The following is a 72,089-nucleotide window of genomic DNA, read 5'->3' as shown; positions in this document are numbered from 1 at the left end:
ATTCCCCTAGAAGAAAAACCTTACGAAATAGAAACATATACTTTGAATAGTAAACTAAAAAGAACCCAAAGGCCTCCAATCATGACACTAACAAAATGGATTAGATCATATGAGAGAGACATGGAGAAGGATTTTCCATAAATGTTCGATTCAAACGGAGAGCCTATGTTCAATGATACAAAATTCTTCGACACCTATTTTGAGAGATTTCCCATTCGGATGAAAAGGAAATTTGTCTTTTATGAGCTCCCATATTGGGAGCATCCTAAGGTTTCCCACTTACTAGATCTCATGCATATATTTAAAAATGTTTAATCTTATTTATGGATACACATATCATCGAAAGAAGGTGAGACATTGGTTTTTAAGAGAGATCTTATTTCTTCAAAAAATAAGCTAAAAAGAAACATTGGTCAAGACATGAAACTAGAGGAGAGGTTGGTCCCTCTTGGTCCTTCAAATAAGGTGATGTCCCATGGATTTGATAGAAATATGATCTTTCTTTCGCATAGGAAGTATAATGAGTGTGATGGTGCCTTCTTTATATGGGTCTTAACTACAACACTGTTTCATTGTGGAAGACCATTTATCAGGGTTGAAATCTCATTACCATTTCAACCTTCTAAGAGTACGTATTTCAAAAACATGACTTTTTTTTTTATGTAGTGGGATATTTTATAATTAATTTTTTTATAATTTACTATTTAATGTGCAATGTCATTTTACTCTACTCATCCGTGGGTGTGTGAACCATGACTTCTGTTAAGCTCCTGACCCACGAGAAGATGCTAGAATACCAAATATGCGAAAAAATACAACCCAGAGCACAGAACAAATGAGAAATAAGAGCATGTATTTTATTATTCAGAAAGGAAAGCAATGTTCACTTGCCTCTTTGAGGGCGAAACCTCCAATAGAGTAGGGCTCGATTACAAAATAAGGCACGATGCTCCTCAATGGGGAGTCTCTATCCTTTATATAGGATTCATACATGAAATACCATGGTTCAGTACCATGGTTCTTATTAATACCATCTATCTAATACCATGGCCCATTTGCAACTAACTGTGGTCCCTTATTTAAATGCAGGCCAACCACTTACAATTATTAATATGTGCTTTATTGACTCTTTAACTAACTATAACTATGACTCACCCTATTACATAAATAAGGGGGTTAGGGTTGGACCCTAACATGCCCTCCCCCATAAAAACAACCTTGTCCTCAAGGCTGAAGCTGCGGAAACTGTTGAAGAACAGTGGTTGGTTCCCAGGTCGCATATTTTGGATAGGTTTCTTTCCACTTAACGAGGACTTCCTTGATCGTGCGGCCGCGAAGGTGTCATTCTCACATGTCAAGAGCCTGTTCAGGTTGGACCCAGATTGAACCTTCTTCATCCAATTCTGGTAGACTGGTTTGAATTCTGTAATTGTTCCCAACCACTTTCTTGAGGCATGAGACATGGAAGACGGGATGGATTTTTGTAGTGGGTGGCAAGGCTAGCTTGTAGGCTACTTCTTCGATGCGCTGAAGTATTTGATACGGTCTGTAGAATTTTGGAGATAATTTCTGACAACCCTTATCTTTGAGAGATGTTTGCTTATATGGTTGTAGCATCAAGAATACATGATCCCCTTCTTGAAATGTGCACTCTGAACAATGTTGGTCTGCCTATGGCTTCATGCGATTTTGAGCTTGTTGGAGATTATCTTTGAGGTGGGCAAGCATGGTTGCATGTTTCTGTAGGATTTGATCCACTACTTGTACCTTAGAGCATCCCGAGATATAAGAAGTAGGTGAAGGGGAGAGTTGACCATAAACTGCTTCATATGGAGTCATCTTGCCAGTGGCATGATAGTTAGTATTATAACACCATTCGGCTAGAGGTAACCACTATAGCCATAGATGTTGCTTTTCTGAAGTGAAACACTTGAGGTAGGTCTCCAGAAATTTGTTGGCTACTTCAGTTTGACCATCAATTTGGGGATGATAGGAAGTACTGAGTTGGAGTTGGGTACCTTGTATCTTAAAGAGTTCTTGCCAAAAGTTACTGGTGAATATTGGGTCATGATCAGACACAATGGAAGTGGGCATACCATGCAATTTGAAGATCTAGTCCATGAAATATTGAGCCACCAAAGCGGGTGTAAAAGGCTAGGGTAGGGCGCAAAAATGAGCATACTTAGAAAGTCTGTCCACAACCACCATGATGAATGACTTGTTGCCTAACTTCGGAATACTAGTAATGAAATCCATAGAAGCATTCATCTAGATTGAGGCAGGGATGGGCAATGGTTGTAAAGTGCCTAGGGATTTGACTATTTCTCCTTTGTGGCGCTAACACACATCACATTCAGCTACAAAAGTAATAATTTCCTTTTTCATGCAAGTCCAAAAGAATGAACGTCGAGTGCGAGCATAACTCTTCTAAAAGCCTGAATGGCCTGCAGTGGGAGATGAGTGCAACTCTGCCAAAATGTGACTTCTGAGGGTGGATGTTGGTGATATCACAACTTTGTCCTTGTAGCGAAGAATCTCGTCTTGCCAAGAGTAGCCCACTGTGGAATTTGGATCTGCTTGCAATTTATTAATGAGTTGGGAGAGCGAAGGACATGAAAACCATTCCTTGTGAGCCTCTTCAATCCATGCTAGAATGGGAAGAGAGATTGCTAGTAGGGGTGCTTTCCTCCTCAAATTGGTGTGATAAAGCATCTGATATGACATTTTCACGCCCTTTCTTCTAAATCATCTCATAATCATATCCAAACATTTGGCTAGCCATTTATTTTGTTGTTGCGAGGATAGGCATTGCTCCAAAAAATATTTAAGGCTTTGATGGTCTGTGTGGATTTGGAAACACCGCCCCAATAAGTATGGTCACCAGGTATCCACTGCATGTAAGATGTCCATCATCTCCTTCTCATAGGTAGATTGTCCCAAATTGGTCCAACTTAGTTGTTGGATAGTGAAGGCCAAGGGTCGACCTTCTTGCATGAAGACAACCCCAATACCCATACCTGAAGCATCACATTCAATCACAAAATATTTGGTGAAGTTGGGTAGTGCTAATATGGGAGTGGAACACATGGCATGTTTGAGAGCTAGAAATGCCTGTTATGCTTCATCATTCCAGAGGAATGAATTTTTCTTGAGAATGTGAGTGAGGGGTCTAGCAATGTGACCATAATTGCAGACAAATTTGCGATAGTAGCTGGTGAGACCCAATAATCCTCTCAAACTCTTCAAGGTCTTTGGTTGGGGCCAATCTTGCATCGCCTGGATCTTTTTGGGATCCATCCTGACACCTTCACCCCACAATGTGGCCCAAATACTCAACTTCTTTCATGCCAATTTGGTGATAGCCCGAGCAAAGGTGTAGCTTAGTAAAGAATTGAGCCCCATTTAGTTCATCCAACAAATCATCAACAACCGGGATGGGAAATTTATCTTTGGCCATCAGCTTGTTGAGGGCCCTGATGTTTGGAAACATACGCCATTCCTCATCTTTCTTGAGCACCATGACCATAGGCGATGAATAAGGACTAATGTTAGGATGAATGACACCAGCTTCGAGGAGTTCCTTGATGATTTTTTCAATTTCATTATTTTGGACAAAAGGGTATCTATATGGGCACACATTTGGTGGTTGTGCCCCTGGGACCAAAGTAATGCTATGATCATATTCCCCTCTCGAAGGTGGAAGCTTATGAGGTTTGTCAAAGACCTGCAAATGGTCGTTTAAGACCTGTTGCATCTTAGGATGAATATGAAGAGAAGTGGGCTCAAAGGCCTGGATGGCATTAAATTGGGTGATAACTCCATGGTGACCCCTTTTTAACAACTTTTGCATCTAGTGTGAGCTGATGATAGAAGGAGCATCTGCCTGGAGTCCATGGATGGTATGCGTGTGGTCATTCTTCTTAAATCTCATATATAACTCCTCGAAATCCATTATTCTTGAGCTAACTATGTGGAGCCATTTAGCCCCCAAGACAATGTCACACCCACCCATGTTGACGGAAAACATGTGGGTCTTTAGGTGCTAATCTCCCATCTGAATTTTGATATTTTCACAACAGTTGTCACATTTCATTGTCCCCCCATTAGCATTCTCAACTTGGAAATTAGAGACTGCTCTAACAAAACAATGCACTACTTCTACGACTCTTTGATGGATAAAGTTATGCGTGCTGCCACTATCAATCAAGACTACTACAAGGTGATGTTTAACAAAACCTCTGATTTTGGGAGTTTGGGGAGAAGAAATGCCTGCCAAAGCATGGAGCGAGATAACTGGTTCTTCTGGTGTAGCTGGGAACTCATTGTCCTGCTGGTTGTCCTCATCTTCCTCCTGTGGTCCCTCAAAGAGTGGGGATTCCTCAGTAGCATCAATTTGAAAGAATTTGGGTTCCTTGCATTTATGCCTTGGGGAGTATTTTTCATCACAGTAGTAACGCAATCCTTTCTTTCTTCTTTCTTCGATTTCTGCTGGTGACAACTTTTGAACCTTAAGCGTTTAGGTCATGCTCGGAGCCTAGGTTGGGCATCCCATGGCTATGAAATTTGGATGATGAGACTAGGCCACTAACGCGCATTCCACTTCACGAGCCATCATGCAAGTTGCCAGCCATGTGGCTGGGTGGTGCATCTCGACATGGGCTTGTATGGTGTCTTTGAGACCACTGATAAAACATTCCAAGTAGAATTCATCTGCCAGACCTCCTGTGCGGAATGTTAATGCTTCAAGGGCTATAATATAGTCTTGTACTGTGCCTGTCTATCTGAGCTTAGTAAGACAACCCAAAAAATTAGATTCATGTTCAAAGCAATCAGAAAAGGCTTTTGAGAATATCTGTTAAGTAATTGGCCTTGCATAACATTTTTGATGCCACTACCACCATTTCCATATTTCTTGGTCCAAGTAAAGGCTTCCTACACTTAGCTTAGTCTCATCATCTTTGACGTGATTCAATGTGAAATATTGGTCCATTTGTGATAGCCATATGGCCAGATGAGAGCCATCAAATTTTTACATGTCCAGCTTGGGTGGTCAAGGGTGGGAATGTTGGTGGTTTCCATGGAAGTGAAGAGAATGGCTAGATTCACCCTCGAGGTCTTCATTAAAAACATATGCCTCTGCTTGTAGCACGGACTTGTTGTTTGTGACTGCGTCATTTAATGACTGAATATACCTCGTTAACTCCTCCAACCTTTTCTCAAGGGTGTCCATATTCTCATTGGCCATAGCTTGAGCTCTGGTTTCTACCATGCACAGATCTAATTCACTTGTCATCACTGTGAAAAAATTTGGGACCACTCAAAAATTTGAATCTGACAAGTGAATGGTACCACCTTACTCAGCCTGTCGTCCTGATTCTTATGGGCTAAGTCTCCTATAAGCATCCCGAGAGGGCCTCAATTTGTTTTTTTTTAATTTACTCCGAACAGAGTTTTACTCCTCGCTTAGGAATACTGCAGTAGCCAATTCTCAGAAAAGTTAATCCTGACCAATGTCCTGCAAGAATCACCCTAAGGTATAGGAGCCAAAAGACTCCTTGCACAAATAGTCAGATCTTTCTGCGAAACCCTCAACTACAGAGTGTGAGTAGGAATGTCGCAATGACTGAACCCCCACTGCTAGATCTAAATGGCGGATCTGATTGTTGCGGCTGCAACAGAACCAAACCTACTAGATCTGATCTGGAAAAGAATATGATGGGCGATATGTAGAGAGACAAGGGAACTATGGTCTCAAGGAGTGTCAGGTGCTACAGATCGCAATATACATAAGGGTCCAATTGAAGTACTTGGACCAAACTTTTAGGGCACTAACTAAGGAGGATCAATCGTACCCATCGTCGTACTAGCTGACTACCCTATCGTATGTGCGAGTGATCTCCCCGAGTGCTATTCTCGTGTATTGTAGCAGCAAGACGGCTGACGGTTTATCTACGGCGAGGTTTCAGGTGAGCCTAGGGGGCTTCCAATATACCTAGAGGGTACATGGAAGACAGTCCGTGCATGGTTTTGTGTAATGTGCTACTACTCGAATGGGTACCCACAGGGGTTACAAGGGAGTCCAACAAGCTTGACCACCTCTTGTATTTCCTGCATGCATGACTCCCCAAATCCGCATGTTTATGCACTCAGGAACATATCCCGTGGTTTGAAGATGGTGGAACACGTCTCTAGCCAAACAATTTCTGCTAAAAATGGACATCCCACCAACCATAGAAAGTGCTCTGATACCACTTTTTATGTTCTTGACCCTGCGAGAAGATGCCAAAATACCAAATATACGAAGAAATACAACCCAAAACATAGAACAAATGATAAATAACAACATGTATTTTATTATTCAGAAAGGAAAGCAATGTTCACTTGCCTCTTTGAGGGGGCAACCTCCAATAGAGCAGGGCTCAATTACAAAATAAGACATGATGCTCCTCAATGGGGAGTCTCTATCCTTTATATAGGATTCATACATGCAATACCATGGGTCAGTACCATGGTTCTTATTAATACCATCGATCTAATACCATGGCCCTTTTTCAACTAACTGTGGTCACTTCTTTAAATGCGGGTCAACCACTTACAATTATTAATATGGTCTTTATTTACTCTTTAACTAACTATAACTATGACTCAACCCTATTACATAAATAATGGGGTTAGGGTTGGACCCTAACAAATTCCCCCAACACCTATGATGCGCCATATCTAAATTATCTGCATTTGTGCGTTGGATCACATCGAAGGAGATTCATATGGCTAGCATTCCATACTGGCATCAAGAGATAGATGAGATTGTTTGAATGTTTGAGAAGGAACTCTCAATGAGTATCATGGACTTGTAGGTTCATCTTCTAATTCAACTAGTAAATGAGGTTGAATTAGTTGGGGTGGTTTCTTGTCATTGGATGTTCTTCTTGGAGAGGTACATGATGAAATTGAAAGGTTTTGTTCGAAAAAGGGAAAAATCAGAGGGGTCTATGGTAGAGGGGTATATATCATATGAGTCTTTCTATTATACCAATGATTACATCAAGCAGATTGACAACACACCAGGTGTAATTATTTGGGATGAAGAAAAGGATGAAGACAAAAGAGAATGGAAGCTTCTCGAAATGAATGGAAATAGGTGCATGATAAATAATAAGAGGCTTATCATTTGTCAAATTTATACATAGTAAATATTCACACTGAACTTCATATTAATGCATATTTTGATATCATAAGTACTACATATCTATATATATATATATATATATATATATATATATATATATATATATATATATATATATATATATATATATATATATATATATATATATGTTGGTTTGATTTCATTAGTGAATTTGGAAATTGAAGCCATAAAAGAATTAATTCTTTACAATATCTAAGCGACACAACCATGAGTCACATTATACGAATAGAAGAAGAGGAAATGGGATAGTGACAGGCAAGAATTCAAATGGTTGAATGGTATAATCATGCCTTATCATGATCATTTAAAAGAAAATATGCCAATGACATGCCCTAGTAGTTGGGTTTTCGATCAAATTAGAAAGAAATACAGTGCATCTGGTCATTACCCATGTGCTAAAGAGGACACACTAAACAAAGGGATTGGGTGTAGCAACTGAGTAATTATAATCTCTTTATGTATATTTATAACTTCATACTACACCTTTGAATTATATATATATATATATATATATATAGATTATGTTCGAGTTATTAGACACATGACACTGTGATTTTTTCACATTTTTATAGGTGATTTCTTTCCATCTATGTCAACATATGGACATCCTTTTCGCATGGAGGATGTCGATGATGGATGCATTGCACAAGACTTTGGAGTGGAAGTCAAGTTCGACTAATATAGTCATGCTAGCCACTATGATCAAAACCTAATGCAAGGGACGTCAGGTTACGTTGGAAAGATACAAGAGATCATTGGAGTGGGTTTCTATTTATTCAAATGTGTTATTTTTAGGTGCAAGTGGTGGGACATGTTTGATAAGAATAATGTAAAGCAAGATCACAATAGCTGGTTAATATCTATCAACTCTAGAAATATGCGGCATGAAGCTAGGGAATCTTATGTTTTCCCAAAACACTGAAACCAAGTGTTTTTTTACACATTTGTGCTGGATAAGTATTGGTGGTTTGTATTAAGACATGAACCTAGATCAAAACATATTTTTGAGAACAACATTGTTATCCTGCCAAATGAAGAATATAATCAAGGTGACAACAACGGAGAGTGATATGTACTTGTGTTATTTCATCATTTATACTATTATTGTATGTTTTTGTTTTCTTTATTTTTCTATTTATATTGTTTTCTTTTCATCTTGTTGACATTCTATATAATTGGTAAGATTCACAAACGTTTTTACACTTTTTTTGCAGTGGAAATATTTTTACACTTAATACTAAGTATTTCCAATTGTGTAGAATATCTATGATAATAAGGATTCAAGGTCACAATCCATATCAAATAGGAAAATGAGAAGAATATAAAGAAAATGAGAAAATAGCGAATTTGTAAAAAAACATTTCATATTTAGTCTCTATTTAGATACTTATTAGTTTATTAATCAAATGACATGTTTTTTGTTCCTGTTTAATTGAAAATCAATATAAATCATTTAGTGATAATTCTATGAGGACTTTAGCAATGAAAAATATTGTGTATTAATATGCGAGACTAAATTCTTGACATGAGAGGTAAAGTCATGTTTAGTATATTTAAATTACGGTTCTTGCAACGTTACGTAAACTAAAAGGAGGTCTTATGCATATATAAAATGTTGATTACATATTTTTATGGGCCATAAGAGAAACAAACCAACTTATATGGTTGCATGACATGTTTTAATTTTTCCTTCATAGATAATGGAACAATTTTGACTTCTCTTTATAAATAAAAGTTGAATTAATAAATATTTTATGGCTAAGAATTAAATGACAAATAATGTGATGGTGATTAAGAGGAATTTGTTTGACTTTCAAATAGACTTGGTGATGCATTTTTCTTTCCTCTTTAGATTATGTAATATAAATATTTATTTTTATGTATTTATAAGTAAATTATTTGATGTAGACATGTTTTTATCATTGTGAACATGATGTAATGTTAGCTAGGAGGAATGTGAAAGCATTAATTTTGGTGACTATCTCGTGATAAGTATGTGGAAAAAATAATACTTCTTGAGTTGTTCTTTAAGAAATAATCAAATATATTATTTGTCAAAAGTTTAAATCTAATATAGTATGATTTCTGTATTAATTATCTCATATTTATTACTAAAAAGAGTTAAATTTAAGCCATTATAATAACAAATGGAGAACCAAATAGCACAAAAATGTTATTTCATTATTACTAGAAAAAAGTTCATTTGCCTCTTTAAGGGAGAACTTCCAATAGAGCAAATTCCCAACTACAAGTAAATTCACAAACATTATTTTACTTTTTAGATCCTCTTCTTTAGAGAGAAATTTCTAATTTAAATTGGTAAGAGTTGTTATAAATATTAAATTTAAATTGCTTGAAAATATCTTAACTTTAGTAATAAATTAAATGATATATACATAAGTTATATTAAATCTAAATTAATTATAAAAAAATTGACTTAATTTTTTTAAATTTAACAATAGATTGAATTTTATAAACCAATATTGAATTGGTTAAATTGTGTTTTTTAGTAATTTATTATTATTAATATTTTATATGAAAAATTGAATGAGTTACATTTTTTGTCTTATTAAAACTGACTAAATTATTTTATCTTTACTTATTTTTTCCTTGTGAGTATTGAAATATTTTACTAAGTTAGAATGAAAAGGAATGAACTATATAAGAAATAGAAAATATTTATCATAATTTTACAATCATACTTTCAACCATACTAAAAAAAATTGTAATTTATAAAAATATCTTTGCATTTTTTTAAAGTAAGTTGTTTTGCATGCAATTTCATATATAAAAGTTTTACATAAGTTCACCAATACATAATCTATAATAAATTTTATTTCATAAAAATAAACACCATGATGATAACCATCTAACAAACATAACCATCATCCATGATACACACTCAAATTCATTACCATCATCTAAATATATACACCTCTAGCACATATAAACGTTATTAGGTAGCGCACAAATCTAATAATCTAACAGTGCATCATCATTGTGATCACATCTAACAAAACAAAAAGATTGTAATCTGACATAATAACCACACACATCCTCAAATTAATATACATCTCACGTCAAATAATTGCTATCACATACACATCTATCTGTAAGAACATGAAATGAACATATCTAACATGACCTAACAATATACACATAAACACCAACATATAAATTAAGTACATAAACATGAACAAAAAAATGCACCTTATATATATATACAAAAAATTTAATTAAATATCCAATACAACAGATGTAGTAGTACCAACATAGTCTACAAAATAAGACGATGGATGGTAAACTATTGCCTTAACATTTGTCGAACTTTGAGGTGGAGGAGGAGGTGGCTCATTTGTAATAAAATATGATGGATTTTCAACTATTGTCTCAACGTATATCGAACTCTAAGGTGGAGTAGGAGGTGGTTGGTCTACTCTGTCACGAGAAACATAAGGCACATCCTCTAGCTCTGGCATCTCATGATTATTATGCGACTGAGAAGGAGTTGTACTACCAAAAGGATCATCGACACCCTAACTATGATTCGATGGAGAAGTACTACCAAAAGCATCATGATCACCACCGTCATATAACATATATGTGATTTCATGTCTGCATCCCTCATCGCTACCAGTACCCTACTAGCTCCGAAGATATGATGCATAAGGGACATCATCTCGCGTAGATAGTCCCTTTAGAGATCCACAAACCTAGGATATGTGTTCATGTCTCGATCCCTCATAGGGAAGACTCCCTCCTCAACTAAAACTCAGACCAATTGTCACAACAGTCCATCTAAAATATCAGACCAACCCCCAGGGCCTGAACGTCAATTCCCCCTTGACGATGTGCCTCACCCTCTTAGGCTTCACCCATCTCCTCATCTCCTCCATCTGGTGGGGGAAGAGGCATGTCCCCATGGAATGTGTCATTGTATAAAAATATATATAGCACACAACAATAATTAGATAATTTCATTAAACAATTTAATCAAACAAGTTAAAGAATGTGCTAGAATAAATTTTATTCTAATTAATTAAAAAAAATTGAAACTAGATTAATTTAAAGAAAACATTAATATTACCTCTATCATCTAGAGGCTCAACCAATGTCAAAAGGAAGTTGGGACACTGTCTCCAATCAATCCACGCATACGAAAATGACAATAAGATAAATGCATGGTCAAACCCACTGGCTAGTAGTGTTGATGCCTAGGCAGAAATCCTGGCTGGATACTCCGAGAGGCCCTTCTTGGGCATTATCTTGCCCCACATGCACATTCGGACTGTAGGCATTGGCCTAGGAGGGTGACGTCAAATTTCAGCCTTGTCGCTAGAAACCTTTCAAGAAATAAACAAAAAATATTTGAAGTGAAAGGGAAGCTCACCCTTCCATGTATCATCACATGACATCTATCTAAATCCATACAAAACTGCCTCAAAAAACTAACAGACTATCTAATACATCATGGCACCTGAATCAAAGAATCGACATAATACCAAAGATGGAAACTAATGCATTTCCCATCACTACTAAAGTATGCAATGTTGGTGACTAGTAATAAGAGGCACCTATCCTCCTGTGCAGCAAAAGGAGAAATTTGTAGTTGTCCACCACACACCTGAAAATCTGCTAGACCGATTACATGAGGCCCAACATATCTCATAGATTAAGCAAGTTGACTCTCTACTGCAACCCCATAAGGAACATTAGGGAACTAGGGAAATCCTCCCCTCTCCTGGATATGTCAGTGATAAAGAATATGTCCTCCTCAAAGGGCCTATACCACGCCTTAGGACTAACATGGAAACCATTCCCTTGGACACTCCATTGGTGGATCTAATGGGCCAATAAGATAGAGTGTGCCTTCAGGAATGTGGCCTCGTCATAGTACTTTAGGAGGCCTACATTCCTTAAGATCGCTCAGGTTGTTGTGCTAATCGATTGAGGGTATAAATCCCTATCCCTTTCTATGTTCTCCCAATGTCAGACCATATTATATTGGTCTATCATTTTCTCCTGCTCCCTCTATTGATGTCTCTGCTAGTGTATTTGCTACATGATTAACATATAAAATACATTAGTGTCATACACTAAATAAATTAAAAATTATTAAATAAAAAATGTATTTATAAGTATGGAAACATAACTTTCAATTTAAAAAAAATCCCTAGTATGCCTAAAAGATAGTAATGCACCATCTTTGGTGTGCTATCAAGCAAAACTACACTCACATCAGTGTGCACATACCTATGAGATGCTACTTTTCGTTCACATATTTAAATTTTCATCACGGTGCATCTCACTTATGCACCAGTGTGCATGTATAACCTTTTCACATCGAAACGAAACGTTCAGGTTATCGAATGCACCAAACTTTATTTTTTAATATTATTGTTGCGGTGAATTGGGTAAATATAAATGCATAGGGCATAATCTAAAAATGTATGCATTGCAATATATTTTTATAACTTTCCCGGTGTGTTTTCACCTACGAAATGCACTGAAACAATAGTGGTGTGTTCTGTTCATACACCGAATTGTGGTGCACTAGGTAAATTTATAGGGTGAACTGCTATAAGTGCGAGTCAAACATATCCAGTGCATTACACAGGAAAACATATTTTTTTTCAAAAGCAATGGATTTTATAAGATATTTTACAATTCTAATTGCTAAAAAATTCAATTAGAGAGAAATACAGACATTACCTAGACGTTTTCTTGATGGGGAGGCATTGTTGACATGCAATTGAAAAACAAAAAAAATCACCACCATTTGAGAAAATCAGAAAGCCACACACTGAGCATGGTACCAAAAGGTGGTGAGGAAGAGAAGCACTGACAACAAGGCACTTGCATGAGGAAATAGTGGCCCAAGTGCTTCAGAACTCTCCATCATTGTACATGGTAAAGATGAAATTTATTGCTGAGAGTTCTTTTTTTTTAACCATACTTCGGTGCATTATTATAACCACACTGGTCCATCAAGTATCCAAGAGCACCACTATTTTTTTTAATTTAAAAACCCATAGCAGTGATTTTTTGAAGACACCACCAGGTGTTCTAATACAGGTACTGCATAAGATCTTTTTTGGACTACAACACCTTTTTTTCTTAAATTAAAAATTGCCTAGCAGTGCTCTTTATATGATGCATCGATGTTTTTTAATACATTAACAGCACTGATGCTTCATTGGAATATAGCACCGCATTTTTTTAAAATTTAAAAGCTATAGTGGTGCTCCTTCTAGGTATGCACTAAGGCTTTTTACTACAAAATAACACCGATGTTGCAGGTTTATATAGCACCAACAACTTAATTTAACCTTTTTTTCGATGCTATCAATTATTCAAAAACCGGTGCATTTTTTTATTTAGTGCACTGTGTTTTTTATTTTATAAAAATAAGCATTCCATGGTGCACCATTTCCTATTCGTCGGTGCTAGTATGGATAAGAAAGCGTGAGTGCGTATGTAAATTATAGTCACACCATCAAAAAATAATATGATAAAACATCTGCCCACCCACCTCCACTAGTGACCTCTGCTACAAATGGATTTTTCGGCTATTTTTATAGGGGCTTCCGCAAAAACCTTCACTAGAAGTTTTTTTCCATGTAATGTTTACATATATTTTCTTAAATTATGGTGTAATGTCCCAAACAAACCTTCAAGCTCAATTATAATCTTCCAAGAAAATGTTTCATAGAATATTTATAAAAGTTTATCTCACACATTTTTTACAAATAATTTGAAGGGAAACTCAGAATAAGATATCAGAGAGATTCTGTCAAAAAAGTTTATGTATGAATTGGAATGAGGCAAATAAAATCCTTTATTAAGAACAATTTCCAGGTATTACAATATTATTTGCAGAGAATACACTTGGATTTTAACACCAGAAGGCAAAGCTCGATTGTGCTTATCTAGAAATGTTGTTGAAAACCAAATATACTGCTATAGGTATGTATATAAAGAGAAGATACAGGTATGAACATGTAAATATTTTGTCTCCTTAAATGCATTCCCTTCTTTTTAATCAAACCATTCACCCTCATCCAAAATGTATAGTGTTGTAGCTACTAATAACACACCCCTTCTTATATATAGGAATAAGAAAAGTTCAGTCCACAAGTCTGCCACAATGGACTGCAATTTGATCCCTTGTGTGTTAATGGTATCAATGTGTCCTAAGTAGAATGATGGTTGGAAATTTGATGGTTAAGCTCCACCCTTGATCTGCAACCCACTTTATTTGTGGAACAATGATATTCTAAAGCAACCCAAGCAGCTCAATCCTTTTCTCAATTGTGGAGAGAGGTTATGACAAGGAATTCAAGACCTCCTTTTGTGCCTTAATTAAGCCTCCTAAGGTTTCTTTTAATACCAAATGAATTAGTCTCCTTATTGAATAAAATAGTGTAAGAAAATGATGTTGGAACCCTCGATCTTTGAAGGGAATGATACGATTTAGTATCTTCTGATTGTTCTCCTAATTGTCTTCCGAAATCAATCTTCAATCCTAAGGAATGTGTAGCTATTTGACCTCCCTATTTTTGTTTACCTTGACACCAAGTAAGAACACTTAGGCCCTTATTTCTGCTTGGAATTCATCCCTCTATGTGGACAAATTAAATTCCCTGCTAGTATTAATATAAGGTTTCCTGCAAGCATGGGTACATTCTTTGTAGTGTCAAAGCTAACCCACCCATGTTCCCCTTTTTTCATAAAGAGCCATGTGATTATTTCTACTACAAGTTTGACAACTGACTCTGCTATGGATCCTACTACATTCACCTTCCTTGACAAGAGAAACAAATATATTGGTATTACCATGGAACCAATCAGTATTCCCATGGCTAAATGCATCCATCCAAACAAAAGCTAGCCTTGTTCAGTTCCACTACTAGGATCCTCATAAAGCATCCAAATACGAGGACCAATTCCTGAAAAAAATATGAGAATCTACTTTCCATCGGCATTGGGATTGATATGAGTGGTTGATGTCATAAGTACAAAGTGGAGGTATTGTAATAAGTTATGAGGAACCATCATATGTCGCAGCCATAAATAGAACTGTAACAAATAATACAACACCAAGATCCACACATGTTGACAATGAAAGTGGAACAACAGACCAAACAAGATCACCCAAGAAGTAACTTTTATGGGTATAATATTTCCAAGTTGCTATAACATTGACCCAATATCCATTCTCTACAAAAAAAAAGTGTTGAAGTTGCCAAAACAAAGCCACATAAACTTAACATTGTGAGAGATAAGCCTTTGTAGTTCCTATTGATAGGACTGCATGCTTGCCCCACATGTGATAGTAGTCACATGTGATAGTGGTTCTATGTAGTTTCTTTGGCTTTCCACTGTAACCAGTTTCTCATTACAACCTTTAGAATCACGAACTCATTTCTTGATACATATACCCAATATGAAAATATTGCCAATACCAAATGAACAATTACCAAATGTATATGGCTATTTAGGAAGGTAGTTGTTAGTCCTCTAGCAATTGTGTAAACAAGGATACTAAGAGGTATTAGCAAGCTCACAACATAGATATTTACTCCAATAAGCATTTCCACAATAACAGATCCTCCCAAAAGTAACATTTTTGTTTAAATAATGTTTGTCAACTAACAAAACACAATGTGTACAACAAAAATCCATCTAGCTTGAATAATCACACAAACAATGTGTGCATAAGGAGCCTTCCTTTCAATTTTGATAGATATTATTCCAAAAGGATTTACTTGAACCATAAATCACTTGCATACCGAAAAGGACCACTAATTCCATACTCTCGAGCAATATTGAAACTCTCATATTGAAGTTGTAATACACCTCTAGACAAACCATATTGAGTACTTCCCCTTTAAATAGTGGTATAACATCATCAACTTTACAAAGCTCTTTATCTCCAAGCATAAGGGTTCAAATTCTTGTTTTAAAGTGTTTATTTCTCCTGGAAAACACACAATAGTGGATTGCAATAACTCCAACCTCTATTTTCCTTTGTCCTCAGTTAAAGGATTCAAATCTTGCAAAATACACAATTTTGGTAGGCTGACACAGACCCCAGTAAATTTATCTAAACCTTTATGCCATAATTTTCTCATATCAATCGCTTCAACAACTCCACCGATTTCATACAATGTGTGTGTGGCTTTCTTAGATATCATATCAATAAATAGTACACAGTTAGGAGGCACGGAAAGATAGTCAGAAGCATCCACACTTAGTTTCTCTAGTGTTTCCTGAGGTATTTGTTCCAATACAACTACAGTATTTGTTACTATTCTTAGACATATATTACTCCTTTTTTCCCTTAGAGTCTCGAGAAATTTCAATTATTCAATCACAAATATTTAACCACCCATGGAACTTACATAGCCAATGTGTTTCTTTTCTGCTTGAGCTCTTTCATCTTTTGAGATATTTTTATTCATCTATCCCTCAGGGTAGTTGGTTTCAAATATGCAATCTCCTTCATCGATCATTGTCTCTGCTTCAGTGTTCTTATCTTTGTAATTCTTTTCTTTCCATGATAATATACATGCTTACATCTTCTCTAACATGTTTGGGAAGCCTCGGTCATAATCTTCAAATTTTTATGTGGAAGCATTTTTCCCTTAGCCTTCAATTATGGTCCTCAAATTTCTCTCATCAATATCACCCACAATTGGCGAGAGTCACACTCTAATACCACTGTAATGTCCCTAACAAACCTTCAAGTGAAATTGTAACCTTCCAAGAAAATGTTTCCAAAACCATTCATAAAGTTTTCTCTCACACCTTTTTTATAGACACTTTAAAGGTAAACTCAGAAATAAAATATCACAAAGATTATGTCAAAACAACTTATGTGTAAACTAGAATGAGGAAAAGAAAAATATTTTATTAAGAAACATTGCTAGGTATTACAATATCATTTGCAAAGAATACACCTAGTTTTTAACACTAGAATACAAATCTTCATTGTGTTGATCTGGAAATGCTCTTGAAAATGAATATATTGTTACAGTTATGTCTCTAAATAGAAGCTACAAATTTGAACATGGAAATCAATTGCCCCCTTGAAATGTTGTCCCTTGTTGTCAACCAAACCATCAACCTCCTCCAAAATTTATAGGGTTGTAGCAACCAATAACGCGACCGTCCTTATATATAGATAAGAAAAATTTGATCCATAAGTCTATCATAGTGATTTGCAATTTGATCCCTCGTGTGTGATTGGTATCAGTGTTTCCTAATCATAATGATGGTTGGGGATTTGATGGTTCAACTCCACCCTTGATGCACAACCAACTTTATTTATAGGAAAATGATTTTCTACAATAACCCAAGTAGCTCAATCCTTTCCAATTCTGGAGTGAGGTTATGACAGGGAATTCGAGCTGTAAAATTATTAGATCACAAATATGGATGTAGATAATGAATAATTGCACAAACTTGCAAGAAATTGAAAAAGAAAAATTGGAATGGAGAATGAATTTGATTACTCAATATTTGTTTGAGAATCAAGACATAAAGAAACTAAGTTAAGCTTAGTTGTACATGAAATAACTATGGATAATTAAAACTAACTAATGATAAGTGTGCTTTTTGTTATGTTAATGTGCACATGCACCACATGAAAGCTCTCGAGTTAACTAACTAAAGCCAAGTGCACACCACATGTAAGCATTTGAGTTAACTAACTAAATCCAAGTGCACACCACATGCAAGAACTAGAGTTAACTAACTAAATTCAATTGCACATCACATGCAATAACTAGAGTTGAACTGAAGCTAATGAAGGCTAACTAGGTGCATGTACACCAACATGGGCCCTCCTTTTGTGCACTAATTTAGCCTCCCAAGTTTGCTTCTAATTCCAGATGACTCGGCCTCCTTGTTGAAGGAAGCATTAGAATAAAATTATGTTGGATCCCTCGATATTTGAAAGAAATAACATGACCTGGTATCTACTGATCGTTATCCTAATTGTCTTCCAAAATCAATCCTTAAGCCTGCAGAATGGGTAGCTATTCAACCTCCCTATTTTGTCTTCCCCTTGGCACCAAGTAAGAGTACTCGAACCCTTATTTCTAATTGGAATGTGTCCCTCTGCGTAGAGAAGATTCTCGACCCTCTAGAAGATAGATCACGACCTTGACTTGTTTCTCAGACACATAAGTAATTTCCATAATCAATCTCTTACTCGGCCCTCATAGAAAATAATTATGTGTGGCCTCCTGTAATAATATTGATAACCCTGCAAACTAGAATTTGAAACCAATAATCTCCTGCAAAATACAAAGGATGATGCCAACAAACCCCTACAGCAGATTAAGATCAGATTTCAAAAATAATCAAAGATGGAATTCCACTAGGGTGGCAAGCGATGTCCATCAAAGATTGAGAAAATGTAACTAGGGTGGAAAGAAATTTGTCGAAGCTAGTGTGAGAGTTTCTTTAGAAACCCTTGATAACAAACTCACTTGAGATCCTCACCAATAGAAAATGATATGCCGAAATAGAATGATCAATCATTGAGCTCTAACCTCCTTTTATAATCTCTCATTGAGACTTTTCCAAGCTTCTAGATCTTCTTTTAATATTTCTTTATTGAAGAAGTCATTTTTATCCTTCTAAGTGAATTTTCCCCCTTTTTAATAATAAAATGATTTTCCCCTTTTCTTATTAGTGATTATTTATCATTTTTATTTAATAATATCAAAATTGGGTACTTTCCCCATGGTCTCCAAGATAATTTTCTCCTCTCTCGAGTCTATAAGAGACAACTAGGGGAGGAAATAATAGCTCCAAATTCAAGAAATATGGGACATTGCATATGGTAGGTAGTATTTGATGGTCAATAGGGTAGTTGATTTAGTTTAGGTGGTTTTCTTATGAAGCTTAACAATGAAAATTCTTTGCACAAATATTTTAAAACCATGGCATAAATATTGAAACTACATCCATAAATTATGGCAAAAAACTATGAGACAATTATTCACATGGTATAAAAGTTGCAATAAGACCTTCAAAGTTATGGTCCAACCAAATGTTGGAAAAATATTTTTTTCAATAATATTGGAAAATAAATATTCATTTTTCAAAGTTAAACATTTAAACTTGCATTGATCAATGCTAAACTAATAGGGGTAAACAGGGAAATCAATTGCTAGAGCCTTGCCTTGGCTGGGACTAATAACATAGACAAAACCATTCATATCCAAAATCTAACGTCATAAAATACTAACATTAAACTGATTCTATGAACCAATCAAATTTACCTTACTATCCCTTTTTTAAATAACTTAAAACATATCATAACTCAGTTGTCAAACCAGTAGTCAGGAGAGCCATCTCATCTCTATTGTTGTAAAACGAGTAGTGAGGAGAGTCATCTCTGCTTATTATTGGTGAATGTAGGCTAACTCATCACCCTTGTTTAAGGAAAATCATGCCAGCGGAAATGACTTGTTGGCGGTCCATAAGGGGCAGGCTTTCACTCTTGCCAGATGCCTCTTGGCCTTGGACCCTTCACCCTCAAGAAAAAAAGTTGCTCGCTTACTAAATATTTTAATAAATAAAAATATATATTTTCTAAATTTATATTAAAAAATAATATAAAAAATGTTAAATTTAAAACACGGCAAAAATTAAATTTTAGTAAAAATAAAATAAAATTCTATTTTTAAACTTTATTTTGTTTTCCTTTATTTAACAGATATTTAAAAAATAATGTAAAAAATAACAATAAAAATAAAAAAAGATTCCAAATTTTTTGACGAGTATGGAATAAATTTTTATCTTTTGAATTTATACCGTTTTCATTTATATTTTGAATTTGTTATTTTTTTATCCTGTTTCGTTAAATAATATAAGATAAGCGCAAGGAAATTTGAAGAATACGTTTTTTATGGTTTCTAATTCATACAAGTAAATTTGCTCATCATTTGTAAAATAAAACAATACTTTAGAAATATTTAAACTTTAAGTAATTAAAATATCATAATAATAAATATTTAATAATAATATAAAATAAAAAATAAATAAAACTGTAAAAGAAGTTTTAGATTTTTATTTATTTATTTATTTTGATGAATTGAGAGAATTGTTGTGGGCATATATTTCTTGTTATTTTGGGTTTATAAGAACCAGTTTAAATTCATCTTGATTTATCAACATTCTATCTAGATCTACCAACAGGCCAAAATGGACCAAATCTTTTTTTACTATAAAAGAGGTTTCCATGATCTACCAACAGGCCAAAATGGATCAAATCTCTTTTTACTATAAAAGACGTTTGCATCTCAAGAGATTTGATTCCTCCAGATGGAGAGACCGTGGGTTTAAATTCCTCCTTTAAATACGCTATAATCCACATGAATATCATGGGTTCTCAATACCATGGTTCATTTTTATTTTTATTATTTTTTTATTGTTTTATTTGTATTTGTATTTTTTAATTTTATTTTGACATGAGTACATTAATTTTTTTATTTTATTTTTTACTTATGAAGACATTGCATTACCTTACATCTCTACCATAGTGAGCTAGAGGGAACCTCTTCGTGCAATAAGATGATGATACCAATTAAACTAGCACACAATTTTAATTAATTTTAAAAATAATATAATTTATAGTTTTTATTTCATGTCTCAAATATACTTAAATATTAGTGTTTTATAAGAAATTTTTTTGGTAATAATCACACCAAAGATTTTAGTGTTTTGTTACTAAATATTATTTTTATAAATTAATATAAATTATAATATATTAATAATAATTTGTGTTAAAAAATTTGGAAAAACAAGTAATAAATATTTATTTATTATTTTTTAAATTACTAATTTTTAATTATTGAAATTTAAACTTGTAAATTAATAAAAAATAATTATTAATTATTATGTTAAATTTTATTAGGCATTGTCTAACTAATAGATGAAATGGTTTTTTGCCTAAATTCAGCGATTCAATTTCTCGCAAGATTGTGATTCCTCCTTGTTTAAAATACATTTTTGAATGCATAAAAGCAAGATTATGATTTCATGTTTTTTAAAATACAATTTTGAATGCATAAAGGTATTTTACAACTTGAGAAATCCTTGAGACACTTGATCTTTGCAAATTAAACAACTTAAACATGTGATTTTTAAAAATTTGTACTAGATTTTGAATAAAATTGACAAAAAAATATGCTCCTAAAAGAACCATTTGGCATATCAATTAGACTACCCAAACTTAATTCGTATTCTTGATTAAAAAAATTCATAACCTATAATGAGTAATCCATTTATAAATTATAGTGCTTAATTCTTGAATTACGTATTTATGATTTTTTGAATTCCACTTATAAATTGAAATGGACATTTTAATATATATTATTTATTATAATTATGCCGAAAAGCATTACCTTCTAATAATAACTCCCGTAGTTTCCACTTTGCATTTCTCTACACCGTCAGATCGAGTCGATTGGAGAATAGTGTACCTTCAGATCGAGTGTTAGACGATTGGAGAATAGTGTACCTTCGGATTGATACCGTTTCAACTAAATAACATTTGATAACGTCTCAACGCGTTGGTGTTAACCAAATTGGTGGTCTTTCACTACTCGACCGGGAGGTGTAACCCTACCCTGGTGGTCTTTGCCATTTTTCTCTAAACAATGGGAAAATAATCAGGGCATAAGAGCTCCGCCACGACAGTTGAGCGAGCGAAGATGCTCCAAGAAGTGGTAAGGGTTTTAAAGCTCGACGGGCTGGGACAATAGGAAAACAACAGATAAACCCTTACAAGTTTTTTTCGTTTATAAATTTGCCTTATTGTTTTAATTTGACTACCCTATTCGATTTTCATCCCAGGAACTCTGTGTACAGGTCGGTCTTTACCACAACCATGGCAATCCTTAATTTTTGAAACCTCATCAAGGAGGCGCTCATCATCGCCACACCATTACAGTAAGCTTCATTCCACCATGGCGTAAGGCTAACCAGATATTTATTTATTTCTACCCCTGAGCTTTCTAATGATTCACAAACTTTTATCTTTCTTTATGTTCACATGCTGGTCTTATATCACATTTTAGCTCGGTGAATGTTACCCATCTACAAATATTCAGTCATGTTTCAATTTCATTTTCCCATGTACATTTCTTGTTGTGCAGAGGTTAAAAATGCTAACGTGATTGTGCTATTGGGGTTTTGGCATAGGCAATTCCACTTAATTCATAGGTTCAGGCTCCTATGCCTCATGGCAAAAAGAGAGGCCTTTCTGGCAAATTTATCATCTCATTTCAAATTGGTTGTTTCCCACCACCTCTGGTGTGACCCACCTCTGTGACTTGTGAAGTGTCCTTGTGTTGATTGAAAAGAATCCATGCCTATTTACTCTGCATTCTCTATGGAAAGGGTCCATTACACCCAGATGATATTTAGCACGATGTGACAGTCACGATTGGCCACACCAGTGCTGAACAAGGCTTCAGTTTTGGGGCACAAACCCCTGTCTTATATGTATATTTATTTTGTTTTCTTTCCTATTACAAACATTAGTACAACGTCTCTGATCAAGGCATAATTCTTGAACTTTCCTTGTTAATATCACTTACGGTGTACAAATTTTGGTTAGCAAAGTCTCTCCGGGTCATGTGGAGCTATGTAATACAGAGTTAACTAGTTGTGACTATTATATATATTTGTTTTCTAAGTTTATACATTTATGATTTTGTCTCTATTCTTCCTTTTTCTCATCCTTCCGGTTTTGGTTAGTACATTCTTGAGTATGTGCAGAGGCTTCATGAGCTGCGAAGGCACTCCAAGAAGTTGTAAGGGTTACTGAGTTCGTTCAGGGTTTATGAGTTCCTTCCGGCCTTCATGGTGCAAAGTCGCATTGTTTCCTTCAAGAAACTCCATTACCAAGTCCAACTCAACATCCATGATTAGAGAAGTAACATTGCATGATGCAGTGCTAATAACTTAGTTATTATAATTTTACAGATCTGTGTTCCTGTTTTCTTCGTTGGTTAAAGCAACGATGATCTTCGAAAGACTATAAAAATTCTAGCTTATTGTTATTATTTTTGTTTATTATCATGGTTATACAAGTTCTTTTTCTACCACTGACTCTGTAATTTGAGTATACGTTTATACAAAGCAAAGAAAACGTTGGATTTTCCTTCTTTTCTTTTCCTATGATTCGTTATTTGTAAATCTAGACTGGAGATTGTTTTTTGTTCTCTTTTGGTGCATCATAGTTATGGAATGTGAGGGAATGGGATGAGAGATGAGTCGTATTCAAATGTGGAGATAAAGTAAAAAATCAGAAAATCTTGTTGGCAATCCAATCGCTTTAATTATGGTTATCAAGAACTGTAAAAAAAATATTGGTTATCATGATCACGAACTGCATGTTTCAAACTCGTCCATTATGCTCGTGCTAAATCAAACTCTGCAAATTTAACAGACCCCATGAATAGTTTCTTTACTTTCTGAGTCATATAATCGATATGTCAAATACGGAGCATCCTTGAAAGTGGGTCTATTATATAGACACAGCATTAAGTGAGGCCATTTTGATGTTGGAACCATTAACATCAAATGTGGTAGATTTTGTTTGTCAAGGTGCCCTTATAGCCATGGCTATGGTTTTGTGCAAATAAATGAGGCACATGAACCTTGTGGTATGTAGCTTTAGGTATGTTACTATGCAATGTTGTAAGCTTTTATTTAGCAAACAAATGTTCAATGTTGCCATTGAATTTGCACTTCTATTGTTAACATAATTTGGACAAGGGCTAGAACCAATGGTACACCACCGCCTCGAAGAGATAGCCACACTTGCTCCTCATGGAAGAATAAAATTATAGTATTGGGTGTCGAGGGTGGATCAAACTCTTATTTTTCTGATGTCTATGTCCTTGATGAAGATACACTTGTATGGAAAGAGCTCAACACAACTGGCCAGATATTAGCACCTGGGGCAGGCCATGCAACAGTATCCCTTGGAAAGAATTTGTTTGTGTTTGGTGGATTTACTGATGATCGTAATTTAATTTGATGATATTCACATGCTAAACATAGATATGGGAGTGTGGACCAAGGTAGAAATCATAGGTTAACAACCATCTTCTAGATTTTCCATTGCTGGAGATTGTTTGGATTTCAAGAGAGGCATTCTCATATTCATAGGAGGGTGCAATGAAAACTTGGAGGACTGGATGACATGTATTATTTGGATACAAAAATGAAAATGGAAAATGGACAAGATGAGAAAAAGCTAGAGAAATTTTCTTTTAAGGAAGGAGTTGAAAAGAAAGTGTCATGAGAACCATGTCTCTTCAAATGATCTTGAGAAGGAGAGAGATACACCTAAGCTTGATGTGAATCCTAGAAACATCTTGTCCAAAACCCCACCAACTAAGATTCTTGTTGGTCAAGACAAACCTTTTGTGTACACTTTCAAGCCCATTGAAGAGATGATATTTGAAGAAAAAATAATTGACGTGTTTCATTATGGATACACTATTGAATCACATATTGAAGGGAAGCCTTTAAGTGGGTTATTGTTTTTCTATAAACATGGATTTGTTCATTTGTACATGCTTATCTCATTAAGAATAAATTTTCCTCAGAAGTAAGTGCTATGAAATCGATTGAAACATGAAAGTATAAATTAAATATTGATCGTGCAATTAAGCAATCTACGAAGAGAGCAGAAGATGGGCAAGCAAACTCTGTTATGAATGTAGAAACTCCTACACAAGGGACTGCGAGTGAAAAGGCAAGTGATATGCTTGCATATGCACATGGTACTCAACATGAAAATATTATCAGGTATTGTTGGTTACTTACGTTTGAACTTTGAAAACTCTTTCATGTGAAAATATCATTTGAATATTTATTTTTCCTTGACTAATTCTACTTAATTCGAAGAACTCCTGCACACATTCAGACCATGCATCTATATACCATGGAATATAGGGAATACTAAAAATGAAGAAAATATAACAGTAGTAGTATAACACATGAAAGGAATGACTTCGTACATGCTGAGAAAACTCATTTGATGGAGCATAGTCTCTTCTCCAAGTCATACTTTGACTGCCAGGGAGCTTGCCTAAGCGCCGACCTTTGTAGAAAAGTATGTCTTTGCCAGGGAGCTTTCCTAAGCACTGACCTTCATAGAAAAGTATGTCTTTGGAGAGAGAATCTTTATGGTTATGGAAGTTCCATGGAACTTGAGATTTGGGTGTTTGGAGTGTTGATAGATTTCTATAGTATAAGTTTCTCGTAATCATTTCGGTCATCAAGAAATCAATCCATGTTGTCTGAGCCTCCCACCACAGCTCCCACCAAGATGTTGGCATTGGGTTCTTTGAAAATTTCATGATTTTCATAGTAATTGACTTGTTAATAGCACTATAGGGAATTCCAAGGAAGTACAAGCAATATGTTTTTTCTAAATGTTAGATTTCATATTCGAATGCATGAAAATACAAACTCTACAGTAATGAGACCTGAAATAAAACCAATTATCTATAAACACCCAGCTCGAGTTTTTGAATATCTTTGGCTCCTTACTAAAGAATATGTTCTAGTTCACCCTGGTCCTATTTCTAAGGCAAATAAGAATACAAACACTTATCCACATTGTGAATATTAAGGATAGAACACAACATGGGTGGGACTAATGCAAACCAATTCCAAACATGAAAACTCCAAAGAATTACTAAAATTAATGGAATGCTTCCCCTAAATATTTATGGGACGAAGATAGAATACTTTCTTCTTTTAACTTGCGCTAAGAAAATCCAATAAACCAAAGAACTTGTTAAAACTTAAGCATGTATGCATCTATATACCATGGCCTATAGGAAATACTATAAAAAAACATGAAGCAAAGATGACAGTAGTAGTATAATGCATGAAAGGAATGACTGCATACATGCTGAGAAAACTAATATGACAAAGCAGAGTCTCTTCTCCAAATCATATGTTGACTTGCAGGGAGCTTGCCTTAGCGTTGGCCTTCATAGAAAAGTATGGATTTTGAGAGAGCATATCTATAGTTATGGGAAGCTCCATGGAGCTTGGGATTTGGGTGCTTGGAGTGTTGATAACTCTCTATAGTATAATTTTCTCGTAATCATTTCGGTCATTAGGAAATCGATCCATGTTGTCTAATCCTCCCACCACAGCTCCCACCAAGATGTTTGGATTGGGTGCATTGCAAATTTCATGATTTTCATAGGAATTGACTTGTTTATAACACTATAGGGAAGTCCAAAGAAGTCCAAGCAAGATGTCTCTTCTGAATGTTAGATTTAACAGTCCAATGCATGAAAATATAAAATCTACAACAATGAGAACTGAAATAAAACCAACTGTCTATAAACACCTAGCTCGATTTTTTGAATCTCTTTGGATCCTTATTAAAAAGTAAGTTCTAGTTCAAGCTGGTCTTACTAAAAAATAAGTTCTAGTTTAGCCTAGTCTTACTTATAAGGAAAAGAAGAATACAAACACTTATCCACATTGCGAATATTAAGGATGGAAGACAACATGGGTGGGACTAATGAAAATCAATTCCAAACACCAAAAGTCCAAGGAATTACTGAAATGAAATCGAATCTTTCCCTTGAATATTTATGGGATGAAGATAGAATACTTTCCTCTTTTAACTGGAACTAAGAAAATCCAATAAACGAAAGAGATTTTTAAAACTTAAGCATGTATGCATCTATATACCATGGCCTGTAGGGAATACTATAAAAGATATGAAGAAAAGATGATAGTAGTAGTATAACACATGAAAGGAATGACTGCATACATGCTAAGAAAACTGATCTAACATAGTAGAGTCTCTTTCCCAATTCATAGATTTCCTACTAAGGAGATTGCCTCAGTGTTGACATTCATACAAAAGTATGGCTTTGGAGAGAGCATATCTATAGTTATGGGAAGCTCCATGGAACTTGGGCTTTGGGTGGTTGGAGTGTTGATAGCTCTCTATAGTATAATTTTCTCGTAATCGTTTCAGTCATCAGGAAATTAATTCATGTTGTCCGGGCCTCCCACCAAGATGTTGGGATTGGTTGCATTGTTGTAGAGAGATTGGAAGCTTGCATTGCATGGAATGGGTTGAGGATGATTTTCCTTGTAGGGAAGAGAAGAGCCTCAGTGATGAATATGTTTTGGATAGTGGGAACCATATCCAACCATGTATGACATCTTGAGAGGATTATCCCCCAATATGTAATCAACCTTCATTAAGAAAACAAAAAAATGGGATTGAATCAAACCCCATATACCAATAACTGGATTAAAAGGTTAGAAAAATTAATTAGTGGGTTTCTATGAATCTATACCTAGCATTTTGTAATAGTTCTTAGTCTCTTTGGACTATGATCCAAGATATTTTAATTATAGATGCATCAGAATTACATGAAATATAACTTATAAACCATGGAACTTAAAAGCACATAAAACAATGCAGAAATAACATGATAAGCAAGAAACCATGACACAAATATTTTATTATGGAGTTCATCCAATTTTGACTACGTCTTCAGGCCTTGCTCAATAGTAGGGAGGCCTTCTTTCATTAAGTGGCATAAAAAGAGATAAAAGTATAAGCAACATTCAATTAAAATCCTTATACCTCCATGCTGGAAGATGGATGAAGAATGGAGATCCCAGCTTCAGAAATAGATAATACCACCAAAACCCTAGTGAAAAATCGTGGAAAAATGCCTATCCGAATACCATATTCGGATAATCGGGGTTTCTGCACCCTCCCAGAACTTCCCTGGTTCTCAAGGTGACATTTCGGCCCCTACTTCTAGGTTGGGTTACTACTGTGTACAATGTTTTGAACTATCAGCTAGTCTCCTCCCCTTTTCCTATGTGCATAGTCCAATATATATATATGATGGTGGATAACAACTCAATTTTCATGCAGTTCCAAACAAATGACAAGTTTTAGATGGAAGTTTTGTTTCAGGCATAGATTCTCGGGCCCCTAAAAATTATGTGGCAACAACCCTTTTAAATATGGAAAGACATTCCACAGACTTCTTACCACATTAAACCTCAAACAGGGGATGAATACGAAGGAGCGATGCTTACTCCTTAATAGGTGGCTTTTTCAACGCCGATAACCCATCACAAATCACAATCAGTGTTTTCCATCAGTGAATAGACCCAAGCCTTTACAACAGATGCCTTGCTAATACTGCAGACCCGATAGGCTATTAAACACAACATATAAGATATCGGGTCTGGAAGCTCATATCGCAATCGTTAGGAACCAAGGTTGGTACAATATGCAACTATTTCCCCCTTTCGAACTGTGATTGTGATATCACAAATCAAAATATGATTCTAATATTGTGATATATCGCGTCGCAACTTGGCTTGCTTCGGTGGCTGATTCTTTTAAACTTTTTCTGTTTTTGCAATGTGTGATTGAGATATCACAAATCATAACTTGACTCTGCAATTGTGATATATTGCATCGCAACCCTGACTTGCTTGGGGCTAATTTTGTTTAACTCCGACTACTTCCTTCTGTGATCTACGATATGCGGGGCCAATGGAAGCCTGCCATTTGGTGTTTCCCCATTCGTTGAGAGTTTCGACCACGTCATCTTCCTCCTGCCACCTGTCCAAGTCAAACTTGATCTTTGACTTGCTCTATCTTCTTCATATGAACTTTGATTTGAGTGTCATTCACACTTTTGGAATCAGGATGACGAGCACTTCAATTTGATCTTATGTTTATAGAGTTTCTGCCACTTTGAGTTTTGATATTTCTTAACATGCCACTGGTGCTTTTTAGAGATCCACCTAGATCAATCCTCCCCACTAAGAGCTTTTGGATGACCAAAATCCTTTTCAGTCAATTGGAAAGTGAGGAAATTTCTCCCTCACTTTCTCTTTCTCCATCCATCGATCTTTACTCGGATGCATTCCTTTGAAGCCAACACAAATGTACTCCACATCTCCCCATCGTGAACTTTTGGCCTTCCTATCGAGAATGATATCTTCGGGCAACTTGTATGGATAATATGGTGCAAAAACATCCACTTTAGGAATATTTGCAGCCTCTTTGGTCTTCATAATTAATGGATTTTCATAACGCTTCAGGTTTTCAACATTCACTATTGAGTACATTTGAATATAAGTGGGTAAGTCAATATGAAAAGCATTTTATCCAATCTTTTCCAAGATGGTGAAGGGACCATATCGAATGGGTCTCAATTTCTTACCTTCTCCCTTCATTCTATCTTTACTGATGTGGATCTATACCTTGTCCCCAACTTGAAACTGATGGTCAACTCGGTGCTTATCATGTCGAGCTTTATACTGAGCTTGACTCTTCTCCAACTGCTCCTGTACTTCCTGATGAATCACATGTATTCGCTTAATAAAATTCCATGTTTTGTCCCTATCATCTCATCCATTACCATTGTCATATTTCCCAAAGACCATATCCAAGGGATCCTTTGGTAGGTAACCAAAACATGTCTTGAACGATGAGATCTGTGTGGATGAATGTGTTGCTCGATTGTATGCATGTTGCACATAAGGAAGTTGTTCATCCCACAACTTGGGATGTTTTCCACAATAGCCTCATAACAAGTGTACCATGGTGCAGTTGATGATCTATGTCTGCCCATCGGTCTATGGATGAAATGCCATACTTCTTTTCATCTCAGTGTCCATCATTCTCCACAAGCTAGTCCAGAACTCTCTAAGAAAGAGTGAGTCTCGATCTGACACAATAGATGTGGGCAACCCAAAATGGACCCAAACATGCTGAAAAAACATAAGCAATCTGTTTAGTAGTGACCTGCTTTTTATAAGGCATTAAAATACACATTTTACTAAAACGATCCATGATGACATACAAATAGTCATGACCTTTCCTAGACATAGGAAAACCACCTACAATGTCCATGGACACACTTTCCCATGGTCGACTCGAAATAGGGAGTGGTGTGTAGAGCCCAAGTTTTCTATTAGAGGGATTTGAAATAGAACATAACGCACAACCCTTTACAAAGAGAGTCACAATGTTTTTCATAGGTGGCAAAACATAAAACCTCTATAAATGACATAAAGTTTTTTCAGCCCCAAAATGACCAGAAAGAAGAGAGGTATGAGCCTCTTGGATTACATGTACCCTTTCATCAATGAGTATGCACAATTTTCCAAGGTGATAGAATAGTTTTCCCTGCAAATAATAATTTTCCACCTATGATCCACGAGTCCGTCTTGCATAAATATCTTTAAAATCATCATCGTTAGCATACTATTTAGCATAACCTTCTAATGATAAAGAAGCATTTTGCAAAACTACAGATGCAGAAATAGGAGGGCGAGAAAGAATATCTACTGCTTTATTGTTGGCACCCTCGTTGTATTTTATTACCAGATGAAACTGCTAGAGGAATCCCATCCATCTAAAATGACGGGCTTGTTGAAGCTTGGTATGTGACTGAAGCTACTGCAAGGGCTGATGATCCATATGGATGATGGTCTCCTTAACGATCAGGCAGTGTTTCCACTTCTTTACACTCCGAACCAAGGCGTACAACTCCCTAACGTATCTGGGATAATTCATAGCAACGTAGGAGAAAGTCTCTGAATGGTAACATAGAGGCTTCCTTTTCTGCATCAATACAATGCCCATGCCATATTTTTTGGCATCTATTTCAATCTCAAAAGGATATTGAAGGTCTGGTAAGGCTAGCACTGGTGTTGTGTTGATCTTCTCTTTCAACGTGTCGAAGGATTTCAGCTCTTTCCTCTCCACTGAAAGGACTGCTTCACACTTGTCAATGCATGTAAGGGGGCTACAATAACAGAGAAGTTCACAATGAACCTTCTCCAATATTGTACCACACCCAAAAAATTTTGAACCTATGTAAAATTTGTGGGTTCATGCCATTTCATAATCACATCTACCTTAGAGGGAACTATTTTTAATTGCCCATTACTGACTATGTGACCTAAATAAACCAGATAAGTCTTCCAAAACTCACACATTGAAAACTTTACATATAGTTTTTCATTTTTCAAAACATGAAGCACTTTATTCACATGAAATACATGTTCATCCCATGTCCTACTATAAACAAGAATATCATCTAGATATATAAGCACAAAATTATCAAGAAAAGACCTAAACAAATCATTCATTACCCTCATCAACGTGGATAGAGAATTGCACAGTCAGAATGAAATCACCATCCATTCGAACAACCCCTATTTGGTTTTGAATGTAGTCTTCCAAATATCTTGTTCTACAACTCTAAGTTGGTGATATCCACTATGCAAATCCAGTTTTGTAAAGTAGACAACATTTTTCAACTGATCTAATAATTCATTAATGCGAGGGCGAGGGTATCAATTCTTCACCGTGATTTCGTTTAGCACCCTGTAGTCTATGCACATTCTCCATGTTTGTCTTTCTTTGGCACCAACACGATTGGTGAGATGCATGGATAAGAACTTGGTCTCATGACCCCTTGATTTAGAAACTCTTGCACATGTTTCTTGATCTCCTCTATCTTGATAGAAGCCATGCTATAGATGTCAATATTCAGTAAAGGAGCATCCTATTGTAAATGGATCTCATGTTGGATTTCTCGTTTTGGGGGAAATCCTCTCAGTTCCTGAAACAATCCACCATAGTCATAAATAATTTCAAACAATTGTTTCTTATGATCAGGATCACAACCTTTGACAGTGTCGGTCGTCTCGGCCTCTTTCGCTCTCACTACAATGAGCATGCACCCTTTGCTGGAATTAACTGGTCGTTTAATTTTTCCTGCACTTATAAGGCTAATACTGACTTTCGTATGATGATCTTTGACTATATATTCTACTCCATCCTTCATGAGGTGGTATTTATTTTAGTGTCAAATTTTTTTTTCCTTTCTATCATATAGATATGGACTTCCCAGGATAATTCCACAGATATCCAAATGCACAACATCTAACTCTACCTCATCAAGTAATTTGGAAGCAATAAAAAAGTTGGCCCTACACTGCTTGGTGACTTGTAATTTTTCTTTATCTCTTACCCAACCAAGCGCGTATGGACTCGGATGAGGCTTAGTTTCGAGGCCTATCTTTTTCATTAAGGACTCTGAGATTTAATTTGCTTGGGAACATGAATCGAATGAAGCTTTCACCTTTGTGTGTTTTATAATAACTTTGATGTGGAATAGTTCAATTCTCTTTCACTCATTACTTACAAGCTCATTCAAATAACTAGTACTTGCAATTGAATCAAAATTATTATTAACAGAAGGAATACCTTTTTCACCCATGGTCGTGATCAATGTCTCATCGCGGTAATCTAATCCAAGGTCCTGTTGGGTTGTTGCCACTGTCTTTTGCTTGCCATTTCCACTGAATCTCTTTGGTCTCAACTCTGGGTGTAGCTTCCAATATTGTTCCTACTCATGACCTTCTCTCTTTCAATGTGTGCAATATGGTGTTGTTCCATCTTCTTTCTTGGATGCGATGGCCTTCTTAGCCTTCCCCTTTCCTTTCTTCTAGAATTTGCCATGTTGAGGGTTGAACGGTGTTTTCTTGGCTTAATCATCTCTGTCATTCTTTCCTCAGCTTTCAAGATGAATCGCCTTTAAACTGGACGCATCTATCATAGTAAGCTCGAACAATAATAGTGAGTGTCTTATGTAACTATGTAGTGCACCAACATACTTAGTTATAGTCTCGGGCGAATCTAATGAGATGCCCAAATTCAATGCTTGTTTATGAAATTCTTTAATGAATATTTGCACATTTTGGCCTTTACCTTGCCTTAGATATTTCCATTCAATTAGTGCCTTTTTTTTTATAACCCAAAGGGTAAAATTGTTCTTTCAATGCAGAAACAAAACTGGACCAAGAGGAAAAAACGTTACCCAACATTTTGTTTCCCTTTTGCAACTTTCTCTCCCACCAATCGAGAGCAGTGCCACTGAGCCAAAGAGATTCTAACTAGACCTTTGCCTCATATTCATCGTCTACTAAATCTGGCAGTAGACCTTTATTTGTCTTACCAAATTATTAAGTTTTTTTGCATTACACTCTCCATTGTGCCTGGGCAGGTCAAAACTTACATCTAGCTTATAGAATGGTTTCTTAGATGTATGTTTGGAAACACGATTAGAGTGATGAGAAATATCACTTGAAGGAGAGGGAGGAGGCTCTTCTCCACCACCTTCATGATTTTTTGATCTATTGTCATTGACATCTTCCTTCTCGTGCCCAAGTTCCTTCTCATACTCTTAAAACACCTTGTCCACTTTCTCTGCCATATTGTAGAAGATGTTACAACAATTATGTTCCTCTTCCCAATGATCTTCTTCATTTTCCATGTTTCTTCTTCATTGTGCATGTCTTGCATTGGGATCAAGGACTTAAGTGTTCCTTCACCTTTTCACAGCTTGTTTCAGGTTAGCATATACTCATGCAATTTGCATCAACAAAGACCTGCTCTGATACCAAACTTGATCCAAGATCGTTTATTTATAGATGCAACAAAATTACATGAAATCGAACTTATAAACGAGGGAACTTAAAAGCGCACAAAAAAATGTGGAAATAACACAATAAGAAACAAACCATGACACAAAGATTTGATTATGGAGTTTGTCCAATCTGGACTACGTCTTCGGGCCCTGCTTAATAGTGGGGAGGCCCTCTTTCATTAAGTGGCATAAAAAGAGAGAAAAGTACAAGAAACATTCAATTATAATCCTTATACCTCCAAGCTGGAATATGGATGAAGAATGGAGAGCCCAGCTTCAGAAACAGACAGTACCACCGAAATTTTGGCGAAAAATTGTGCAAAAATGCCTATCCGAACACCTAATTCAGATAAGCGGGCTTTCTTCACCCTCTTGGAACCTCCCTATTGCTCAAGGGGAGGTTTTGGCCCCTCCTGCTAGGTCGGGTTATTGTTTCATACAATGTTCAGAACTATCAATTAGTCTTCTCCCCTTTTCGTACGCGGAAAGTCATTATATATATATATATATATATATATATATATATATATATATATATATATATATATATATATATGCTAGTGGCTAACTCCTCAATTTCTAGGTAGTTCCAAACAAATGACAATTTCTAGATGGTGGTTTTATTTCAGGTAGAGATTATCAGGCCCCTGAATAGTATGCAAAAACAACCCTTTCAAACATGGGAAAATAGTCCACGAATTGTTTACTGCATTAAACCTCAAATTACGGATGAATACGAAGGATCGGAACTTACTCAATCGGTGACTTTATCGACGCTGATAACCCATCACAAATCGCAATTGGTGTTTTCCATCGGCATATAGACCCATGCCTTTACAATAGGTGCCCTACAATGAACGCGGACCCGACGGGCTATTAAACACACCATTTAAGATATTAGGTATGTAAGCTCATATCACAATCGGTGGGAACCAAGGTTGGTACAATATGCCATTGTTTCCATTTTGCGATATATCTACGATTACGATATATCGCATCACAACCTGGCTTGCTTCAGGGGTCGATTATTTTAAACTTTTCCCTTTTTTCGATGTGTGATTGCAATATTGCAAATCGAAACTTGACTCTACGATTATGATATATCGCATCGCAACCCTGACTTGCTTGGGGCCAATTTTCTTTAACTCCGAGCACTTCCTTCTATGATCTGTGATATACGGGGCCAATGGCAGCCTGCCATTTGGCACTTCCCATTTGCTAAGAGTGTTTTCCACATCATCTTCCTCCTGCCACCTGTCCATGTCAAACTTGATCTTTGAATTTCTTTATCTTTTTCATACGAAATTGGATTTGAGTGTTGTTCACACTATTGGAATCAAGGAGACGAGAAATTTGATCTAATGCTATGTTTATATAGTTTCTGCCACTTTGAGTTTTCAGCCTTCTTACCATGCTAGTCGTACTTTTTAGAGATCCACCTGGATTAGACTAAAATTCTTTGACCCACAAGTTACTACTTGTTTGGAGGAGCTCAGGTATTTAGCATAAGTGAAGAGCAAGAAGGAAGAAGATGTAACATATTGCAAATTCTATTAAGCATTATGTAAATAAGCCCTCCTGCTTACACAAGAATACATCCAAAGTTAGAATCATAATAAAATGATGAGGAGAGAGCATGTATACCCTTCAAAACCAGTGAAAAAAGTAGAGACCTAGAGTATATTTAGCATGTGAATAAAATAATCCAGGGAAAAGAGAGCAGATATAATTATCAACATGTCATTTGTAGTCATGAAGAGACTTCACTTTTCATAGCAAGAACTCTTGCACACATTCAAACCATGCATATATATACCATGGCCTATAGGGAATACTATAAAAAACATGAAGAAAAGATATCAATAGTAGTATAACACATGAAGGGAATGACTCCATACGTGTTGATAATACCCATCTGACAGAGCAGAGTCTCTTCTCCAATTCATACGTTGGTTGACTGGGCGCTTGCATCTGATTGAGATCTGGCCCTTGAAATAACATTAACTATATATGGAAGAGAAGAAGAGGTTGATACACTTATAGAGAAAATGACTCGTGATTAGGATCTAATTCTATGATATGGTGGGATTTATGCCTTGGCCCTCTGTTACACAGTAATTTGTCACTGTCTTCACTCCAGTCTTCCTACTGTGTCATGTGTGCAAGTCATACATGCTCATATTAGACAAATTATCTCTGATGTTGCCAAATGACCCATTTTTCCAAAGGTTTCTACCTCATCACGTTTGTTGGCTAAATAAACGCGTTGAAGGGTGCTTCTAAACAGTCCGAAAGCGCTGCCATCGCAGAAGTACACCTGATTCCCGCGATGGTCCGATTTTATGTGTCAGCGTGAGGTTGCTTGTACTCTTCAGTGATGCCCTGACTAGCTATGTTATTCAATAGTGATGTCAGCGCAGAAGATTAGTTATGTGCCCGCGATGATCCAGATTGGGTGAATTTGTTCCAACAGTCAGCCTTCTAGATGACTGCAGACCTGGTTTTTGGCATAGTTTGTGTTGCCCTCCTTTCTCTGCAGACCTGGTTTTTGGCATAGTTTGTGTCACCCTCCTTTCTCCAGCGTGGCTGTTCCATCATTTGTGCTACCTTCCTTGGAGATAAGCTCACTCTTCCACCTTTCATGGAGACTTCTTCTCCTATTTAAACTCTCACCATTGCTATGTGTTGCTATTTTTTGGAATGGTTGCTGATAGTTGGCTAGTGGAGCAGTGCTGTTAGTGTTTGTGAGTTTGCTAGATAGCTGATGTGAGTGTGACAAGTGTGGGATTGTTGATAGCTTCAGGAAGGTTGTGAAGTGCCCTTAATCTTGTGTAAAACTTGTGAATGAGAGAGACTTGTATGTTGGGAGATCCATCTTCAAGGAGTGAATGCTTGAGGAACATGCTGGCTGGATCCCTTTGAGAAGGCTTGTGACGTCAAGACTTTGGTTGTAAGCTTACTCTTATTTCATTATTAATGCAATCAATGATGTTTTCCTATGTCTTGTAAGTAATGTACTTGATAGCTTATGACTTCTTGACTTTGTGAGTAAATAGATCATTGTTGTTCCGGTTATGTGCTTTGTTGTATTTCCTTTGCATTGTTTCAGGTTGATTACTCATTAGGAGAAGGAAGCGGAAGCTAGAGCAACGCAACGGAACTCCATCGACCACCGGTTGAGGTAGGCCTCCAACTATGACTATTTAAGGAAAGCTATTGTTGATCTGTCCTTGTTTGTGACTAGACCCACTCTAGGGCTAGAGGGGTTGCCTCTGTCCGCAGAGGGAACACTTTCCTGCATCACAAATTGGCGACTCCGCTGGGGAGCTTTGGCCTTTGTTCTTTTCTTGTTTACTCTTGTCTTGATTTTTGTTTTGGTCTCTTTTGAAGTGTTGGGGATTAGTTACCAATCTTCTGAGTTTCCTGGCTTGATCTGGGGAATGCCTTTATTTGATTGAAGATTTGACTCTTTTGATTTGGGAGTTTTGGTTCACCTGTTATTATTTTGAAAGTCATCGCAGATTTAGTTTTAACAGTCACACTGTCATCGCGACCACCCTTTTGTAGTATCCTGTTGATCGTGTAATTACGCCTAACAGTCGCGACGGTTCTGTAAATCAAACCATCGCGGAAAAGTCGTGTACTTCCGCGCTGACATCGCTTTGTTGCTCTGGTGTGTTCTTTATCAGCGCTTGTTTCTTGTGTATCACCCGCGCTGATCGCTATAGAATTGATTTTTTTTAATTATGCCTCATGAATCGATCAGTCTTGCTAGTCCCTTGATGTTCTCACTTGTTTGATAACTTGTTTTTCACTGTTTATAGGTTGAGGCACTCTCTTGTGAGCTTTGTTGAATGAATCTTGTTTTTTTGCTTTGTGACCTAGTTTCAGTGTTTCAAGTCTTTTGGATCAGTTTGGCTTGGTTGCTTGTTTGCTCAAAGATTCATTCGCAACTTGTCGGTTTGATTGAGCCTTCCCCTTTGCTTACTTTTGGTTGATTGTTGAGTGACTATTATTGGACCAATCTTGGCATTGATTCGATTTCTCTTCACTACCCGGACATAGATTACAATTGTTTGGATCAACCATTTTTCCACATTTGTTTATTGCTTATTGGTTTCTTTTAGATTTAAGAGACATCAAAATCAAAAGGATTTCATTCATTTAGTCTACGAAAGTGAAAGTGAATTTGCATATTGAAAAGCGAATGATTGAATCTCTCATTAGTAGTATTCGTGCACTTTAGGAATTGATGTCTGTTTGCATTGAGTGACTTCTTTGTTGTCTTGGTTTTCTTGGTTTGGGAATGATCTCTCTACCCTCCCATAGGTAGGTGTTCATCGAAAAAAAAGGGATATTTCATTCATTCTAGCTACATCCTATGTTTTGTTATATACATACGGTAAGGCCTGAAAACTTAAACATAATCCAAGGTCAACTCTAAAATGAACTGAATAAATCTAACAACGCATTGGAACATAACGCACACATTTAGAGGTCTAGGCTAGAGACATGCTCCGACGTCATTAAACCTAGTCACTTCTGTTTCCACTCAAGGTTGGGTGAGTCCTCCTTCTGTGACTCAATAGTGGTCTATCACGGAATTGTGCTCCCATGTACCGTCGAGTATATGCTGGGAGACCCCATTAGGTTATCATCCTTTATCCATAGGAAGCCGTGTCTGCCACCTTACAATCCGTAATGCACCGAACACAACGTTTGGGAAGATTGACTACCATACGGAAAGTCCTTGGTTTTCATATGACTGCCAAGGTGTATCTGCAGTTTTACGGATTTGTCTGGTAAACCTTTTACCTAGTTCTCTAGAGTAGTCACTTTCATTCCTTTGCAGACTCCCTAAAAGAAAAGGTCCATCTGAGCACTTGTCACTTTAGGCTCGTTAAATATTCGAAGGCGACTAGAGTCATCTTTTTCCTTTTCTAGACTCTTTAAAGATTAAAAGGTCAAGTTCTATTCCTGTGTCTTAAAATTTATTCAGCCACAATTCACATTTACCCTGTTAGATCTTGTTTGCATTAGCTTGAGTAGGGTCCTTTCTCGTTAGTTTGCCTAGGATTTTTTGAAGTCATCATCCTGGCGGAATCCTCGATCCCGTCTCCCGTTCCAAGTGACCAAGGGTCTCCTTCACCTATTGCTCCTGAGCTACCAGTTGTCAGTGATACTCTTCATTTTATTCCAAGTATCCAATCGATTAACTCTCGTGCTCCAGAGGATGAGACTTACGATATTCATTGGAACCCCGTTTGAGAGCCTTTCGGAGAAGATATTCCCGCTACTCCTCCTAGTGTTTTGGTCCCAATGTCTTCTTCTGATATGGAGGACATATCCCCTGTCACAAGTGAAGAATCTGTTGCGACGAGCGGTGAAATTCCCACCTCAGAGGAAACTACACCTTTTCGTATCACCCCTCTTGGTGTTACATTGCCTTTGCGCTATAAGGCTTTGAGGGATGTTATGGGTTCTAGAACCCCCCTTACGAGTTCTATGTGGTCTCACACCGTCACTCCGACCTCGGAGTCCTTTATTCCTCAAATTCACAATGTGTCTGTCACTTCCGTCCCGACTATTCCAACTGTCTGTGTGGCTTCTCCAATTCTCATTGTCGGTGTTGTTACTGCATCCTCAGTTGTGACCGCTGCTGCTAGACCTTCTTTAGGGTCAGCAAATAGTGGCCCATCGGCATCTGTACCCAGAGTTGTTGACCCTACATTGACTGCGCCACCTTCTTCTGGTTCTATTCAAGAAGGGGGGGCATACGATCAATATCTGCATGCTCTTCAGAATCCAGATCCTCAAAATACATTTCATTATTATGATTCTAGAGGGGCTCGTATCTATCATCCCGGAACCATGCTATCCCAACCCGTGGTTGAGGTTTCAGTTCTGCTATCTGTCGCTTGGGGTACCACCACTTATCATGGAGTTCAAGCACCACTTGTGAATTCTCAAGGACCACCTTATCAAGGCCAATCGTCTTACGCGCAACCTTCTTATGGGCAGTAGTATTACGGACAATCTTATCTAGGGCAACCTGGAGGCCCACAAGGAAAACCCTTCCAGGGACAACCTTCGGCCTCTGGTGGTCTGTCTTTTACCTATTTCGCGCAATCTTCTGGTAATCTAGGACAACCTTACATGCAACAAGGCCAACCTGGCATCCAGCAAGGCTACCCTTCTGGGCAAGTCGGTCAACCTTACGTTCAGCAAGGCCAACCCACTGTCCAGTATGGTCAACCATCTGGACAAGTCGGTCAGCCTCAAATCCAATCAAGTCAACCAACTGTCCAGTCTACTCAGCCATCCGGTCTATCAGGACAACCCTCAGTTGTGCAAGGACAGCCCAACACCCAGCAAGCTCAACCTTCTGGCCAGATGGGTCAATCTCAATCTCAACTAGGCCAACCTTCTGGCCAGATGGCTCAGCCTCAGTTCTCTCAAGGACATCCATCTGGGCCTGCTCAACCGGGCACTCAAATGATTGTTGCTTCTCAAGATCAACCCAGTTTTCAGCCCCACGCTGGGCTCTAGACCCAATCCAGTCTCCAAATGCAGGTTGGATCTCAATCCCAACCAACCTATCAAACGCAACCTGCCTCCCAGGCTAAGTTTGGAGCCCAGCCGCCTTATGGTTTCCAACAATCCCAAGGGAAAACTCAATTTTCCCCTTATCAAAATTATTAACAAATGCAGGTGAGTCCTTATCAAAATTACCAGCAACCTTATGTTGCTCCTGCAGGCCAAGTTGGTAATCAATGGAATGCTGGGGGGCAAATCTAGGGTCAGCCATCCTATAACCCCTATGGACAAAACCCTCCGGGGCCAAGTCCGTCCGGACAAAATCAATGGGGGCAACCAGCAGTCGGCTGGAACTTTAGTACCACCTCCTACCCGCTGCCTCAGATGTCCTTTAACCCTCAATTACCCTTTTTAGCAACGTTGGAATTACTAGATGTGTCCAAACTAACAAATGATCCTATTCTTCATAATCCATATTGGCCCCCAGTTCCAACTAAGATTCTCGGTGATTGTCCCAAATTCGATGGTAAAGCTGGAGAACATCCCCAAGCCCATGTTATGACTTATCATCTATGGTGTTCGTCAAATTCGTGGCTTCATGATTCAATCTGGCTCCGCCTTTTTCAAAGGACTCTCACTCGCTTTGTTGCTAAATGGTATATTGAGTTATCTCGCGGATCTTTTCAAGATTTTAACTCGTTGGCTATGGCATTTTTAACTCATTTTCAGTTGCCAATTCGATATGAAATGGGCACACACCTCCTGACATCCTTAAAACAGAAAATGGCTATGCATATCTCTGATCATATCCATGAATGGAGACGGCATCGTTGTTTGATTAAGTTTTGGATTCCCGACCAGCTTCTCACCAACTGGTTCACGACCTCATTTGTCAGTCCGATAGCGCGGGACATTGCTATGCGGGCATGTGTAACTGAAGATCAAGCTGTTGCGCACGCTCAGTACCTTGACTTGGTTTACTCCCAGTCCGGTACGCTATATGATTATTTGTCCGATGCCCCGAGACCTGGAACCTCCATAGTCCCGCCAACACCATCTGTTGAGAGTGTCATTGGTTCTGTTAAGCCGCCTTCTAAGAAATCTTCCGCGAACCCTGGAAAGCAAAAGTCGAATGCTTCAAATGAAAATAATTCTCAAGTTGTATCCAATTCTAGTAGTACTTCTGAGGTTAACACCATTCAGTCCACCACGGCGGACAAAACCTCGAAAGGAAAGAAGAAAGGAAAATGAAAGAATAAAGTGGATCCACCTAAGCAGGATTCCCCTAAGCCTCCACTCGAGGAAGGCGCCAAACGCAAACCCAAATACCCTTGTCTTATCTGTGACGAGGATCACTATACCAAAGACTGCTCAAGGCGGTGTGAAGTTAGTCGTTTGTTGAAAAGTGCTCCAGGGACTCCTGCTGTGCTCAAAGAACCTTTTCCCTCACAGCAAACGCAAATGGTGGCTGATCCATCCCAATCCTCTTCTCCCTTTGGTTCTCAAGTATTTATGGCTGGGACGATTCCCATCCACATCAGTACTCAGGCAAAAGAGTATTTGTTTCCTGCCAGGAAAGAGCCTAAGGTCCCCTCTAGTGCTCCTCCATCCAGTTCTAGTCCGCTCCATATCGAGAGACCTAGCACTGAGATGCCCGTCCGACCCCCTCCTAAAGGTGTACTCCGGAAATCTTCTTACAACCCTAATGCTCGTGCTGCCCAGCACTATAGCATCGTTGAGGACTTAGCCCAGGCTCTGTTGGCTATGTCTACCTTAGAAGTACTCCAGAGCTGCCCCTCCCAGAGGAAGTCCTTGCTATCGGCCCGGTGGCATAGACCCAGCTAACTTGGATCTAATTACTTTTGACCTGGAAAGCCATATACCGAGACTGCCTCACCAAATTTCCTTCCTCATTTAGGTCATCATCAATTCCAAAACGATTCATCGTATAGTCATTGATGAAGGCGCTTCAACTTGCATCATGTTTGTTGCCTGTTGGAAGGCTATTGGTTCTCCAACTATGAGCCAGTCTTCTACGACCTTGGAAGCCTTTGACAGGAGAGAGTATCGTCCTTATGGTATACTCCAACGTTTGCCCATTACTTTGGAAGGGAAGACGGTCGAAGTGGAAGTTGAAGTTGTTGATGCTAATCTTACCTACAACCTCCTTCTGGGACGCAGCTGGACATACGCCATGCGATTTGTGGCTTCATCTCTATTTCATGTCATTCATTTCCCTCATCAGAGGAAGATCTTCACAGTAGACCAGTTGTCCTTCTTCACCTCCTCTTCCGAAGGCAACATGCCATTTGTGGAGCATACCTCCATCCCATATGAGAGTGTGGGAGTTGTACTTTTTAAAGATCCTACCCTAATGGGTGTTTTTTCACTCCCACTTCCTAACGTCGCTCCTATCAATATGATTTTCATTCCCTCTGATCCATGGGTTCTTCCCCTCGCTGATTAGGTAGAATCTTGGGGTGATGAGATGTCTTTGAGTCCTACCGAGCTCAACTACGTCAAAATTATTTCAGCATTGGCTCCACCTCCTGAATCTGCTCCTTCGAGTAGAGCTCTCGACTCATACGCTCATTCCCCTTGGCTTGGAGATGACGCTTCTTTGGACCCTTTAAAAGAAATATTTCCTTCTGATGAAGTCATTGTCGAGACCATGTCTCTCGAGGAACCCCCTTAGTCTGATCATCACCATTGTTCCTCGTTCCTCCCTGCCCACCGAGAAATGCTTACTTGTCTCGAGCGGTTTGCTCCTTGTCTCCCATACCAACCCCTTCAGATACCCATTCAAGTTTATCAAGTGTCTTTTGAAGGAAATATGGGAAATATCATGTAGACCCAGCCCATCGACATCTCTGTGAAACCAGGGATTGTCGAGAATATCCATGTCGGAGTAACTTGTACTCCAGGGGAAATTTAACTCTATGCTGATCTTTTTCGTGAATTTCGTGATGTCTTTGCTTGGTCCTATGGAGAAATGCCCAGCATTGATCCTAGCATAGTGGTGCATGAGATACCTACGTATCCGGGTGCTAAGCCTATTCGCCAGCGTCTACGCCCCATGCACCCCCGAAAGGCTTCAGCTATTAAAGCGGAAGTTGAAAAGATTCTTAAGGTTGGTTTTATTTACCCCATCCCACTCACCGATTGGGTCTCCAATATTGTCCCTGTAACTAAAAAACTTGGTACTATTCGAGTCTGTGTTGATTACCGTGATATTAACCGGGCCTATCCCAAGGATAAATTCCCCACACCCTTCATTGACCAGCTCATTAATGAGTGTGCTGGGAGCGAAATGTATTCATTCATGGATGGTTTTTCTGGGTATAACCAGATCAACATTGCACTCGTAGATCAGCACAAGACTGCCTTTATCTATCCGTGGGGCACTTTCGCCTACAAAAAGCTCCCTTTCAGTTTGAAGAATGTCGATGCTACCTTCCAACATGCAATGTCTTATGCATTCCATGACATTTGACACATTGTAAAAACGTACCTGGATGATCTACCAGCTCATGCAGCAAAACGCCAGGACCATCCTGCTCATCTTCGAGAAATTTTTCATCGCTGTCGACACTACCGTATCAGGCTTAATCCTCATAAGTGTGTCTTCTGCGTTGAGTCGGGCAGACTTCTCAGGTTTATCGTCTCCTGAGAGGCATCCATTTGGATCCCCTAATGTCGAGGCTATTCTAAATCTTCCTCCCCCTACCTCTTTGCAGCAATTGCAGAGCTTGCAAAGTAAAGCAAATTTTTAAGACGATTCATTCTGAACTATGCTGAAGTGGCTAAAGGTTTCACGTGTTTATTAAAGTGAGATACCCCTTTTCATTGGGATGCCGCTGCTCAAGAGTCCTTCGAGTGTCTCAAGGTTCTCCTTGTTTCGACTCCGTTGTTGCGTCCTCCGAATTATCATCATGACTACACTCTGCATTTGGCCACTGCCGATACCACTATTAGCATGGTTCTTGTTCAAGATGACGATGATGACACTGAGCATGTTATATATTATCTCAGTCGCAATATTCTAGATACGGAAACTTGATACGCTTACGTCGAGAAGTTGGCATTGGCCGTTGTTTGTGCCGTCCAACGTTTCGGCCATTATATCTTGTTGCGCACTACGACAGTGGTTTCTGATTGCAACCCAATGACGTACATTCTGTCACATCAGCTGCTGGGGGGAAGTACTCAAAATGGATCGTTATCCTCCAAGATTTTGACTTGGAATTCACCACCGCCAAGTCTAAGAAATCCCTTGTCTTTGTTGAGTTACTTTGCTCTTTTCCATCTCCTACGGTGCCCTCTCAGTAAGAGGACCCTATCCTAGATGAAACTTTGTTCCTAATTATCACACTCGATCCCTGGTACGGGGATATCATTGTATATCTGCAGACATCCTCTTTTCATCCCGATGTGTCTAAGGATGCTCAGCAATGGATTCGTCATCAGTCTCAGTCCTATCGTATCATTGGGGACACCCAGTACCGTCTCGACGCTGACTCTATTCTCTGCCACTGCTTAACATTTGAGGAAGCTGAGCAAGTTTTGAATGACTGCCATTCTAGCGCCTCTGGCGGTCACATGTCCGGATATGCTACTACTCAAAAGATCCTCCGTGCCGGTTATTTTTGGCCCTCCATCTTTAAGGATTGCATTCTTGTCGTCCGCTCCCGTCACGAGTGCCAGATCTACCAGCGGAAGATACGTGTGCCTCCCGCTCCATTCACCCTGTTGTTACCGTCGGCCCTTTTGCAAAATGGGGCATTGATTATACGACCTGTAACCCTCACTCGGCCAGGGGGCATGGGTATATCATCGTTGCCGTTGATTACTTCACAAAATGGGCCGAGGCGATGTCCACATTATCTGAAGACGGTCACACAGTGGCGCAATTTTTGTTTAATCATGTTATTTCATGGTTCGGAGTCCCTCAAGCTATTGTCACTGATCACGAGAAGCATTTTCGTAATCACATGATGACTGAGCTAACAACCCAGCTAGGCTTGCGGCATGATAGTTCGACTCCATACTATCCTTAGGCTAATCGCCAAGTAGAAGCCATCAACAAGGTTCTAGTTACGATGCTTCAACGTACTGTTGGCATGCACAAATATAACTAGCACTTGATGTTGTTCTTCACCTTGTGGACCTACCGAAACTCTATGAAGGATGCCACCGGTTTCACTCCATTTCAATTAGTTTACGGACTGCAGGCTACCCTTCCAATTGAGTGCGAGATCCCTTCTTTGAAATTGGTCGTCGAATTACTCCCCAACACTACTCTGGTAGAAGAACGCCTTCTTTACCTGGAACGGCTGGATGAGACCCGTTGGCTAGCCTCTCTAGCTATCGAAGCACAAAAGAAGAGAGTGAAAACTCACTTTGATCATACTTTCCATCCTCGTTCTTTTGTTGAGGGAGATTTAGTCCTACTCTACGATCAAGCGAATGATATGTTGGCGGCAGGCAAATTCGAGCCCATGTGGCACGTGCCTTATATTGTAAAGAGAGTTTTTCAAAAAGGGCCCTAAGAGCTAATTGATTATGAAGGGAATCCTCTCGATAAGCCCCAAAATGGGCTTTACTTGAAAAAGTATTATGCGTGAATTTCATGCACTTTGGTTTGTACATACGTGTGTTTTTAGCAGGTGTGTTGTGTGTGTGTTTTCATGTTTTTGGCTTGGTGTGAAGGCGTGATTGCCGCTTATTGTGTCTCTTGCTTCTTGTGAAGATGTTCGGTGCACCTTACATTGGTTTCGCTGATGGTGCCTTCCACAGTACCCGCAACTTGTCCTCTGCGGTGTGGGTGATCTACAATCCTCATGGTGAGTTGATAAACCTTCAAGGTGTTTGTTTAGGTTGTACCACAAACAATGTCGCTAAATATAGTGCTATGATTGAGTTACTGGACGAGGCGATTAATCTCGGTATTCGTACATTGGTTGTGAACCTGGACTCTCAGCTTGTCGTCCACTAGCTCAATGGGCGATATTCCATCAGAGACCATCAGATTTTAAGGTTGTATTTACGTGTTAAATTGTTAGAGAGGAGTTTTGATTTCATTACATATCAGCATATTCCACGACGATTAAGCACGTTAACTGATGCATTGGCTAATCATGTATTAGATAGACATTTGCATAACATGTAATCAAAACAACATACAAGAAGCATGTAAAACACAATAATAGACCATAGGAATATGTATGCATATATATATATATATATATATATATATATATATATATATATATATATATATATATATATATATATATATATATATATATATATATATATATATCTCGTGTGGTGCACCGAGGCACTCAAAAGATAAGTGTACATGTCCAAATAGATTATGTGTTCTCTATACATCTAAGACACATGTCTCTCGAAAAATCACCAGCAGGAAATAAAAACCTAGGTGTCTATTATGGTGGGTTATGCTCCCTATAGCATACCACCACCCGTGCCACTCGCCTCAACAGGTGGTGCACCCTGGGTTCCACTCCTACTGTGTGGATCTGGAACGCTATGGGGACCTCCTCGATCCCCATGTAATCTGGAATCCCTGTTGTGAGGCCCTCAAGGTTTCGGGCCACTTTCTCCATCGTATCATCAGCTGGAGGGGCCAAGGCTAGTGCTGCAATGCCCTGTGCATCCCTCCATGCCTCTGGAGCTAGCCCGACGAGTCTCACTGGTCCTACATCTGCATACCATGGCATTCATCATTAGGAAATATACATGAAAAATTCAAAAAACATCATAAAAATAATAATGCGAAAAAAAATGTGTGATCAAGTGTCTTACCACCATCATCCCACTGCTCTCTAGCGGGCAGTTGCATGTCAGGATCTTCGCAGAAGTCCATGCCGGAATATGGCCAATCCTCCGCGAAGATTGTCTAGCACTCCAGCCACTCTCGAAACAATGTCCCCCACGCCACCGGTCGTCCGCCACCTCCTCGTGGCATGACGTTAGCCCATCGTGTGGCCCTTGTCTCCCGTGGTCTGGGTAAATCCAAATCCATGTCCTATAACTGCAGTGCCGGCACCCGCTCCAGCATGAGCGGGATTAAGATGGATCCATAACCAAACTACTTCATCTCTCCTCGACGGAAATTGTTGAGTTGCCTCTTCATGTTCACTGTCGCCATCTCTGCCTAGTTAAACATGGTGGGATTAAGACACTTGAGAGCCAGCTGAAGATGGGTCTTCGAAGCCCCATGTTGGGCTTGGGAGCCCGCTGCCCGTGTCACCATGAAAAGCATAGCACGAAGGACCATGTCGTCCACTGTTGGGATTGCCACCTTCATACTCCTTGTCTTGTGTGCCTGTGGGCACACTTGAGCCATCAACATCTCTAAAGAATCACTCCCGGGTCGCTGCCCCTCCAGAATGGACCTCTCACCTCGACGGGACAGCCCGATCAAAAAATATATGTCTATAGCGTCAAACTCGATATCCCGGCCTCGGATGATTAATTTCCCATCTGTGGGATTCCAGGCTTGAATCAGTAGCTCCAGCAAATCAGGTTGTGATCGGAGATGTGGAGTTAGGAAGAATTTGAGCAATCCGCATGCTCGTAATGCATTTCGGCACCCCGCATCGGTGAAAGCTTCTATATCATTGTCATCGTACATCCTCTCTTGCCAAACAAATGCCATTATTACCTGCATGACGAAGAAAATTGAATTAGCACTTCGTTTATCAAAATTCAACGCGTAAGTTGCATAAAAAATAACTTCGCGTCGTCATCGCATCTTTTTTTAAAACATACACGATGACGCGAGGTCTCTAGTCCATTTTTTTTACGATAATTGCGAAAGTACACCACTTTCCATGATGATCAGAGCACGCTATGTGTCAATTTTTTTGATCATCGCACACCCGAAGGCTATAACCGTGATGACCGAGCGGCAAAGCTCAGTGCAAAAACCCGCCCAAATTAACACATTTAACGTTCAACATGCATGAGAAAGGTATGGAATTGAAGCGTAGGACAAGGATTACTTACCTGGAACAAGTTTCAGGGTGAATTATGGACGAACAAAGCCGAATTTAGCTTGCCAACTTCGGTGCTCCAAAATGCTCCACAGTGCAATGAACAGTAACTATGGTAAAAATCGTTGGATTAACCCCTTTTTATAGCAATTTTTGGAAATTTAAAAATTATATTTTATAAATGTGGGTTTTTTCTCATTGTTTTGCCACATGGTTAGTCAAATTTTGGCTTTTTAACTATGTATATTGTTCATTTTATCTCGAATGGGTTTACGTGTGACGTGTTTTTGTGCAGAGCTACAGGTAGCGGAGTTATGACAGTTTCGTATACACTTGATCCATAAAGTCGTCTTTAAGCTCTTTTCCGACTTGAAAAATGAAAAGATGGCCGAGTTTTCCTCTTGACTCGTTAAAAGAAGTAAGAGGCGGTCACCTTTAAGCTCTTTTCCAACCGTTTAAACACAAAAGGATTGTCGGGCCTTTGTCATTTCAAGCTCGTTATCGGTTACGAAACGACATGCTTCCGACCACTTTTCTACTTTTTTGGGTCAAAGTCACTAGTTACGAAAAGTACTCCTTGATCGTAATGGTCGGGTGGTTCTTTCGAGTATCGTTTTATAATTTTTCAAGCTTGAGAGACACAAATCTACAAAAAAGGACCCCCCTGGAGTTTTCTTTTCCATGTCTTTTTCAAACTCTCTAAATATGAAAAAGACTCCGAGTTTTACCTATGTCGAACTCGTTAAACCCTGACAACATTGGACTCATTGCCATGATGAGACTCGAGCTTCTCCTTCCTAGGGCTCGTTAAATTATTACTAGGTTGGACTTAACAGCAAGTTTATCATTGATTGTCTATGGCAACTAATCACTCTTGAACATGAACACTTTTGCTTCTTGTTGGGTTGGGACATCCATACATCGTCATTTGGCCTTCAATGGGTTTGGGTCATCATTCTAGCCTCATTCCATCTGATTCATGCCATCTCTATCAAGCCTCTGATCCCTTGGTGCCTGAAAGCTGCCACCCTCCGGAGTCGTGTCGCCAACATGTTCAAGAGTACAATCCTTCTGCAGTTTACACCCTCGTCTTCTCCTCTGATACTCTGTTTCTCCATCTACCGCTTGTTCCTTATCTCGTGTCGTTGATGGGGGAAACATTATGGCCCTCCTACGACGGTTCGTCTCTTGTCGACATTAGCTCATTATCCAGGAGATTGATCTAGAGATACCCTTTGGTACCTTAGAGCTTTCATGCCTCAATGGCAAGTTCTTCGCACTTGACGGTCGAATTTCATCATTGGTCGTCGATTGGGTGATTCCACGAGTGTTTGAATTCAACTCCTTCTTCACACTTCGTGGATTATGCTAGACAATACCTTAAGAGCCATTGGCATTATTGGTGGTTTCTCTCGTGCTTGTTGACGGTTTCCAACATTGACCGGTAATCAAGCGATTTTCTATCATGCTCGACTTTAGCACATCTATTCGCATGTTAAAATTTGTACTCTGATTGGATGGGTTCAAGACCCCGAACTCCAATTGCACATGTTCGGGCTTCGTGGATTGGTTTATGATTACATGACTCATTGATGGATGGCTGCGACCATACCTGAGTCTTCATGGATGGCTGCGACCATACCTTTATCATCATCATGGTCTCATTAGCTGGATGGCTGCATCCATACCATAGACCTATTTCATATGTCTTTTGGATGGCTACGCCCATGCCCAAACTACAGGTACTCCATTATCAGAGATATCAGTGGTATTTTCGTGCAGGTTCCTCCAGATGGTGTTACAGCTCAGTCAGTTTCGTAAAGCATTTCTCCCCTCCCTCTCTCTCGGGCTTCATACTTTAGGGGGCGCCTGTTACACAGTAATTTGTCACTGTCTTCACTCCATTCTTCCTACTGTGTCATGTGTCCAAGTCATACATGCTCATAGTAGAAAAATACTCTCTGATGTTGCCAAATGACCTACTTTTCCAAAGGTTTCTACCTCATCACATCTGTTGGCTAAATAAATGCGCTAAAGGTTGCTCCTAAACAGTCTGGAAGCAATGCCATCGCGGAAGTACACCTGATTCCCGTGATGGTCCGCTTTTATGTGCCAGCGCGAGGTTGCTTGTACTCTTCAGCGATGATCTGACTAGCTACGTTATTCAATAGCGATGTCAGCGCAGAAGATTAGTTATGTGCCCACGATGATCCAGATTGGGAAAATTTGTTCCAATAGTCGGCCTTCCAGATGATTCCAGACCTGGTTGTTGGCATAGTTTATGTCGCCCTCCTTTCTCTGGTGTGCTTGTTTCGTCATTTGTGCTACCTTCCTTGGAGATAAGCTCACTCTTCCACCTTTCATGGAGACTCCTTCTCTTATTTAAACTCTCACCATTGCTATGTGCTACTAGTTTTTTGGAATGGTTGTTGATAGTTGGCTAGTGGAGTAGTACTATTAATGTTTGTGAGTTTTCTAGATAGCTGGTGTGAGTGTGACAAGTGTGGGATTGTTGATAGCTTGAGGAAGGTTGTGAAGTTTCCTTATTCTTGTGTAAAACATGTGAATGAGAGAGACTTGTATGTTGAGAGATCCATCTTCAAGGAGTGAATGCTTGAGGAACATGATGGCTGGATCCTTCTGAGAAGTCTTGTGACATCAAGACTTTGGTTGTAATCTTACTCTTATTTCATTATTAATGCAATCAATGATGTTTTCCTATGTCTTGTATGTAATGTACTTGATAGCTCATGACTTCTTCACTTTGTGAGTAAATAGATCATTGTTGTTCCGGTTACGTGCTTTGTTGTATTTCCTTTGCATTGTTTCAGGTTGATTACTCATTAGGAGAAGGAAGCGGAAGCTGGAGCAGCGCAATGGAACTCCATCGACCACCGGTTGAGATAGGCCTCCAACTATGACTATTTAAGGAAATCTATTGTTGATCTATCCTTGTTTGTGACTAGACCCACTCTAGGGCTAGAGGGGTTGCCTCTGTCCACAGAGGGAACACTTTCCTGCATCACACCCTCCCATACAGGGGCACATCCAATAACAAATCCATTTGTCATTTGTTGCACTTCATTGTTTCCAATGTTAGCGATGATGTGAGAAGAACTGTGGTGCTAGCACTTGGATTTATTTTATACTAAGAGCCTTAGCAGTTTTATGTGCTATCTTACAGTGTACCATGTTTTTATTATTAAATCAATTTTATACTTGATTTGTTATAACTTTTGTGCTACCACTTTATGGAGCATTTGGCTCAATATTTTAAGAATAATATCAAGGGGTCAGTGTATTCTCTCTTGATCCTTTATGATAGTGCTAAATCAAACTCTGCAAATTTAACAGACCCCACAAATAGTTTCTTTACTGTTCCAGTCATATAATCCACATGTCAGATATGGAGCAACCTTAGTAGGGGTTCTATTGTACAAACATAACATTAAGTGAGATCATTTTGTTGTTGGAACCATTAACATCAAATGTGGTAGATTTTGTTTGTCAAGGTTCCCTTATAGCCGTGGCTATGGTTCTGTGTAAGAAAATGAGGCACGTGAACCTCGTGGTAGGTAGCTTCAGGTATGCTATTATACAATGTTGTAAGCTTTTATTTAGCAAAAAAATGTTCATTGTTGCCATTGTAGTTGCACTTCTATTGTTAATTTTTAATGCAAAATTTCCAATTGAAATAAGAACTTCTAAATGTTGGCATTTAAAGGTATAATTATATCTTATAGAGACTGAAGATGTTATTATATTGCACTCAAACTCTAGGTTTTTCCACAATAGAGCTTTTTATCACCCTGTCATCATTTTTATTTCATACTTCACGCATCAACTTGTGAAGGTCATTCTTGAAAACCATGAAGACACCATGAGCAAGATGGGTGCAATTTTAGCTTATGGTATTTTAGATGTAGGTTGTCAGAATGTATCAATTAAGTTGTCATCTAGGACTAAGCATGACAACATCACTGTTGTTGTTGGTATAGCAATATTTAGTCAATTTTGGTATTGGTATCCACTTGTATATTTTTTTGAGTCTCCCTTTTGCACCTACTACTTTGATTGGGATCAATTATGAACTGAAGGTCGCAAAATTTGATATTATCTAGCACCATGGAAGCACTTCAAAAGTTGTATCCAAGAAAAGTACCTTCAACATTCTCATTTGTGTCCTCATAGGTTCATTAGAAGCCTATTTTCCAGATCTTTATATTGCTCTTTGTCATGGTAACAAATGTTGATTAAATGATCTTGGACATTGTAAATATATCATTTTGAAACATTATAATGTTGTGTAGAGATTGCATCAATTTTACAAGACACTTTAAGCTACCAGTTCTTTTTCTAGTGCCTTACAATGTTTTCTTTGCAACATCTAGCGCAAATGCTAATTATTGTTAAAGTGTTTAACTAGGCTCTCATATACAACAAATTTGTATTTCCATTTATTAAATCATTAATATATGTAGTTGTATTTTATATTAATTATTTAATGGACCACACACGTAATTTATATAATAAATTTATTACTATGTTAAATTTTGATGGTCAAATTTAAGTACCCTACATTAATATTAATTTTTTTATTAATCATAATTGATTTTTAAAATATTATTAAAATATGAATCCTTTAATTTCTCAGATATTTGTCTTTTTATCCATCACACCAATCTTTTAGATTGTCGCTGTGTTTCGAACCAAGTAATGTGATGGATCTTGAAGACAGATTTGTGAATAACTCTACGCACAAAATCTTACATTCATATTTTTTAATTTCTATTCAATTAAATATTATATATAAATATCACTTGAGTACATGACTTACTAAATCATTCATATTTAGTAGTTGGATTTGATTATGTTAAAGTAGTTTTTGAGAAAAGTGTTATTGTCCATCGTTTGACTATAGTTGATGGTTTTGTACTTCTTTTTTTTGTGAATTAGAAGAATTTGTATTAATTTAAAAAGTTGAATTATATAGACATAAAATTGTGCCCAGAGGGATAAAAATCTCTCAAACCTCTATTGGTGTCACCTAGACAAACCAAAGTAATCTTTAGAATAAAATACATGAGAAATAAGGTCAGATATGGCTAGTTACCTCCCCACACATTTCAGACACATACAAATGCAATTTTCAACAAACGAATGATTGGCTTTATCACCCACACAAGCATTCACCAAAGAGAACATAAGAACTGGAAATTAAATTACATATGGAGTGTTGTAGGGCACTTGGAGACTACCAAAACATGACCCTACCAAAACACTGCATCAATGATTGTTGAACAATATGATGATAACCCAATAAAGTTGGTACACAAATAACAATGCCTTCCACAAGAAACATGCAAGTCACATACTACCATTAAAATATAACAAATATATATGAATGAGAACACTAGATACCAGTAAAAAGGGCCAAAAACATCTTGTAGGAAAACAAGGCCATGACCAAAATATGTTGCCATAATCAGAAGACCAAGAGGCTACCAAGGAACCTATAGAGTAAAAAACTAAAAGCTTCAGGAAAACCCCAAAATATGTTGCCCACCACCCTTACTCATTGATCATTATCTGAAGACAAAATATTAGTTGGAACCCTTGTACTAGAGCAAAAATGATCTATCACATCCCCACCATCTAATTCACAGGCTATGTGGCTTTCCACATGCACCAGACGAGCATCAATTCTATCTAGGTGGAATCTTTGGTTCGTAAGCATCCTTTTAACATCCTTCAGAGGAGAAAATATTGTATTTCTCAACTTTATTATCCCTTAATACCAAGCCCTACAATGTCCTTATATTTTTATGAAGAGCTATTGAGTTTAAATATTTTTTTCTCCTTCCCCTGGTGTGCCCAAAGGCCACCATCCAAACTGACATATCCTCTAATGACATAGAATCCGAAAGAGACTTCCTTTCCTCTCCTTCTTTTGTCTCAAGATCACAATATTTTTTATTTTTTTTAGGTGAAACTGCGTTCAAATAAGTTTCCATTGAGTCATGGCTGACGATCCTTACCCCTCTTTGCCAAGACTGAGCTCTTCTACCACCGCGTGTCCTACTCCTCATAATTTATCTTGGCAGCATGGTTGTGGGGCCGAAGAAATATCGCTATAAGGACTTTCTCTACATTCAAAAGAGCATAGGGACTGGTTCGACCCGCCCTCTATAATACCAGGAAACTAGCAAACTAAATCATTATAGTAGCAGCATGAAAAACACTTAACGTTAGACGAAGACCTGCTAAAGAACATGGAGGACAAGACTTCCTCAACCAAAGACTCCTCACCTTTGACCTTTGAACGAGGAAGGCGTCGCCCCAAGACCAAGAGAAATTGACACCCAGGAGAACACAAGAAATTACACAATTTTCACCCCTAGCACTTTCCTTGCCACATAGACAAAGCCACATAAGATAACCCACTCAGATACTTCCATCCACACCTTCCTTACATCGAGTGAAAAGAAACCAAAAAATCCTCGACATGAAACTACACTAACGTTCCTGAAATTTTCCTTAGACTAACAAAGACAATTTGCATACAAAGACTTAGAATCAAGACCCGTAAGACCAAATCCTCCAAAACAACTAAATAGGAGACCGAAGAAAAGTAAAGGTGAGACCCGAGTGAGCGTGGAAAGCTCAAAGATTGAAAACACCAACAAGACCTTTGAAATGAAGACTTCTCCATACAATGACACAAGGCTATGCGGATGTCCCACATAGCCACTCTCCAAATGGAATGATCACCTTGAAATCCTTTCCGTCCAACACAAACCTCCGCTACCCACAGCACCAGAACCTTCACACATACCACCTTCATTTGAAAATTCACTTCACGAGGCTGAGGACCTCACCTTGGCTCTTACCTTCTTTCCACAAATGAGTTTTCCTGCCATCAAAACCAATACATAAAATCTTTGCCAATTGTAAGACTACATGCTCATGCATTTAAGACTCCAACGGGGTCCTTCCATCATAAATACGAAATTAATAGATCGAGGGTGGTGGGAAATTTTCCCCGGGCCCTGTTCCATCCCTCATTACACCCCCATCAAGGAATAGTTTTGTACTTTATGATTATTTAATTTTTCTTTTATAAATTAAGATGACAAAGACATATTGTTGTGAGGAGGAATTACTTCACATTCATTTACATTTTACAATTTGTATTTATATGTATTCTAATTTGAACATATCAAGTCCGCATATATATATATATATATATATATATATATATATATATATATATATATATATATATATATATATATATATATATATATATATATAGATATATATATATATATATATATATATATATATATATATATATATATATATATATATATATATATATATATATATATATATAGATAGATATATATATATATAACATTTTAAAAATATTGACAAACTTTCTTACATTACACCTAGACATCTCCACATACTAGCCTATAGAGCACCTCTCAACTCAACTACTCGTGATTTTCAACTAATTAAATTTTTGCCACACAAGCTAACATGTCTCCAAAAAATAAAATGCAATTGAAAGGGATTAAATTTGCTAGACTCGGTTTTTAATTTATTTAATAAATTATTTAAATAGATTTATCTCTTAGCTTAAAAAATGAAATTATAATTTTAAAACTACTCAAATTTTAAATATAACTATTAATATATATTAAGTATATATATTTAGATATAAATTAAAGATATTAATTATTAAAACTAACATATTTAAATGATAAGTGATTAGCTTGTTTTTTTAGGTTAGTATCCATGGGGATTTGAACCACTCACCTATTGTAAGGAGTGCTTTAAGAGTGCGTCCATTCATTCTCAATGCAAAGCCTCGTAGGAAGTTATTAGCGTGTTCTAAATGTTAATTATTAAAAAATTTAGCTGAAAAATGATTTACCCACTAGTGAAATGTTTCACTCTCAATGAAAAGCCTCATAGGAAGTGATTAGCATGTTCTAAATGTTAATTATTAAAAAAGTTAGATGAAAAATGATTTACCCACTAGTGAAATGTTTCACTCTCAATGCAAATCCTCATAGGAAGTGATTAGCATGTTCTAAACATTAATTATTTAAAAAGTTGGATGAAAAATGATTTACCCACTAGTGAAATGTTATTATGCAAAATTTTATGGAGGTTGAGTTTGAATGTTGCATTGAGGTCAAGTTTGAATGTCCCTTGGTCTTTTAGAATAAATTAATTCCTTCAAAAGTGACTTTCATTCTCAACTTTTCCCTGTTGGAATATTAATTCCAACTGCCGTGTAGTGTTGCCGGAAGCCGACAGTTGAACAACGACCATTAAATGGCAACAGTAAAACTACTACAGAAAACCGCCGGTGCTCATCGCACCGCTTTTCATCAAAAGCTGTTTTTCCTCCGAGCGATCCGATCACCCAGACTTGCTACCACGCGTCCAGAGTATGGTTCCAAAACCGCCCATCCCCCGGAACGTAAAGATCGGTGAGAAAGGGCCTTCAATATTGACCACAGCCATCTGATTTCTGAGAGAAGATCAACGGTTAAGATAGCGGAAGCATGTTTCTGTTTTAATGCAACATGACATTGCATGAAGTAAACTTTTGGTTGACCTTCCGTGTGACATTGCAGCCAGCCGTAATCTACGGACAAAACAAAAATTAACTCGCCATGCTGAAGTACCATCGCTCCAGAAATAAATTAATGTGAAGTGAAATCTTTGTTGACCGCCTGCCTGTCAGTAAAGCAAGTTAATGAAATTTATTGTGATGGGTAAATTATTGATGCGCGGGAGTATGGCAAGTAAGATTGCATTGTCCTGTTATATTCCTTTTGTTGACCATGTATTTGTAATAGCAGCAGAGCGTGAATGTTTTTGTGGTTGAATGAAAATGGGGACAACACGCAGCAGCGTATGTAATGTCGAGTTTTTGGTATTGTATTGGTAATGAAACGCACAACAGTGCGAAGTAAAAGAAGGGTTTTACATAGCAATGTAATATGCAAAGGTTGTTCAATGTAAAGTAATGGAATAGAGAGGCGCAGCAGCGTGATAGTAGAAATTGTATTGTGAGAGAAACGAAACGCACAGTAGTGCGAAGAAGAAGAAAACAGGGCAGCGTAGATCTACATTTTTGTGTGGAAGAATGAAAACCCAATATGCACAGCAACGTGAGGGTTGAATGTAAAGAGCGTATGTGAGAAAAGTTTTACACACAACAGTGTAAAAATTTGCAAGCAGAAGACAGAGTAATTTTGTAATGTACAGCAGTGAAAAAGCAAGAAGTAACAAGAAAATATTTACACAGTAGTGTAAATTTGTAAGCTGGGACAAAGTATTTGTTCCTAAAGAAACAGAGTAAATTTTTTTATGGAACTGGAAGTTCTTGGTGAATCCCTCTGTTAAGAGGAAGATGCTTTTCAGCATAGACAGCGGTGAATTCCTCTGATTAAGAGGAAGATGCTCTTCAGCATAATCTTTGGTGAATCCCTCTGTGTGAGGAAGACTCTTTTGTAAAAGCAGTTTTGTAAACCCCTCTGTTAAGAGGAAGACCTTTTTTTTGTAACAGGCAGTCATATTGATGAATGCATAGTTTTTTTTGGGTGTAGAAAAACTATGTTTCTCTGTGTCAAAAACAGCGTCCCTGTGTTAGTTTCCGCTGTGTCAAAACAAAGCATTGTTTCTCTGTTCAGTGTTTGTTTGAAATTACCAGAAATTTCCAACAGTGGTATCAAAGCAAGTCTAGGCTCTTTGAAGGCGTCAAAGAAGCTGAAGGAAGGTTTCTTTACTGCAACAGCTTCTCCAGTAGCGCGACGACTCAACAAAAGGATCCAGGTATTTCTCAAGTTTTTCTGTGTTACTATTGAAGACAGTCAGTTATTTTAGATACTCAGTCAAATGGCGAGGTCAAAGAAGAAAGTCACCAATCCTGCTAAAAATGTTTCTCCCTCTACTACTAAAAGAGAAGATAATCGATTTGAAAGCATTCTATTTGAGGCTCCAAGGTTCAATGGGAACTTTAATATATGGGAAGTAAAAATGAGGACTTTCTTACAGTCTGAAGGGATTGAAATTTGGGAATCAGTGATTGATGATAGAAAGATGGATAGAGAATCTAAGGAGTACAATGCAAAAGTAGCAAAGACAATATTAAATGGACTGCCTGATTCTATAAAGAAGAATCTATGAAAATATTCATGAGCAAAGGATATATGGGATAGACTTCATGACCTTCACGCAAAGGGAGCACTGACCATGACCATCAGTCAAGAAGGAAATTCTGAACCCATCATAGAAGCTGAAAATGAGAAGGTTGACCTCATCAAGCTTCAAGTACAAGAAAGGGATGAAGAGCTCGCCAAGCTTAAGAAGGAACTTGATCAAAGCAAAAGGAAGCATCATGAAGAAGTCATATCCATGACAAATCAATTGAATAAAGCAAAGAAGCAGGAAGATACCTTGTCAAGTCAACTTGAACAAAGGCACAAGAGAGTGAACAAACTTGTAGAAGAGATTGGACAGTACAAGGTAGAGGTATCCTCCCTTAAGTATGAATTACAAGAAACCAGGAAACAGGCACAAGAAGATGAGAAGAGAATGGAGAGCAGTCAAGCAAAGAGTGAAGAAATCTCCAAAATGAAGTCAGATATCGTCTCCCTTAAAATAGTAGCAGCTGAAGCTACTCGTAGCAAGGAAGAAACTAAGGAACAACTTGCAAAGAAGAATAATGAGTGTGAAATATTGGAAGAAGAGATTGTCCTCCTCAGAAAAAAGGTTGAAGGGATGAACAAAATCATGAAGAGCTCTCAAGCCTTGGATGACATGCTCAACTATCACAGATGTCCATCTGATAAATCAGGACTCGGGTATGTAGGTGAACCCTCAAACAAGAATGAAAATGCTTTAAGCAAAAGAGATGTGAAGAAGCCAGAAAGAAATTGTGATGCTCCTAGTTCCAACAAAGGCAAGGAGAAAAATCAAGGCTACAATAGAAGAAATCCTATTCCAAAAAGAAATGTAGATGATGTCAAAGAGGCAAGAGGCAATGGTTATCATCAGAGGATCTCAAGACAGAAAGGCTTCAGAAGTACATCAAGGAAACCTCCATCTCCCAGGTACCAAAGTTCATTTTTTGGTTATTGTTATTCTTGTTCAAACTTTGGTCATATGGAAAAATACTGTAAAGCATCTCATAGAGATAGATGTTATAGTCTCCGACAACCTCCAAGAAACAATTTTACAGGAAGAAATCATGAAATCTTATTCATGAACAATGTAGAATGCTTCAAGTGTCATAACATTGGTCATATGGCATGTGATTGTAACTTAACATGGGCTCTTACACAAGCTAGAACCATGCAAAAGAAGAAAGTTACACAAGTATGGAGAAGGAAGGAAATACAATCCGAAAGTCCCTTGAGCTCCCTAGCCAATCTAAGTTTCTTTTGAGAAGACATTGCCAAAAGGAGACGATGCATACAGTTAGGGGGAGCTTGTAATTCTTGATCATTATTGCTGAACTATATTAACAGTCATTCTTTGATGAAGATCTTCTTATAGGGAAGAGATATGGAATTAAATCTCCCATAAGAGCAGAGAAGAAAAGGTTGTAGGATAGCTTGGAGATGCAAAGATTGGAAATCTTGCCTGAGGCAGAGAGAAAGAAAATGTTACATGATTGGAGTTCCTGAGCACAGCTGTGGAAGCAATGAAAGGAAAGCTGATACGAATAAGTAGAAAAGTTTTTAAGTTTTTGATGAAATGTATGGGTGTGACTGATAACTCAGCAGTTGAAATTAGAGGGGAGTGTTTGAATATTAATTCCAACTGCCGTGCAGTGTTTCCGGAAGCTGACAGTTGAACAACGACCATTAAACGGTGACAGTAAAACTACTGCAAAAAACCCCCGGTGCTCATCGCACCGCTTTTCATCAAAAGTTGTTTTTCCTCCGAGCGCTCCGATCACCCCGACTTGCTGCCATGTGTCCAGAGTATGGTTCCAAAACCGCCCATCCCCCGGAACGTAAAGATCGGCGAGAAAGGGCCTTCCGATATTGACCACAGCCATCCGATTTCTGAGAGCAGATCAACGGTTAAGATAGAGGGAGCATGTTTCTGTTTTAATGCAACATGACATTGCGTGAAGTAAACTTTTGGTTGACCTTCCGTGTGACATTACAACCAGCCGTAATCCACGGACAAAACAAAAATTAACTCGCCATGCTGAAGTACCATCGCTCCACAAATAAATTAATGTGAAGTGAAATCTTTGTTGATTGTCGGCCTGTCAGTAAAGCAAGTTAATGAAATTTATTGTGATGGGTAAATTATTGATGCGCGGGAGTATGGCAAGTAAGATTGCATTGTCCTATTATATTTTTTTTGTTGACCATGTATTTGTAACAGCAGCAGAGCGTTAATGTTTTTGTGGTTGAATGAAAATGGGGACAACATGTAGCAGCGTATGTAATGTCCAGTTTTTGGTATTGTATTGGTAATGAAACGCACAGCAGTGCGAAGTAAGAGAAGGGTTTTACACAACAATGTAATATGAAAAGGTTGTTCAATGTAAAGTAATGGAATAGAGAGGCGCAACAACGCGATAGCAGAAACTGTATTGTGAGAGAAACGAAACGCACAGTAGTGTGAAGAAGAAGAAAACAGGGCAGCGTAGATCTACATTTTTGTGTGGAAGAATGAAAACCCAATATGCGCAGCAACGTGAGGGTTGAATGTAAAGAGCATATGTGAGAAAAATTTTACACATATCAGTGTAAAAATTTGCAAGCAGAAGATAGAGTAATTTTGTAATGTACAGCAGTGCAAAAGCAAGAAGTAAAAAGAAAATATTTACACAGCAGTGTAAATTTGTAAGCTGGGACAAAGTATTTGTTCCTGAAGAAACAGAGTAAATTTTTTTATCGAACTGGAAGTTCTTGGTGAATCGCTCTGTTAAGAGGAAGATGCTTTTCAGCATAGATAGTGGTGAATTCCTCTGATTAAGAGGAAGACGCTCTTCAGCATAATCTCTGGTGAATCCCTCTGTGTGAGGAAGACTCTTTTGTAACAGCAGTTTTTTAATCCCTCTGTTAAGAGGAAGACCTTTTTTTTGTAACAGGGAGTCATATTGATGAATGCAAAATTTTTTTTGGGTGTAGAAAAACTCTGTTTCTCTGTGTCAAAACAGCGTCCCTGTGTTAGTTTCCGTTGTGTCAAAACAGAGCATTGTTTCTTTATTCAGTGTTTGTTTGAAATTACCAAAAATTTCCAACATTCCCATGAGCTTTAAATATTAAATTAGACGTACTTTTCCCATAAACTTTAAATATTAAACTAGACATAGACATAGAGTAAACCTCACACAAACCAACTAATTTACACCTTTATATATCTTAACTATTTTGAATGTTGCATTGAGGTAATGTTTGAATGTCCCTTGGTCTTTTAGAATGATTTAATTCCTTCAAAAGTGATTTTCATTCTCAACTTTTCCGATAAACTTTAAATATTGAACTAGACATACTTTTCCCATAAATTTTAAATATTAAACTAAACATAGACATAGAGTAAATTTCACACAAACCAACTAATCTACACCTTTATATATCTTAATTATTTTGAAATCCAAAACTTAAAAATCAAACATCATGGAAAAAACTACAACAAAGATTCTAAACCAAAGATTCTTTTGACTGGTGAAGAAAGAATTTTTTAACGGGTGGAGGTGAATGGTGTCTCTTGAATAGAATTTCCCATCCCCTGAATTCCAATCGTCGTTAAAAAAACTTGTCTAACCAGTTCATCTTTAATTATTAGGCACAAAACAAGAGATGAGAGATCATCAGAGATCATCACTGTAATGTAACATATGAAGTCAACGGATAACATGATCAATGCTCAGTCCTTTCATTGAAGACATTCTAAGAAAGAAGACTATACTAATGCTCCAAAAGCTTTCACGTCAACGTACTGTTTAGAAAAGCATTTTAGCCCCAACTTCGTTTTTGGGTATATACTGTTTATAAAACCATTTTATCCCTAACTTCTTCTTTTAGTTTAAATGTCCCAACAGTAACATGACAATTTGAATGCCGCTCTCGGAAATGTTGATGCAACATGGAGTGACAGGATGAGCCGTGGCCGGTGTGGCATCCAATGAGCCAAGGCCGATGCGTCAAAATCCAGCCGATTCACGTTACCATAGTAATATGAGTGTCGAATATTGATGAGAAGCCAAAAGCCACTGCAACAAGCACTTTGATGAGAAGATATTGTGACCCCTTATAATCAAATACCTTCACACCAAATTGGATGAACAATGTTTTCATAAATATCCCACAAAACAGAAACCACATGCAGAAATGAATCCTGTCAAAACCGTAAAATTGGGAAACCCTTTACAACGAGACTGAAAAATAAAGGAAATAACATTCCTATCGATCAATCTCCATTAGAAATGGATTACATTGACACATCCAATCTCCATTAGGCATAGGCATCAGTTATGGTACTTACACTAACATATCCAATCTCCATTAGTTATTAGTTATTTGTTGGAAGAATCACCGCACCTCTATAGAATCCGTAATTTCTACCCTGGGGATCCTAGTTACTGTTTTATAATGTTTACCAACACCTATGGGTTTTGGTGTAACGGTAAACCTCCACATGGTATCAGAGTTTGGAACCAGGTTCGATTCCCCCAAGTTGCGTTTGAGGGGGATGTTGGAAGAATCACCGCACCTCTATAGAATCCTTAATTTCCACCCTGGGAATCCTAGTTACTGGTTTATAATGTTTACCAACACCTGCGGGTTTTGGTGTAAAGGCAAACCTCCACATTATTGCACCTAGTGAAGTGTTAGAAAAGCAAAAGCACATGAGGGCACTTTTGTCGTCCACGTCGTTTACCAACACCTGCGGGTTTTGGTGTAAAGGAAAACCTCCACATTAATGCACCTAGTGAAATGTTAGAAAAGCAAATGCACACAAGGGCACTTTTGTCGTCCACACTGTCATACAAACGATATAACAAAAAAATTGGGGTCAATTTTGTTAAAAACAAATATTTTAGAAAATCAAAGGTTTAAGTTTAAAACATTAAATTTATTTTTTATTTGAAAATACTAATTTAAACTAGATACAACATTGTTATGTAATTGAAAAATAACTTTCGATCAAATATATAACAAGAGCCCGGTAGCGGTAGTCCCTGTCGGGTTTGAAAATCTTACCATATCAACACAGCTGGTTTGTAAGTTAAAGCATGTATGATCGCCAAGATATGGTGAATAAGCCATGCTATTTTTTTTATAATGCAAAAGCTAACCTTTATGGTATAAAGGTCTAAATATCCCACATTATATTTTGATGTACATATGAATTTACATTGAAATGAATTGTGTTTGCTTATTGTTTGTAACCAGTGCCACTATGACGGTTATGCCATTGAACAACTTCGTTGTGCATTCTTGGAAGACATTGGGGTTGATGAGTAACAACTGTGCATTGTATAGGTCTTTGGAAGGTGGCATTACTCTCACACAAGCAATACTCTAACTTTGGGCAAGCATTCAAGGGGATATATAAGAGGTCCAGTAGATATATAGTGGTGTTTCCTTTGTGGAGGCATGTATTTCACATTGATTGTATCTCTTTACATGTCCCATTCTTTCAGAAAATCACGACCTTGGAAGGATAAGAGATTGTCTATATGAAACATCTGGGTGCTTTTCTGCTATAGCTACTGCGTCAGGGTATGTGGTGTCTTCAAAGGGTGAAAGTAGTTGTTGACTAGCCAACAAACATCACCTAATATTCATGAGATAACAGTTTTCATGGATTGCACCCAGGCATCCACTACACCCTGATTCATTAACAGAGCACAGACACAAAGCAAGAATAAATGGTACTATTTGATGGCCCTCCACTCGTATGCGCAGCAAAGAACCCAGCAAATTTCAGAGCTACTGTTATCAGATTGCCTATCAAATTTTGGACCATTTCCGAGAATTGATTACTGTCGCCACCGGCCTTAGTGGTACCATAGAACTGCATGTTACTAGGGCCCCTAGCTTGGGTGTAGAAATGGTTACACTCGTATCAAAACAATCATAGATGATTTTGCCACCAAATACAGCAGATCATTTGCGAATTTGCTTCTCTGCGACAATAATACATTTGAGGCAATCAGAGGGGACTTTATACTTTTTGCACTATGGTAGGCCATACACAGGGTTTGCATGTCTACGACAATAATACATTTGAGGCAATCAGAGGGGGCTTTATACTTTTTGCACTATGCGAGGCCATACAGAGGGTTTGCACGTATTACTTGCTCATCGATAGTAAAACCAAAAGAAACAATATTGGCCCGTAGACTACAAACACCGCATTCAAGTTGTTATTGGAAAGGGTTGGATTTTCCAATTTGCTTGGGCCACGAATTTCTAGGCTTTAGCTAGGGCCTACACTCAAATAAAAGTAAGAAACATAGGAAATATAATTAAGGTAAGATTTCGATTTCAGGACCGAAGATGAAAATCATTGCTATGAACGTTATAGGAATGGAGTGGAAGTACAGTTAATGGTGATGGCATTGGAGATGGAAAAATTACATCAGGTCAGTATAGCATTTTATTTTTGTTTTCTTGAAGAGAGTTTCCCATGTTTTATTTTTGTTTTGTTGAAAATGACTATGCATGACTCTGTTCTATGCTTTTTCTAAACCATAGCTAGAAAATGTTAAACAATCTTACTCACTCGTTATCAAAATATTGTTCCTATAGCTCTACTTGCCAATAAAATTTTTGTTCTATGTATCGCTTCTAGAGTCCTTTTTGGGATCCTCTGACTCATCTCATTCTTTTTCTTGTTGCCAGATTTTCCCTGTTATCATTTCCACTTCCCTTCATTGCAACTAAGCCCAGTTAGCGTGTTGTTGGGCAGGACCAAGAGGGAAGTAAGGAACTTCCGACCTTGCCCTGCTAATCTATTTGGAAACCTCAATAATAGTAGGTATACTCAACTGATTGGATCTATTTAGGTTGCTCACGCTCGGGCCTAGCATCTTGCTTACGCATCCTCAGAATATCGAATTGATTCCTTAAGGTGCTATGACTGACCAGAATAATATGGATGAACGGAAGGCGATGTAAGCGATATGTCTTTTGTGGCATTATATCTACTTCATTGGATTACTAGGTAACCAAGCTACCGACTAACTTTCTTTTTGTAATGGTAGAAAAACCACAACAGAGCAATATAGTCGAACTTTGATGCAAAAGTGTGATGCAAGTGTCTGTAGTGCATTCCAAAGAAAATTGTGATGTAGTCTTGCAATACTCGCTAACCATCATTACTTCGATGCAAGCTTGCAATACTCGCCAAGAATCATTTCTTGTTAGTATGAAATACTACTCACCAAGGAAGTGATGGTCAACAATGGTGGCAATGTACAATAGTGGAAATGTACCTGCGTAGCCGTTGCAGGTGGAAAACAGCGGTGGCAGGCTTCTTGGTCACACAAAACATTGGATATAAATAAATTAACAATAGTGCTAAAAAAACTTTGGATATAAAAATTTGGATAAAATAAGTTGTCCTCCCAACATTCCTGCATTGGGATAAGTGAAGCTTGCAATAAGAGGTTGTTTTTTTTTGCATCCAAAAACTTTGGTTAAAATTTCGGTGGATAAAATTGGCAATATAAAACTTTGATTAAACCGTTATAAAGATTAAAAAAATTGATTAATGAATGAATTAATTAGCCGTCAACGATCTAGCGATTGCTATAGTCCTACAGAAGGCATGCACTAATAAGGCAACTCATAATTATAGCTCATAACCCCAAATATATCATAAATCATTCGTCTATGTGATTTTGTTATTTTCATTTATATTATTTGTAATTTCCTTGTTATACCCTTGATATTTATAAGATAATTTTACTTTCATTATAAATTATTACAAATTTATTTGAATGCTGTAATATAATTGTATTATGATTATAAATTTATTTGAATGTCTTGAAGAGAGGGACTACAGACTGTGGGGAATAGAACAAAGAACCTCGATGGTGTTAGGTGGCACCACTTCTTAATCAAATGTGCAGCTAGTAAGAAAGATCTTGAAGAACATTCCATGAGGAACATGAAGAGACACACAAGAAAAATGATAAAAATGCATTCAAACAACAGGATGTGGCTGGATTTTGGTTGAATGAAAGAAGTTCAATGACATAATTGGATTTTTGGGAAAGGAACCAAACTAGTGAGCATGATTTTGAATTAAGTTTGCTTTAAAAATCTACTTGGAATGTGGATTTGGCTCGAAGCTGACTATTGCAAGAAATGCAAACTACAACTAGTCTATGGTTGGGTGAAAATTTAAAGTCTCGCCTTCAATTTAAGTTATTATTAGATCTCAATAAGTGTTATTAATTGTGAGTTATAAATATGATGATTAGTTCTTTATTGAAATTAATATATAGCCATGTATAATTTGCATGCCTATAGGAAATTATTGCATGGAATAAATATGAAAAATGTCTTGGTTTCTCTGTGGATTAAATCGAAATTTTACTTTGAGGTTCTACGAAATTTTTTTTGAATTTTATGTGCAAGTTAATATGTTGCATGTGTACATGCAAAGCTCTATCATTACAAGTGCTCACATTTTTGCTATAACTTTTCATCTCGGACGTTCCAAAAATTAAAACTTGGACCATAGTGAGGGAAAATCCAGTTGATCATCTGGTCCAACTTTCAGATATTGGGTCATAATATTTTAGGAGATATGACCAAAGGAAGTGAAGCATATTGAATGCTCCTAAAATTGTGATTTAAACAAGTAATGTTGAAATTTATGATATAAATTTTCCTCTAAGAGGTTCCAAAAGTTTAAACTTGGACCGCACTGAAGGGAACTCACCCTAATCATTTGGTCCAACTTTTATATCTTAGCTCATGACATTTCAGGAGATTTGATTAGAGGAAGACAAGCATCGTGAATTCTCCTAAAATTGTGCTTCAAATTAGTTATGTTAACATTTATGCTATAAGTTTTCATTTAGGAGGAGCAATCGGTTGAAATTTGAACCATATTGAGGGTTACTCTCACTGATTATTGGGTTCGGCTTTTAAAACTTGGACTTCTATAATTTAGGAGATATTCCCTAAAGAATTTGTTATATTACTCTCCATGCAATGTGTTTGAATAAATTCTTAAATGATTTAATGATTCATTGCGTACAAACTATTTGTTCAAATGCCTCAATGGAAATGTTGTTTTTTGGATGGGTATAGTATTGTTCTAGCCGATATATGCCTATTTGCATGTAAAGAATTTGAAGAAATGTATTAAAGGTGTTTTATTACAATTTTCATACAATCTATTTTATAAAATACCTCAAAGACAAAAATAAGTAGTTTCATGATTGAGTGGTATGTTTCACTTAGTATGTCAGAAGTGGAATTAAACCAATGTTTCTTATTTGATTTCATACAAAATGTTTGTCAAAATGTATTCAAGATAAATACTACTCAATTGGTTGTATAGAAAGCATTTTAAGAAATGTTTACATGTAAAGTGTTTGACAAAATGCATCAAAGATGAAAATTAGGTTTTTGCAATTGTGGTTACGATAAATTTAGTAGGTGTATATGAAAAAGTGGTATCATAGATTATTCACAAGATAGTTAAAGGAAAAATAAAATGTAGCTCATAACTTTTGTAGGTTATTGAGGGAATTGGCTATGCTACAAATTGGTATCAAATCTTCCAGGTTCGACCCTTGGACTTGATGGAATCTAGGATAAGTGAAATGGAAATAAAATATGCTATACTATACTTTTGGAGATTAAAATTTGGAAATTTGTGTTATTTAGAAAAAATGACTTTTTTGTTGGGTGCAAGCATTTGTTGTTTGTTGAATTTCGATGGCAATTGTATTTGTTTGTTTGCTTTTTTTAATTGTTTGTTGAATTTCACTGGTGACATGCAAAATGATAACTAGATTACCTAAATAAGCCCAACAAGATTACAAAAGTTCATGACTAAATGATGCAGTCAAAATTATAAGGGGGGAACTCAACTTATTTCTTGCTATTTTACACTTTTCTTAGATATTTGGAGAAGTTTTCATAGGTTGATGAATAATAACATATGCATGATAAAATCAAAGAGATGAAATATTTTAGATATGCATGTCCATGAAATAGATATTAAATAATGATATGCTAGATGCATGAAGCTATGTTACGTGCATACAAAAATGGATGTATAGGCATAAAGACTCTGAGTGGTGTATTTTCATAACTTGATTAACAGTGGTTAATGATAAACATGTAACCAAGGTAAGGTTGACAACATAATTGGGAACCCAATTAAAGTGTTGCATGTAGCCTTGAGGAACCAAGGCTATGGAAAATGTTATGAAACCAGCTCACAAAAAGATAGAAAAGAGAGATCCACGCCTTAGAATTTAGCCTCTTCGAGGGGGCAACCTCCTTTACATTACATAAATGAGAAATTCTTGGATGATACAAAGGACAAAACCTCCTTTCTATATATAGGAGTCTAAGGAGTTACAATATAACCCAGCCGACCTAACAATAATACTATAAAGCCACAAAAATAATAATTAAGGGTTTCTATGGGGCACAATAACAATATGGGGGCAATAGGGGCACAACAATATTAATAAGGGATACAAATATAATAGTAATGGGGTAATCACTAGTATTATAGGTATCTAACATGTCCCTTTCCTTCGAAAAAGTTGTGTCCTCAACGCTTGAGTAGTTATGGATGCTTCTGTATAAAATTCTCATCCTCCCATGTGGAATCTTCAGCGGATGAGTTCTTCCACTTGATGAGATACTCTGAAATTGATCGATTTCGTAGCTGTCTAGTTATTGTCTCTGTGATTGCTTCTGATTCCAATATATTTTTTCCTTCCTCGTCAAGTTCTGGCAATATTGTTTGAACTGGGAGCTTGTCGCCTATAACCTTCTTTAAACATGAAACATGGAAAACTGGGTGCACTCGAGAAGCTGCATGAAGCTCCAATTTGTATGCCATAGTACCAATATTTTGCAACACCTTGTACGGACCATAATACTTTGGTGATAATTTACTATCCTTCTTAGCTTACTTCAGGGACATTTGTTTATATGGTTGTAGCCGTAGGAATACCCAATCACCTACATCAAAAATTCTTTCGCTACGATGTTGATCTGCTTGTTGTTTCATTCTATTATGTGCCAACACATGGTTATCCTTTAAGAGTTGGAGGACTTGTTGTTGATGTTTGATGTGATGTTCCACCGCTTGAGCCTTAGAATTTTCTCTTAAATATGATGTGATGGATGGTGGCTGATATCCATAAAGTGCCATAAATGGGGTCATTTTTGTTGTTATATGGAAGGATGTGTTATACCACCATTCAGCTAGAGGCAACCATTTGACCCATTGTGTCTGTTTATCAGAGACAAAGAAACGAAGATATCCTTCCAAACATTTGTTTACTATCTCAGTTTTCCCATCAGATTGAGGATGATAAGATGAGCTATGAGCTAACTGAGTACCAAGACAAGAAAATAATTCTGTCCAAAAGTTTCCAATAAAGATGGGATCTCTGTCACTTACAATAATCTTTGGATTTCCATGTAGCTTTTGAATTGTTTCCATAAATGCAGTAGAAACTGTACTAGCTTTAAATGGATGTGATAATGCACAAAAGTGTGCATACTTGATAAGTCTGTCAACTACCACCATGATGACATTATTTCCCTCAGACTTGGGTAAACCTGTGATAAAATCCATTGAAACCTCCTCCCAAAGTTGGCTTGGAATGGATAAATGTTGTAATAGACCCAGTGTCTTAATTGTTTCAACTTTATTTTGTTGGCAAACCAAACATTCCGCCACAAACTTTTGAATATCCGATTTAAGGCCATCCCAGAAAAATTCCTTCTTAACCCATGTGGTAACTTTTTAAAAATCCTAAGTTCCCTCCTAAGGGAGAAGTGTGCAATTCCATAAGAATCTTTTGTTTAAGTTGGGAATTCTTACAGAGGTATAAGCGATCTTTGTACCATAACGAATCATTTTGCCAGCTAAATGTATCAGATGTACTGGAATATTGTTGTAACTTTCGAATAAGTGCCCACACTACTTCATCATTCTTCCATTCCTTCCTTGCTTCATTTATCCAATCGGGTTGGATAATAGAAATGGCACACAACAATGCTTCCACATCCTCATCCTTTCTTGAGAGTGCATCTGCCACCACATTTTGCTTCCCTTTTTTGTAGATTATTTCAAATTCATAACCCAACATCTTTGTGACCCAATTTTGTTGCTCTTCAGAGGATAATCTTTGTTCTAAAAAGTATTTAAGGCTATCATGATCCGTTTTCACCTTGAAGTGTCTTCCCATTAGGTAGGGTCACCATTTCTTAAGTGCATGTAGTATTGCCAACATTTCGTTCTCATAAATAGCTTTGCGTAAAAACTTTCCCTTGATTGGACGACTTTCAAAAGCAATGGGTCTTTCATCTTGCATTAAAACAGCACCAATTCCATTTCCTGAAGCATCACATTCCACAATAAAGGTTTTTGTGAAGTCCGGTGTAGCTAAGACCGATGCTTGGCACATTGCCTTTTTAAGATGTTCGAAGGCCTTTGTTGCTTCCGGAGTCCATGAAAATGCATCTTTCTTCAATAATGTTGTTATAGGTGGTGCTATTCTCCCATAATTCTTAACAAACTTGCGATAATACCTTGTCAACCCGAGAAATCCTCGCAGATGCTTTATGGATGTGGGGATTTTCCATTCCTTAATGGCTTTAATTTTGCTAGGGTCTACCTTAACTCCTTCATGAGATACAATATGACCCAGATATTCCACCTCTTGTACTCCAAAGAAACATTTGGGTCTTTTTGCATATAATTGTTTCTCCTCCAATAGTTGTAGCACCCTATCAACATGTTCAACATGGTCCTTCCAAGACTTGTTGTAGATTAGTATATCATCAAAAAATACTAACACAAATTTTCTAAGTAAGGGTTTGAAAATGGAATTCATCAAACCTTGAAATGTAGAAGCTACATTGGTAAGGCCAAAAGGCATGACCAAATATTCATAATGACCCTCATGAGTTCTAAATGTTGTTTTCAGAATGTCTTCAGTCTTCATTCTAATTTGATGATATCCTGAACGAAGATCCAACTTGGTGAAGTACATTGATCCATGCAATTCATCCAGTAATTCATCAATGACAGGAATGGGAAAATTATCTTTAATAGTGAGCTTGTTAAGCTCCCTATAATCCGGACACATGCGCCATGATCCATCCTTCTTGTGCACCAATACTACAAGAGCAGAGAAAGAACTTTGACTAGGTTGAATTATACCAAGCTCTAACATTTCTGCAACCATAAGTTCAATTTCGCTCTTTTGGGCATAGGGATATCTGTACGACTTGATGTTTGGAGGAATACTTCCTGGAATCAGATGAATAGCATGATCATGATCACGAATAGGTGGGAGACCTTTGGGAGTCTCAAATACCTTGGAATGATTGTCCAAGACTTTTTGGAGATCTGGAGAAATATATGATTCCGATGTGGAAACATCTAGCTAACATAATTGTGCAATTACACCTCTTTGTTCCTTTTTTAGAAGCTTTGTCATACCATTAGAGCTGATTATCTTTCCTGGTTTCCCTGTAA

The sequence above is a fragment of the Pinus tabuliformis genome, chromosome 9 (assembly GCF_031772625.1).
Source record: "Pinus tabuliformis cultivar Carrire ecotype Pingquan chromosome 9, CPIR1, whole genome shotgun sequence".
NCBI classification, from domain to species: Eukaryota; Viridiplantae; Streptophyta; class Pinopsida; order Pinales; family Pinaceae; genus Pinus; species Pinus tabuliformis.
The sequence above is the reverse complement of the archived record's forward strand: the minus strand, read 5'-3'. Positions refer to the sequence as shown.